The sequence below is a fragment of the Mandrillus leucophaeus genome, unplaced genomic scaffold (assembly GCF_000951045.1).
Source record: "Mandrillus leucophaeus isolate KB7577 unplaced genomic scaffold, Mleu.le_1.0 Scaffold535, whole genome shotgun sequence".
NCBI lineage: Eukaryota > Metazoa > Chordata > Mammalia > Primates > Cercopithecidae > Mandrillus > Mandrillus leucophaeus.
The window spans coordinates 1,477,608-1,547,241 of record NW_012105753.1 but is presented as its reverse complement, the minus strand read 5'-3'; the positions used below and the strand labels follow the sequence as shown (position 1 = coordinate 1,547,241).

General features: G+C 37.6%; 2 protein-coding genes across 4 annotated transcripts in view; one reads left to right on the top strand and one right to left on the bottom strand.

Moving 5' to 3' along the window:
* Window positions 1-16,171: 16,171 nt before the first annotated feature.
* On the top strand, window positions 16,172-55,126 carry AP1AR (adaptor-related protein complex 1 associated regulatory protein). 2 transcript variants are annotated; one of them, XM_011997283.1, is made up of 10 exons: window positions 16,172-16,610; window positions 38,693-38,741; window positions 40,240-40,266; window positions 42,973-42,998; window positions 45,994-46,090; window positions 48,186-48,284; window positions 50,090-50,148; window positions 50,822-50,895; window positions 51,678-51,806; window positions 53,224-55,126. In XM_011997283.1, the coding sequence occupies exons 1-10, from the start codon at window positions 16,528-16,530 to the stop codon at window positions 53,487-53,489; spliced, it is 909 nt and encodes a 302-aa protein (XP_011852673.1). In that variant the 5' UTR covers window positions 16,172-16,527; the 3' UTR covers window positions 53,490-55,126. The 2 variants fall into 2 exon arrangements, with proteins under 2 accessions (XP_011852673.1, XP_011852674.1); XM_011997284.1 differs by lacking the exon at window positions 48,186-48,284.
* Window positions 55,127-59,590: 4,464 nt separating this feature from the next.
* The window catches only part of TIFA (TRAF-interacting protein with forkhead-associated domain), an 11,617-nt gene continuing 1,573 nt past the window's right edge, over window positions 59,591-69,634 (bottom strand). The window contains exons 1-2 of one of the 2 annotated variants that reach the window (XM_011997282.1): window positions 66,730-66,822; window positions 59,591-63,479 (exon numbers count right to left, since the gene is read on the bottom strand). In XM_011997282.1, the coding sequence (XP_011852672.1) occupies window positions 62,904-63,461 (558 nt within the window). In that variant the 5' untranslated portion in view covers window positions 63,462-63,479; window positions 66,730-66,822 and the 3' untranslated portion in view covers window positions 59,591-62,903. Of the gene's footprint in view, window positions 63,480-66,729; window positions 66,823-69,634 lie in introns of those variants that run through there. The other variant, XM_011997281.1, reaches the window with a different exon arrangement.

Here is a 69,634-nt window from a genome sequence, read left to right as displayed (position 1 = left end):
GAGGGTGTCCTAATAGTGGATTGTGTTGTGAAAGAAAAGTAAATGTTTATTATTTTACGCCACTAAAATTTGGAAATCAACGTTTTCATCAGCATACCATACCAAGGGGTGACTAATACATATTGCTTCATTTTAAATGTAGCAATACACATGTAAAACTACAGTCCTCTTAGGCCTTGAACAAATTTTTAATTGGAAATTAAGCCATTTCCACTCAAAAATAAGTAATAGAAACTAATACTAGAATATTTAAATCCAGTCAGTAGAGCCTCATGCAGGTAGCTGTGATCTAACTGTAGACTAAAAGAAAAATAGCCTTGAGTACAAAAACAACTTTAAGAAAGAATTGATAGAGCTTTAATTTCAGAAAAACACAGAGATTAAGAGAAATGATAAAAGAAGCGTATGACCTTATAGTGAAACCATTCTAAACTGATACTTCTGAAAGCTGAATATAAGACTTTAAAAAAAAATTATGAAAACAAGAATAAAAGAATCAAATAAGCATATTCCTAATATTTGGAGGCTAAAATCTAAGATAATATTTTATGTATGACAAAGCCTAGGGCTATTAACATACTAAATGTGAAAACTGAAACTAAAACTAAATCCTTCCGTCTAATCACTGTATTTTAGACATCTTGTCATATGTGTCTTTGGTGGAGTAGAAGGTAGACTGACTGAAGGAGGTAAAGAGAATGATCTTCAAAAGAAAAAGTGAAAGAACTGGGAATTAAGAAAAGGAAAGGCAGGAAAGATTCACAAATTGGCAGGAGAAAGAGGGAGCAAGATTATTTTAAACAAAGAAAAACAAGTAGTGATAATGAATTTCATTGATTAAAAAAGAAAAAAAAAAGGCCCAGTGCATTTATTTCATTTTTTTACCTGCAGGTGGCAGCTCTTCCTAAATATGTCATGGAAATGTCCCTGAGTATTTCTGCACTGTCTTCCTGTAGGCAATCCTCAGAACTGAATCCCAGCTCTCAAAACAAACACACAAACAAACAAAACCACCATAAAACCAAAAGACAAAAACTATATTGCCATTACTTCTCAGTATAGTACTAAAAAAGAAAATTCCTTAAACAGCTTTAATTCCCCCCAAAAAATGTAAAACAGATACCTCCAGGGAGTATAATAGAAACAAAATAACAAGTGTATGTCTATTTCTTCCAATATAGTAATTGTCAGTTACTTCCTGAACTTCTTGGGGTTGTGTCTTGTTTTACTTTGTTTGTTTTGTAAGTTTTTAATTGTCTGAACACAGTGGCCAAATTATGAAAGGCCAGAATTAAACTAATTATATAGAAAAACATTAAATACACAGGAAGACCACTGTGTATACATATATGTCCCAATAAGTATTAGGAGAGCATATTGTAAAGGCATATGTTACATGCATTAATTCTAGTGTCTGGAGGAGAAGGAATGGGATTAGAAACAGAAGATGAAAGGAGAAAAATAATGAAGTTGATTTAGAGTTATCCCAAGTTTTTCATGGTTTTTGTTGCTTTTGTAAATAGTATTTTTAAGTTTTCAATTTTTAAACTGCTTATTGTTAGTATATAGAGAAATACAATGGATTTTTGTATATTTACCTTATATTCTAAAATGTTGCTACATTCCCTCTCACTGGCTTCTTTTCCTTTTTGTAATCCCAGTGTTCCTCAGCTGCAGATCCACTGTTAGCATCTACCATGTATAAGGTGCACAGCACATGCCAAGCACCATGGCAGATACTTTACATATCTTCCCTTCACACCACATGGCATCTCTTCCATTTCCACAGATTCTCTTATTGACCTCATCTGCTGCTCTTCCCTGACTTCCAACTCTAGTGTCTGTAGGCCTCACCTTTGCCCACAGTGTAGTTCCACATTTCCAATAGATTTCTGGACTTTGTCATATTGTTTCTCATTGACCCCACATATTTGATATGTCTGAAATGGAAAGCATACTATTGTGCCATTCCGGCTTCCATCTTATAGCAAATATGTGCTAAAAAATTACAACAGAAAATATTGTAGTATATTTGAAGTCACTGTATACACTGAAAAAAAAAACTATATACCTCAAACCCTATAAAGTCATATGTTTTATGATATGACATTCCTTACCTCTGTCATTTGACCATGCTAAAGGGAAAGAAAAAAGCTGTCACCTTTAGACAAAACAGCTAAAGATTCATCACAAAATATAATAAGTACCCACAATAAGTTGAACATATAATTTCTAAAAATAATGAACTCCTCAGAATTTGGAGAGAAGGAGATTAAAAAAGTCACTTTCTGAGTTAACTTTTAAACTGGTACTGATAATATTAGGGTGTTCTCCAAATTCTATCAAAAAGGCCATGCTGCTCCTTATTAAAGACAGTAAATATAATGATAACTTTAGGAATATTTTATTATTGTCTACAATGGTGCCGTTCTACAATAACTGAAGACTAATGATAAATATGGGGTGTAAAATGTGAGTACCAAAGAGCAATGATTTGTCAATATTTATGTACTTTATCTATAGCAGAAGGTATTGTGATTAACCAATTCAGGCTCTCTGATCACACTAATTATGTCCCTATAATAAGAAGCTATCCTAGTTTAATGACAACTGTTCACAGCCTCACTCAGCCTGTTTGATCTTCATACCCGCCACACAACTCTTTGGTATACCAAGAGGCCTTTCTTATTGGGAAGAATTGTGCTCAAAAGTCAACTCCTGGGTAACTGATAAATTGAATTCCTGTGCCTCTGAATGTTGCACACACCTGGACCTTTAACCAGAAGTGACTGATCTATCTATGACACAGCTCCTCCCTATAGCTGAACAAGTGGAATCTAGTTTCTTGCTCCCCACCACACTTTATAGTCAGCTTTACTTGTATAAGCTTTTGCTTGGTATGACCTAACAAAGTTTCCACTTTTTATTACAGGCCTGGAATTTCACTCTTCAAACAGTAAATTCATTTGCGTTAGCCTAAAATACTTGAATGGATTGTTTTTTAAAAAGCTATCCATGTCTTATCAAAATACTTGAAAGAATTTGGGAAGGGAAAAATCCATCATTTTGTTACTTTAATACAGCTTTTTTTTTTTTTTTTTTTTTATTTTTTTTTTTTTTTTTTTTTGTTCTCCTTTCTGGCGAAATTGCCTTATAAAAGAATGACGACAGTTGACAACTCAGCAATGTATGTACACAGTAGTAAACATTTTCTGTAAAGGGGCAGATTGTAAATATTTTGGACTTTGCAAGTCATACAGTTTCTAAAGCAGCTTCTCAACTCTGCTCTTGTAGCATAGAAGCAGCTATAGACAATAAGAAAATGAGTAACTGTTGCTTTGGTCCAATATAATTATTTGGGAATGATAAAATTTTAATTTCATATAATTTTCATGCAGCACAAAACATTATTTTTCTTTTGTTTTTTTTTCTCCAGCATTTAAAAGTGTAAAAACCAGTCTTAGCTTCTGTGCCATCCAAATGTGGACAGTAGACTTGACACTCATGAACACAGAGCTGACCAGCCCTATTTAAAAATAGACCATTTCTCTAGTTTTGACCTATGTGCTGAGCTCTATAGACAAATTTTCAACTTTTTCCTGTTTATCGTGATATGAATATTCCAACAGCATGTTAAACAAAAGGCATTTAAAACCTCAGAACTTACCTGAAATTCCCTATATCTGTTGATCCATAGCTGAAATTTAGAAATCATCATAGGCAGGTTCAGCACCCTTGTGAAGTTCCATCCTGTTTCAAATATGTCTTCACTTTGAAATTCCCATACCCAGCATCTGAAATCATGCCTTCATTTTTCTCTTCTACATTGTTGCTATGGCACTGTAATTGGTTTCCTCTACTCCAATATATCCAACATACTGCTGTCAGAAAAGCCTCCTAAAATGCTGCTCTAATTATGTCACTACACTATTTTACAACTTTCTGTAAATCTATTGCTTACAAAATGTAATACAAGCTCTTCCAACTGGCAGTCAAGCCCATCCAAAATATTATGCCAAATATCTTTCTAGTCTTGCCTCCCACTAACTTTCATTCAATAAATGGATTTTGTTTGTTTAGAGACAGGCTCTTGCTCAGTTGCCCAGGCTGGAGTGCAATGACATGATCATAGCTCACTATAGCTCCGAACTCCTGGTCTCAAGTGATTCTCCTGCTTTGGTCTCCCAAAGCACAGGATTACAGGCGTAAGTCACTATGCCTGGCCCTCAACAAATGTGAATAGCACCTATTAGGCACTGTGCTGGATACTCTGGTACAATATTGAGCAAAAACAACATGATTTCTCCCTTCATGGAGTTTATAGTCTAGTTGTGGATAAAGGCATGAGTCACATAATCACATAAAAGATACAGTATATAAAACTGGCATGCAAGAATAATATGGAATAATCTTTTCAAAGAATTGAAAGAATTTTAAATCTAGAATTTTACATAAAACTACACTATTATCTCAGTGTGTGGCTGAACTAGAAACTCTGTCACACAAGGCGTCAGAACATTCATCACGTAAAGATCTTGTCTGAAACTATATTTGGAAGAAGTACTCCAACAACAAGAAAAATATTTCCAAAGGCTTTGAGCTCTACAGGAAATAAAACTTTGATAGGCTTTATTGTGGTGATATTTTCACAAATGTATACATATTACTGAAACACCAGGGGTTTGGTCTAGGTCTTGCTGCTCACTGCACAAAAAGCCAATCACTGAGACAAGTGTTGCCAAGGAAGAAGGCTGTAATTGGGTGTTGCACCCGAGGAGAAGGGGGCTCAGTCTCATATCCATCTCCCTGACTGACTAAAACCAGGGGTTTATATTAGCAGGGAAGAAATGTAACAATATGTAAGAAAACAGCAACTAGGAAGGGGCAATCACAGTGAGTGAGGGGGTCCTGCATCTGCTGCCAAGATCTGGTGAGTTTCAGTTCTTTGGTGCTTTTTGAGAGGCCTGAATGTTGTTTCCTGAGGAAGAAATTCAGATAAAACAAATGTAAGCTTCAAGTTTTAAGACCAAAAAGCTCAATTTATATGTTTATCCAAACGAACAGTCTATGGGACTATTGGTTCAGTTTCATACATGTTTGAAAGCTTATAAAAGTGTCCACTTTCAATATGAACAGCTTATTGTATGTCAATTATTCCCTAGTAAAATGTGTAAAAATCTGATAAAAATTTAAAAGTATATATGTACAGGCTTAAAGTAAAAGAATACAATGAACACCTGTGTAGTCAATATCTAGGCTAAGGAAAGCAATTACATAAATCAATGTAAAATTATGACTGTGACTGGTGCTATGAGAAAAGGTGGGAAAGAGCCTAGAATAAAGGTTTTTGACTTCAGGAAGTTACAGGAGCTTTCCCTGAAAAAGTGATGCCTGATCCTAAAACTGATAATTGACTAATAATATTAAAAGTCAACACTTACATAGTAATGCTGCCTGCCAGGTACTGTTTTACATGTTTTACAAGTCCTCACAGCGTTGCTTCATGTTGATTCTTTTGTTATCCCCATTTTACAGATGAGGAAGTTAAAGCACTGAATAGTTAAGCAGTTTGCCTGAGGTCACATAGCCAGTAAGTAGTGGTAGCATTCCCTGAGAAATGAGACACTGAAAGAGCAACAGGCATGGGGTGTATCAGTGTATTTGGTTACAAGCAACAGAAACTGATATTAGCTATCTATATTAGTTTTGATATTAGTTAGGTTTACCTGAATGGTTTTCCATTACTGGCTGATAACTGTTTATTCTGTTTCTCCATGGCTTTCTCAAAGTCCTAAGAAGATTACAATTCCCACAGTGGCCACTCAAAGATGAATGCAAGGAGTGTAACCTGCAGCAGTTGGCCACAGCATTGGATAGGCAGCCAGCCTGGTATTGGGCATTTGTCTACAGGGTACAAGTGCTGCTATCAGTAAGATAGATGCTCATTTTGGCCAGGAGAACACTGTGTGATGAGAGCTAGCACATCGGACAGACAGCAACTTGGCTTGCAGGCCTGTAGGCTGGCAGGCACCTGCACAAACTCCCAGTGGTGCCCAGAGCACCCATTTCCCCCAGGGCCAGGTGATAGACTCAGAGAAGAAATAGGACAGTCCTTTGCCAGCTCGCTGGGAGGCAGGATTTTGATATATGGGCAGGGCCTAACCAATCAAAGGAGACACCAACCACAGGGCTAGCGCAAGGTCCTGGAAGCCTCTTTATGTGCCAAGCATCAACATTTCAGTTGTTGGATTTTTGAAAGCTGGGAAGGAGGGTCCTATGGGAAAGGCTAATGACTGACATTATGAGAAAAGGATACACCAGAAGGCTTGGAGCAGCAGCTATCTACCAACTGGTGGGAAAGGATTTCAGTGTCTTAACCATAGTAAATGCCATAGCTGTGTGATTCTGTGGATAACAGATAACTACTTTTCTATTTTGCTGTCACTGTTGAACAATAGTTAGGTATTATTTTCTCTTCTTTTTTTTTTTTTTTTTTTTTTTTTTTTTTGAGACAGGGTCTTGCTGTGTCACCAGAGCTGGAGTGTAGTGGCACTATCACAGTTCACTGCAGCCTCCATCTCCCAGGCTCAAGTGATCTTCCCACCTCAGCCTCCCTAGTAGCTAGGCATACAGACGTGCACAACCAGGCCCAGCTGATTTTTGTATCTTTTGTAAAGACGGGGTTTCACCATGTTGCCCAGGCTGGTAAGTATTATTTTCTTTCAGCTCTTTCAATGTATTACTTTATGGTGTCCTGATTTTTATTGTTGCTGTTGAAGTCTGTTGAGGGTTCATCATCCTATAAATATAACATGTCTCTTCTCTGTTTCTTTTTAAGATCTTCTGACTTGGGTGCTTTTTAGTTTTCGTATGATGTATATAGATATAGATTTCTTTTTATTTATTTTCCTCAGGAATTCTATTTTGTAATCTTAGGTTTCATATCTCTTCTCAAGTGTTAATGGTACTTGAAATATTACATCTTTGAATATTTCCATACCCCATTCTTTATTGCTCCTTCTTCTGGAATTAATTCCTCTCTTTGCTATTTTCATCTTCATGTACTAAATTCTGGGTAACTTCTTCAGGATTTTTTATTAGCACATAAGTTCTCTTTTTTGTCTTAAAAATTTTTTATTTGTATTAAGGTAATACAAGCAAATAGTTTAATGTATCAAAGAGGCAATCAATCAACCAATTTAATTTTTTGTTTTTTTGAGATGGAGTCTAGCTCTGTCATTAGGCTGGAGTGCAGTGGCACGATGTTGTCTCACTGCAACCTCCCCCTCCAGGGTTCAAGTGATTCTCCTGCCTCAGCCTCCTGAGTAGCTGGGACTACAGGTGCGCACCACCATGCCCAGCTAATTTTTGTATTTTTAGTAGAGACAGGGTTTCACCACGTTGGCCAGATTGTCTCGATCTCCTGGCCTTGTGATCCACCTTCCTTGGCCTACCAAAGTGCTGGGATTACAGGCGTGAGCCACCGCGCCTGGTCCCAATTTAATTTTTTTTACTGACTCCTTTTGCTATTACTTTTGTATCATTAAATAGCATATTTTTATTGCTAATTCAGATTTAAGTTTTATTTCCATTATCTATTGCTGCATAACAAACCACCCCAAAAAGTGGCTTAAAACAACAATTTTATTATTTCTCACAATCCTGTTGAGTGACAAGGTGATTCTTCTGGTTCATATGGTACCAGCTAAAATTTGGACACTAGAAGGCTTAAATGACCTCCTGTAGTTTGTCCTGGCTGCCAGCTGGGAACTCAGCCGGAGCTGTCAGCTAACCCACTTCATTCTCCTCCACGGAGTCTCTCCAGCATGGCAGATAGATTCTCATTCGAATATTAGTTACACAAACATTTAGAATTCTTATGTCTTCTTGACTGGTGCAGCTTCTTATCATAATACAACATCCCTCTTTATCACTAGTAATGCTGCTTATACTGATATTTAATTTGTGTGATATTAATAAATTATACCAGCTCTATGATTATGATTAGTGTTTATATGGTTATATATTTTTCCTTCCTTACTTTTAACATATCTGTGTCTTTGTATTAAGAGTGAATCTCTTGTGAAGAACATATAGTTGGTCTTTTTTTATCCTGTCTGAAAAAAAAAAATTGTTACCTTTTAACTAGTGTGCTTAGTCCATTTACATTTAAGGTAATATAATTTATATGATTGGTTTAAGTTGACTACATTGTAATTTGCTTTTCATCAGGACTTTCTTTTGTTTATTGCTCCTTCCGTACTGATATCATAGAAAAATATTATTTTAGTTTTTTTAGGGTTTTTCTTGTTGTTACCATGTGTCTTTCACACCCGTCTACATATTAGAAATTAGCAGAAATCTCTCCATTATTTATTTAATTTCAGTGTCGCTCTTTATTTTTCATTGTTATTACTTCTGTTTATTTTTTTGGGGGGGTGGGGGTGGGCACTGAGTCTCGCTCTGTCACCCAGGCTGGAGTGCAGTGGTGTGATCTTGGCTCACTGCAGCCTCCACTTCTCGGGTTCACACCATTCTCCTGCCTCAACCTCCCGAGTAGCAGGGACTACAGGCACCCGCCACCATGCCCAGCTGATTTTTTGTATTTTTAGTAGAGACAAGATTTCACTGTGTTAGCCAGAATGGTCTCAATCTCCTGACCTCATGATCCACCCGCCTTGGCCTGCCAAAGTTCTGAGATTACAGGTGCGAGTCACCACGCCCGGCCAGTTCTGTTTTATTTTAATAGCTCTTTAGTATTTCCTTGCTTTTTATGGCATCAGTCATTGTAAACATGCTTATTTTATAGTGTCCATCTGATTTCTTTACTATATTTATTTTATAAATTTAATGGGTTTATTTTTTTCTGCTATTCCTTAATGTCTGCCAATACTCAGTCATGGCATTTTGTTTGTAATATGTGATTGCAGGCTCATTTTCAGTATGGCTTTATATCTATGGGAATCCTGTACAACCTAGATAACCTAGACAAAAGGTATGTCTACCCAGAGTAACTTTGTTTTGCTTTCCAAGAAATCTCAAGGACATTGCTGCCCCCAAAAAACTTTCTTTCTTTTTTCCTTTCCTTTCCTTTCCTTTCTCTTTCTCTCTCTCTTTTCCTTCCTCCCTTCCCTTCCCTTCCTTCCTTCCTTTCTTTCTCTTTCTCTCTCTCTTTTCCTTCCTCCCTTCCCTTCCCTTCCTTCCTTCCTTTCTTTCTCTTTCTCTCTCTCTTTTCCTTCCTCCCTTCCCTCCCTCCCTCCCTTCCTTCCTTTCTTTCTTTTTTGACACAGAGTCTCACTCTCTCACCTAGGCTGGAGTGCAATGGCATGATCTCTGCTCTGCCTCCCAAGTTCAAGACATTCCCCTGCCTCTGCCTCTGCCTCTGCCTCCTGAGTAGCTGGAATTACAGGCGCCCACCACCACACTCAGCTAGTTTTTGTATTTTTAGTAGAAATGGGGTTTCATCATGTTGGCCAGGCTGGTCTTGAACTCCTGACCTCAAGTGATCCACCTGCCTTGGCCTCCCAAAGTGCTGGATTACAGGTGTGAGCCACCGTGCCTGGCCCCAAAAGACTTTTTACGTTAATTTCTGGCCTGGGGTTCCAAGACCCTAAGGTTAATGTAAATTCCAACTCTTTAACTAGAAAGAAGACAGGCCTTTTTTTCCAACTCAGATCACACCTATAGTAACAAACTTTCCCCCAAAAGCTATTGAAAAAAAAAAATTAAGTAGTCCAAATTTCTGTTTTCATCTCCCAGTGGACTAGGTGGCTTTTTCCCTGAGTGAGATCTTCTAAGGGTTCTGGCTTTATGTAGACTTCTCAGGCTCCTCCCCTTAAGCGGGTCCAAGGCTTTGTCTCTTGTCCCAGGGTGGATGTTAAACCGTGTGCCAGTTATGATCTATCCTCTTTGCTATGATTTTTTATTCTAGAACTGGACTCTGCAGACACCCTTTCTCGTTCATTGACTGATTCTATGTTAGGATCTCCCAATACAGAGTGCTGCAGGGACATTGCAAGGGTGGAAGAAGTGGCATTCTTTTTCCTCTGTTCTGTTTATATCGTGGCAAGTGGATCAGCAGGAAGGAATCCTGGCAGTGTTTATCACAGTGGCCGTGGCCCTCCTACTTCAGTGGCTAGTGCTTCCTAGCCTACACAGGGGGTTCAGGGGTAGACAACTTCTGTTATGCTCTCCCTTACCATAGTGGTAGGCAGCATGTTTCTATGGCATCCAAACCTCTTCTCAGAAACTTGAATGTCTACCTTGTAAGGCCTTCCTCTAACTTTCTAAATTCCTTCCTTGTTCAGTTTTCTTCAGTTCTAGTGGTGGTTGCTGCTCCCTGCAGGAGCTACATCTGTTTGACTTAGATTTTCCCTCTAGCATTAACCACCACTGACCTACTTACTGATTCCTCATGTTCAATTTCCCTTGTTCGAATTACTAGTGTGGTTTCCAACTAGGCAAGAGAGATCTGGAACAAACTCTGCCTAGAGGGAGGACGCCATATTAATCATGTAACTGTTCCTATTTATCCCTTATCCCTCTCTTTGTGAAATGTGTATGTTGGTTGATCAAAGAAGGAAGCAAATTACTTAGTATGCATTGTACTTAGTGTTACTGACTAACTAATGAAGCTCATCTCACATACATCCAAAGGCCAGAAAAAATGAGTTGCTGGTGACTGAGCCAATAGTTGAATAACTTTCCCTTTTATCTTTAAGCCCATCTTTTTGTGCCTTTTTTCTTGGAAAATTACTTAAATGATCTACTTAACTGTTTAGTTATGCAAATATAAAGTAAAAGAGTATCATGAGAAATAAATTTCAGAGAAGTGATTTTAAAGAGCCAAAATACTCTGCATGATAGTGTAAAAAGTTGTTTGCATTATATAGAGTGTTAGTTCTCTTGGACTTTTTTTGGACGAATGTTTGTTCATTAACTGTGAATTGAAGCTGTGACGTGTCTGTAAAATGTTATTTATTCTTACGGAAATGTGCTCTTGTTCAAGCCATTGTTGGGTGCATAGGAGCTGAAAATAGACTTAGTGCACCTAAATTCTCACTCATAATGGAAGGAAATATGTACAAATGAAATAGGCAATGCCGAGGCTGGTTCAACTTAAACCTGAACTGGCTTATTGGTCTTTCATATGGTATTATTTAAGACTGAATAAATAAGACTTTAGGAACAATAATGATACTAGCTTGTTGTATTAAGATTAAAATTATTCCATTTGGGTTCCCAGGACAATACACTCGTAATTGGTAGGGAGTGAGGTCTCCCTTTAAGTCAGAGGACATTCTCACTTATAATCATCTGGGAAAGAGGCAGATCATGGGACAGAAAAGGCCTGAGAGTTGGGGAATTTTTCCTCTACCTATGCCACATTTTCTTGGAGCCTGATTTCAAGTAGTGGTGTGGAGCGTGCCTGAAGACTGTTTAAGAGACAGAAATTTTAAAAGACTAGCATTTTGTATTGGATGACAGGAATGTGGCTACAAAGGAAAGTATAATATTGATGAAAATTTCCTTCAGTCTGTGCATAACACCTAATATTTATATTTATGGTATTTTAGATAATTATAGTACAGTCTATTTAGTACGTTATAGAAATTATAATATAACTATATTATACTAAGTACTTGATAGTGCTTAATCATTTATCCTAACAACAAAGGCAAAATTTATCTCATTATCTCCATTTTATAGTAGTCGTATCTAGCACTCTGTATAAATTTTGGTAATTGAAACTATGCTCAGTGAGTTAAAAGTACAACTTTGTGTCTATATTTGGAACAAAGTTGTAATGGAGAACACAGAATTCTTCCCCTTGCAGGGACCACATAACCTCCACACCAAACATAATAGTAGCAAATGATCTCAAAATGACAAAAAGTGATTAGAGAATCACTAGAGTCAATAGAGAAGAAGTTCTGAGCAGAGAAGAAGTTCTGAGCAGAGAAAAGATTCATATTTGGAACCATATAATCCAGAAGACAATTGGGGGTACATGTTGCATCCTGACGGACTCCAGAGCACCTACGAGAAAAGATTTTTCCTTTCAACTTCAGAAGAAAATACTTGAGAGAAGACAATGTTGTGGGTTTTTTAAAAAAACTTGTATTTTAGGTTCAAGGATACATGTGCAGGTTCATTATATAGATAAACTCACATCACAGGGATTTGTTGTGCAGATTATTTCGTCACCCAGGTATTAAGCCTAGTACCCAAGAGAAGAGAATTTTGAAAAGGATGGGGAAAAACGTGAGATGTTCTGCTACCTGTAGGCAGGTGGAATGTCTCTAGCAAGCTGACAGTAAGCAGTAATCACTGTAGATAATCTTTCTTTTTTTGAGACAAGGTCTGGCTTGTCACTCAGGCTGGAGTGCAGTGGTTAGATCTCGGCTCATTGCAGCCTTGACTTTCTGAGCTCAAGCAATTCTCCCACCTCAGCCTCCTGAGTAGCTGAGAATACAGGCACATGCCACCACACCTGACTATTTTTTGTATTTTTTGTAGAGACAGGCTCTTGCCATGTTGTCAAGGCTGGTCTCAAACTCCTGGACTCAAGCCATCTGCCCACCTCAGCCTCCGAAAATTCTGGGATTACAGGCATAAGCCACTGTGCCTGGTCCTACTGTAGATAATCTAAGTGTTTGTGTATCTTACTGATAAGTTAAATATTCTGCCTAGCCAACTGTCACATAAATGAACTTTTTGAAATAATGGGGTCTTGCTATGTTCCCCGGGCTGAACACAAACTCCTGGGCTCAAACCATCCTCCTACCTCCACCTTCTGAGTAGCTGGGACTACAGTTACATGCCACCACACCCAGCTCTAAATGAACTCTCTAGCAATGATGAATTAAATGTACAAATCTTATCAGAATACATGTGACTATGGTCGTTGCTGATTTTATACCCATGTCCAAATTTAAGAGTTGAGAAACCAGTACTGAAGCACGGCAGAAGGCACAAGCCTGTCAGGAGGCCTGAGTTTTCTTCATATTACACTTTTAATTCATTGTATGACCTTGAGCAAATCATTTAATTCCCCAAACACTACTCTTTCTCAACCATAAAACAAAGTTTATCTGCCTCTCAAACATCCATTCCAGTTACAGGTTTTTTCCCTGCTAATTCTGTTTAACTAAAAGCAGATCATCACTTAACTGAATGTTTAAAAAGTTTTAAAGCTTACCATGAAGATTCTTGATGTCAAATTTGGTGAAAAATTGCACAATGATAAATTCCCATAACCCCTAAGATTAGCTTGGTAATTTATTTAATACATTTCTAGAAAAAAAATTAAGTAACTCCCCTCAATTTATTATAAACTACCCATATTTGAGTTATGACTTTCGGAGACAGTCAAATGCCTAGGCAGACAAAAAGGGGTCCCCAGAAAATCTCCCACCTGCCCCACAAGTGTTTACATCAGATGCTTTTGTGCAGATGAGGGAACCTGCCCAGGGCCTTGTGTGAGCATGCCCGCATGCGCACTGGGGGAATGGGGTGGAACCAGGGCAGGGGAAGGAGCCTGGCCTCTTCATTTCCTGTGTGGTGGCCTGGGATTCAATCTGTGAGGTGCTTTTTCAGTCCCCTGTAGTAGCCTGGGATTCATCCATGAGGTGGGGGCCTGATAATAGGACTCCCATCTCGCTTTGCTGAGTTTTTTCTTTTTTTCCTTTTGCCCAATAAAATCCTGCTCTACTCACCCTTCCATGTGTCCACGTGTCTAAGTTTTCCTGGTCATGTGACAAGAACCTGGTTTTAGCTGAATTGCGGGGCAAAATTCTGCATTTCTAAATGTTTGCATTTGTTATTAAACTTTAATTGAACTGGTTATCAATCTTTTCTACTGAAGGGTCAAATTTAAACTTTTTTTCTGATTACAGAAGTATTAAATAATAATTGTCAAGACTGAGAAAATAGAGAAGAGAAATAAAGCTCCCAACATCACAATCTTGAAATAATTACTGTTAGCATTTTGATATTTACCATCCAGCCTTTATTTTCAAGAAACACGTGTAAGAAAGAACGTGAGAATGTACCTGTTTTGTTTTAAACATCATTTGGAACATACATATAATTTTCTATCCTGATTTTTCACACATTATTCAGTAAGCAGTATTCCATATTATTAACGTTTTAAAAATATATTTATTGTGTCTATGTAACAAGAATACACCAGCAAATTTCATCATCCTTCAATTTTTGAGCATTTAGTTTGTTTCTGGCTCTTGGTATTTCCAAATGATTTCTCAGAATGAGTTTCACTATCTGCAGCAGTTTAGAATAGTATCATTTCATTGTATCCTTGCAAATACTGAATATTTCCATCTGTAAATCTTTGTTAACCTGACAAGTGAATCAATACAAATGACTAAAACATGCATTTTAATTTGCATTATTTTGCTTAGTGAAGTTTTTAAACGTCTTATTCATTTGTATTGCTTCTGAGGATCATTCATATCCTTAACTGAGATCAGATTTACTACAAAAAAAAAATCTTTAAGTGAGATTTAGTTTTAATATAGGCTTATAGAATGCCTATAGGAAGTGCTCTGTCAAGTCTATAGCTATATTTTTTAATCAAACTTTTTATATTGAGACAATTGTAGTGTCACATGCAGTTTTAAGAAATAATATACAGATGACCGCGTATACCTTTAATCTAGTTTCCCCCAATGGTAACATGTTACAAAACTATTGCAATAACACAACCAGGATAACTGACATTAATATAGACAAGATGCAGGATTTCTATCCCTGACCCGTGGCAATCAATTATTCTGTTGTCCATTTATATAAATTTGTCAATTCTGAAATGTTACATAATGGAATTACACAGTATATAAGCCTTTGAGATTGGCTTTTTCTTTAACCATAATTTCCTACAGATTCATTTCAAGGTGTGTTCATCTAGTGTGTTCCTTTTTGTTACTAAATATTCCATAGGATAGATGTGCCAGTTTCTGTAAACCTTTATAGTTGAATTCTAATGACTATTTCATTAATACATTTGTCTAATTTCAAGAGTTGGAAGGAGAAAAAAGAAAATGCATTCAACTATTTAGGAAGTCATTCAGTCATCCCAACATTCACTGAAAGCAGACCATTGGGACAAATGTTATCCCATGCTTCTGATTACAAAAATAACTAAAACCCAAATAAAATAAAAATTAGTTAAGTAGCAGTGCTAAGATTGAAACCAGATAGGTATTTAAAGCAGCAAGAAAATGAGTTCAGAGAACATTTTATCATCAATAAAAATTTTCTAAAATCTAACAATTTTTCTAGGTTTAATTAAACAGGCTAAAAACTTGATGTGTCCAGTCCATGAGAGCATCCTCCTATCCACTGGACTAGGTGTCTACTAAGCCACATCTTATATCTATTTGAGGCCAACTGTCTTGAGGCCAAACAAGACGCGAGTTACATGGTAGCACTTGAGAGGGCTGCGGACCCATCAGAGCAGCCTTCTCTTCCCATCTACAGCAGTTCTGGGCAGCATGCTTGGAATGGCAACGCTGGCGTCCCCGAAAAACCCCAGCCCTCTTGCCAATTTCCTCTGAACCCCAACTACCCGACCCAAAATTATTTGAAGATCTGATTTTAAACAAAACGAGGCCAATAGTGCACCATTATTGTTTCCCTAAAACACTAACAGTATGGAGATTAAGACACAAACCAGAGACCGGAAAAAAATCTTGGTGCGTTCAAAGTAACCTCAGTTCCCGACTCTATTCTCCACCTATGGTGCAATATTAACAAAAACTAAGCACACCATACAGAGAAACGCCCTTTCGCACTTATAACTTGCGGCCTGGGACTCTAGCTCCTCACACGCCTTTGATACAAAGTGCGAAGGCTGAGCCTTAATCATGCCAAGCCCAGCGTCCTCCGGACTAGGATGCCCGAAACTGCAATGAGAGAGGGAAATTTCCTAGTCAGGTCAAGGTCCAACAAAACAAACGTCCGCACGCAGAAACTGAACCGTCTCGCAGGCAAAAGCGGCTGAACCAGCAGCGAGCGGAAGTGACGCAAAGGCCAGTCACCGGAGAAGGCGGGGCCCCGAGGCAACGCGCCCAATTGGGGCGCGGTAGAGGCCGGGGGTGTGGCAGCGTCGGCGGCGAGCGGGCGCCTGGGGGTGGTGGGGGGCGGGGCCAGGGTGTAGGCTCGCGGGGACTGGCCTCCTTCGGCAGCTGGAGGCGGTCACTCGCGCAGGGCTGGGGGCTGAGGCAAGAAGGGCCATGCTGGCGGCGAAGGAGTCTAGAGCCTTCAGTCCGGTGCTCCTCCCTCGCGCGGCAGTGGCTCTACGGCCGCGGGAGTAAACACTGCCTTTGTTCCCTAGCGCCTCGTCTCTTTCGTCGCCCCGTCCCCTCACGCCGCCGCGCTCCGGCCGGCCCGCCCTCGGTCCGTGAACCCCATTTCGGCTCGTGCCGCGCGGATGCGGCTGCCGGGCCTGGGATTGGGCATTGAGCGGGAGGAGGAGGAGGAGCGGCGGCGCCTGGGCGGCATGCGATGGGGAACTGCTGCTGGACGCAGTGCTTCGGACTGCTCCGCAAGGAAGCGGGGCGGCTGCAGCGAGTAGGCGGCGGCGGAGGGTAAGCCCGCTGGGGGAGGGGCCCGGCCCCCGTGGCTCCTCCTATTCGGCCCCCGGCGGGGAATCCCTTTCGCTGTCCCCCGGCGGCTGGAGGTGGCGGCCGAGAGCCCTGCTACACTCACTGCTTAGCAGACGTCAGACGGGTGGTCGTGTTGGAGGCCCAGTGTGGGGGCCGGTCTCTGGGCCTCCTCGGAAAGAGGTAGAAGAGGGGGCGGGGTGTCGCTCCTACCAGGGCACCCTGTCACGCGGGGAAGGAGTCACGGGAGACAGCATCTCCAGGAAACAAGGGGTAACCTCGCGCTAATGGGCTGTAGGATCGGCTCCAGGGCAACCTGGACACACCCTGCGCTGAGCTTGGGTTTAATGCCAAAGCTAGTATCCCTGTATCTGACCCTCTCTTTAGCCCAGGCAGAGCAGGTGGGATCTGGCTACGGACTTAATGCCTCAGATTGATTTTACATAGAAGTCATTTGGATGCTGGAGTAAAAGAAGGTTTCAGATACTGAGGAACTCTTTGATAGCTACAAAGACTTGCTGAATTGCAGAGTTCCCAATGGGCATTCAGATTCTTGGTGCTGGTAACACAGGGGCTATGTGTAATTTTTTCATATTAAGTTTTTGAAATTTCGAGAGGAATATTCCTTGCCCTGATTGCTACTCAAACGTCCTATAACATTAGGTAAATTGCAGTCCTGAACTTAACTTCTCTTAAGTAAACCTGGGATATGCTTAGGTTTTGTATATGCACCATCCACAGAATAGAAATTTCATAATTCCGTTTTTGTGTATTTTATTTCATAGATATTGAAAAAATTAGAGCAAATTCCTTTGGGGTTGACTTTGTTGTTATTGAAAATCTGAATCAAGCCAGTTTGTGTAAGGACTATTTTGCCCTTTCTGAAACAGATTGCTAATTTTTCATAATCTGTTCCATTTAACATTATTGGGTAATAAGATGTTCAACATAAATAAATTGAACTAAATGATCATGATTTGAATCTTTGGTGATGGAGATCTTATAAAATATAATAGGATTCTCATTCATTAGGCATTGTGTTACCTCTCTGATACAAAGTAGCTAAAGTTTTACACTAATTATCCCTAGAATGGAAGGGCAAGGATTTGCAGTTTGTGCTTAGTTTTAATATTTCGATTTCCCTAATTTAAGAGTTCTTACTGTTGAGTGGGACATGACAGCTGTTTTATCTTGTCATCCAGGATCATCTGATTTAAGTATTTCTAATTTTTATGTGTGAATGCAATTTACAAGGTCAGGCTGCTTAAGTAGGCTTGCCCAAAAACTAGATACCACACAGTCTTTGGCTTTTACTAGTATTCGTAGTTGTGTTACAGGGCGTTAAATTCTAGCTCTAAGAAAGTTGGTTTGTGGGGAGCAGTACTTATATTCTAAATGGATAAATAAAAAACTTTGTACTTGACTTTGGGCTACATGATGTGTCTGTGGGACTTTAGTTTTGCTTTTTTCATGTGGTCTCCGTAGAGTACAGCGTTAAAATTGTATGTTCTACTCCCTCAGCTTATGAACTTGGCAGCATAGGGAGGTGGCAGGAGGAAATCCATGAATCAACGTGAGTGTTAATTGTCTGTAGATATGCCATAAAAACATAAGCAGGTTGACTATGAGTTTTTCTTTTCTTTTCTTTTTTTTTTTTTTTGAGACAGAGTCTCGCTCTGTTGCCCAGGCTGGTGTGCACTGGCGCGATCTCGGCTCACTGCAACCTTCGCCTCCCGGGTTCAGGCCATTCTCCTGCCTCAGCCTCCCAGGTGGCTGAGACTACAGGCGCCCGTCACCTCACCTGGCTAATTTTTTTGTATTTTTAGTAGAGACCGGTTTTCACCGTGTTAGTCAGGATGGTCTCAATCTCCTGACCTCATGATCCGCCTGCCTCAGCCTCCCGAAGTGCTGGGGTACAGGTATGAGCCACCACGCCCGGCCAGCAAGTTGAGTATTTCTTATCTGAAATACTTGCTTTGGAGTTCAGATTTTTATTCAGATTTTGGAATGTATGCATTGTATATGGTTTAGTATCTGAAAATCTGAAATCCAGAATTCTCCAATGAGCATTTCCTTTGAGTAACATGTTGGCAATCAAAAAGTTTCGGATTTTGGAACATTTCAGATTTTGGGTTTTGAGGTTAGGTATACTCAACCTGTGGTTGGATTTTTACTGTTTGTGGGCAAAACTCCTTGAACAAGTCCTGTGGAGACAGTGAGAGTTTATAGGTTGTGGACACTGTGATCTAAAATCATATAATGGTGATATTAATCCTATTACTTTAAGTCTATAAACATAGGATTTGACAGTTCCCTTACTTGAATTTGCTGATTAACTTATTGTTTAACATCAATTTTAATACTGTTTTAGCAGCTTCCGGTAAGCATGTAGAGAGAGATGGACATAGTTACTTGTGCAGTAAGGTTAAACTGTCTCTTATTTTAATTTTTTTTTTAATCAACTGTTTTGATTTTCTTTCAAGTACAGGTCTGGATAGTTAGTAGTTCTTCTAAAGGTGAAAAGTTGAGGAGTAGTCACAAAAACTTGATTTGATCCTATATGTCGTTGTAGTGACCACAGAAGAAGAGAGTGTCCTCAACTTTTTTAGCTTGATTTAAGCTAGACTTCACAGGGATGCTTTCTGATCTGAGGCCTGGTTTCTGAGTCTTGCAGATCGACATACCCCTGAGAAATCTGAAACTCAGATCACTCATTTTTTACTATTCAACCTGAAAACCAGAATTACCACTTTTTCAGTTTATAAAATACTAGGGAATTCTAGTATTGTATATTCTAGGATATGTTTCATCGGTCAAAATGTCAATATCAGTGTTGAGGTATGTTGGAAACCTTACTACTAATAAAATTATTTGGTGATTAAAGCAGAGAGAATTAAATGTCTTTAAGGAAAAAAACCTAGGCATCTTAACGAGTCATACTTCTTCACTGGAGTTTTGCCTGCCAACACTTTCTACAGGGCTCCATCTGCTGGTCAGTTCTCCTGTTTCTCTGAGCAGGCCTTTGTATATTTCTTAGTTTTTTTTCTTTCTCAGATGGAAGACCGAATTAAGTTTTATTTTGTTGTATTTAATTCCTATTTCTATATTACTATATAATTCCACATAGTGATTCCACTTAAGATAAACTATAGTTTTTATAGAAAGGTATAACCATATTTTGTATCCTTATCAGTACGTAATATTTGTTCGCCTTTTTGGCTCTGGCAGCAAAGTTGCTTTCAGGCAATAGTTTACAGTGATTTGCTTTTCCATTCCTAGTAAAAATGCTTTTAATAATAACTGCTAACAGTCCATTACTTCCTATGTGACAGGCACTGTTCTAAGTAGGGCAAGTAAGCATACATATTATATATATTATAGGTTGAAAACTGAAACTTAGAAAGTTGAACTTTCCCAAGGTAGCAGAGCTGGGATTGCAACTTAGGTCCCTCTGAATTCAGAGTTCTTATCCTTAACCACCACAAATAGTTCATGGCACTTATTGTATAGGTAAACATTTGGTTGCTATCTCTCTCATTGCAGTATCTTGAACTTTGTCACCAGAAGAATTTATGAATATATCTGAACAACTTGACTCTTTATTCTGTGTGCTAAGCTGTCTTTTTCTTGAACCTATGCACTTCACTTCTGCAACATCACCTTTATCTTGTTTTTCTGTTTCTCTCCTAGCTATTCTTACTGTCTGTTAAATGTGGGGTTTTTCCTGTCTTCTCTCTTTTGTTTAATTTCCTTCATATGTGTATTACCTGCCCCTGAAGAAAGTTACCCATTTCTATGATTTCAACCACCACTACTTCCAAATCTCATCTTCTGCTTGTAGATCTTTTCAGTTGTCTACCTAAGAGGAACTCTTGGATATATTCAGTTAAATCTCTATATATTATTTTCAGTCTCTCCTTAAACATACTGAACCTATTTTCTTCCTGTCTTCTGCCATAAACATTGCCTTTCAAACTGCTTAGTCAACAGCTTCCAGACTACTGTCTCTATTGTAGCTGTCATACTTCAGCCCACCCTCCCTTCCTGTCATGACTTAGGCTTTCTAAAACCCACATTGGATTGTTTCTTTCCTTTGTTCAGCAACTTCCATCTGCTCCCTGATTCCCATAGCTAAATTTCTAAGTCTTTTTTTTTTTTCCAAGAAGGAGTCTCGCTCTCTTGCCCAGGCTGAAGTGCACTGGTGCGATCCTGGCTTACTACAACCTCTGCCTCCTGAGTTCAAGTGTTTCTCTTACCTCAGCTCCGCAAGTAGCTGGGATTACAGGCACCCGCCACCATGCCTGGCTAATTTTTGTATTTTTAGTAGAGACGGGATTTTACCATGTTGGACTGACTGGTCTTGAACTCCTGACCTGAAGCAATCTGCCCACCTCGGCTTCCCAAAGTGCTAGAATTACAGGCATGAGCCACCGCGCCTGGCCCTAAATGTCTAAGTCTTTTTTCCTTCTGTAACAGCATGATGAATTACATGGCATTCACATGTATGGCATAATGTCCATTTGTATGCTCAGGATTATATTTAGTTCTATATTTGGGTTTCTATAATCTCTTTGTCAAAAAATGTCAGGATACTAATCAGTGAGAAAAACATTAAAAGAATAACATTAAAGCTATTCTAATTTCAAAAAACTTGTCATTCATAAATCTTAGCATTTTAATGTTTTTGATAAATTACTCTCCTCCCAGCTACTAGTTTAAACTTCTGACAAAGCAATGTAACCTTAACCTGTTTTTACCAATGTTATTCTCTCCCATCCTCTCACTTACCACTTTCAATGTCCTATATACCAGATGGACTGTGCTTGTTCTTGTTTTCCTAAAATACAGTGTTTTCTTCCCCCTCCCCCCAAGACGGAGTCTTGCTCTGTCGCCCAAGTTGGAGTGCAGTGGTACGATCTTGCTCACTGCAACCTCCGCTTCCCAGGTTCAAGTAATTCTCCTGCCTCAGCCTCCTGAGTAGTTGGGATTACAGGTGCGTGCCACCACACCTGGCTAATTTTTATATTTTTTAGTAGAGACGGGGTTTCACCATGTTGGCCAGGCTGGTCTCGAACTCCTAACCTCATGATGCCCCCACCTCGGCCTCCTAAAGTGCTGTGATTACCAAATACAGTGTTTTCTAACCCTGTGCCTTTTTGTGGGTGATATTTATTTTCTTTTTTATTTTTATTTTATTTTTATTTTTTGAGATGAGGTCTCACTCTGTCACCCAGGCTGGAGTGCCGTGGTGCAATCTAGGCTTATTAAAACCTCTACCTCCCAAGCTCAAGCAGTTCTACCTCAGCCTTTCAAGTAGCTGGGACTACAGGCGCAGGCCACCACACTTGGCTAATTTTTGTATTTTTTGTAGAAACACACAGGGTTTTGCCATGTTGCCCATGCTGGTCTCAAACTCCTGAACTCAAGTGATCTGCATACCTCAGCCTCCCAAAGTATTGGAATGACAGTCGTGAGCCACTGTGCCTGACCTCTGTGATATTTCTTCTTTTTTTAGTTTTTTTGTGAGCTTTCACTTACCTTTACCTTACTTTACTTACCTTCCCTATGAAACTCGCTCCAAGCCCCTGAAGCCATATTATCTCCCTGAGGAAATAATATTTTCTACAGGTTTATTTTTGCTGTATATCAAGGGTTGGCAAACTTTTTCTGTAATGGGCCAGATAACACGTATTTTAGGATTGGCAGGTGGTGTGGTCTGTCGCAACTACTGAACTTGGCTGTTTTAGTGGAAGAGCAGCCATAGTGTTTCAACAAATGAGTGTGACTATATTTCAATGCAACTTTATTTACAAAAACAGGCAGAGGGCCAGATTTGGCCAGTGGGCCATAGTTGCCAGCTCCTGGTATCATATGTACCATGATATAGGCTGAGACCTCCTCAAGGTCAAGGACTGTGTTTTATCACTCTATCCATTCTCAGTATCTTACGTTTGTTGAATGAACAGCCAGAAGAGTTATTTGAACTTGTAGGATCTACAAAACTATAATTTCTCCTATCATTCATTTTTGTTATGGCCTAAAGATAATTCCCTAACTTTGGCAAAAACACCACATACCCAGATACTTACACACATACCCTACCAGTTTTATATTGACTCACCTTTTTGTTTTTAAAGAGATCATATTGAGTACCTTTGAGAATTTTAAAAATATTTATTATAATATATATTGCTAAAATATAGAAATCAATAGTGTCATCATTAGAAGATTTATTTTGGTTCTGCATGTTTTTCAGTTTTGAAAAAAATATAAAAGTGTAAGATGTTTCTCTTGGAATTTCAGAAGATAGGAAGGAAAACAGTAGTGCATTTAAATGGATATGGATTTTTTAAACATTCTTTGTTAAACCTTAAAGACTCCCTAAGGCTCTGGTCTGAATCTCATTCTATTCTTCCCTAATACATTTCTAGCTTTTTTTTTTTTTTTTTTTTTTTGAGACGGAGTCTCGCTCTGTCGCCCAGGCTGGAGTGCAGTGGCCGGATCTCAGCTCACTGCAAGCTCCGCCTCCCGGGTTTACGCCATTCTCCTGCCTCAGCCTCCCAAGTAAGTGGGACTACAGGCGCCCGCCACGTCGCCTGGCTAGTTTTTTGTATTTTTTAGTAGAGACGGGGTTTCACCATGTTAGCCAGGATGGTCTCGATCTCCTGACCTCGTGATCCACCCATCTCGGCCTCCCAAAGTGCTGGGATTACAGGCTTGAGCCACCGTGCCCGGCCTACATTTTTAGCTTTAATGTACTTTTCCTGGGTAATAGTACTTCACCTACTACCTATATGCTAATAAGTTCAGTCATCTCAGTCTGAGCTCTGAAATATCTAATTGCTACTGTGTAGTTCCACTTAGCTATCAAACATAACCGTAAATTCATTTTGTAAAGTTGAATTCATCTTTGTTTCCTTCTCATAGCCCTTTCCTCCTTTTTCCTGTTTAAATCCCAGCCTTTTCTACTGCTTTGTTCCCTACCTTGTAAGTGGTATAAGTAGTCACCTAAGCCATGAAACTAAGAACCGTATCAAGTTTCTTCCTGTTACTCACCCTTCAAACCCAGGTTATCAAGTCCCTACCTTCTGAATGGCCCCTACATGTTAGATCTTTCTGACATCTATATCCTCTCAGCCTTAGAACAGACCTTTCCGTCCTCTATATTTATAGTTCTACCCTCCTGATATGCCCTTTTGAACTTGTGTCTCCCAAATCTGAAAACCAAAAGGAAAGCAACACGAAACCTTATGTAGACTCCAACATCTCACTCTAGCTGTTACCCCAACTACCATGTCTCCCTCCAGCTATTACCCTATCTCCTATCTTTTCCCTTAAATATTTTTCTTAGGAATTGTCTGGTCTTGCCTAGTCTTGATGTCTTCTTTGAGAAGTGTTTCCTCACTTCTCACTCAGTCTTCAAAGTAACCTAATGTTCACCTTCCCTGCTGCTGCTCCCCTCTGCATATTCATTTTCTTCTCAGTTATGACATTTTGGAGTCCTTCAAAACTTCTCTTAGACTCTTCTCACACTATATTCTCCTTAAAGAATGACCTGCATATGGCTGCTAACCTAGGAGTTGTCTTTGACACTGTTCCCTATCATCCCACTTTTCCAGTCCATCCTCAAGACCAGATGATTTTTTTTTTATCTCTTAAATAACTTTTCAGTCCGCCCACTTCTCTCGGTGCTGCCACATTAATCCAGGCTGTCGTCATTTGTTGCCTAGATTTCCAGTAATTCTGTGTGTATTCCTTGTTCGCCATTCTCTGACACTACTTTGTTTTCCTTCATGGCACTTACCACTCCATGACTTTGTAGACTCCGAGCATTTGTTTGTCTGTTGACTGTTCTCCCTTAATAGAGTAAAAATTTCATGTGGTCAGAGACTTTGTTTGTTTCTGTATCTCCAGTGTGCCAGCGGTGCTTGCCACGTAGTAGCTGCTCAATAAGTATTTGTCAACTGAGTGAATAGACTATCAAGTGGGTCTACCCACATGTACTCCTGACCTTTTTCAATTTATCCTGCACCCTGGAATCAAAGTAGTCTTAAATGCACATCTCATACTCTGGTTTCTTTTCAGAGTCAATAGATCTTTTGCCTTTTAAATGCAAATCTGTGACACAAATACAACATAAATTCTAAAGTGGCTTACCAAACTTGTAGGATAAAGACTGAAATCTTCATGGAGCTTTCAAGGCCCTGTGTTAATCTTTTCCTTGCCTACCTCTTCTTTCTCCTTTTATTTTTTTATTTTCGCTTCATGTGTGGCACACTTTTCCTTGAATCTATTTCTTTCCTTTTTACTTAGATAACTCCTATTCACTCATCTTGTAGATGCCAGCTTAAGAATTCTTTCCTACAGAAGTCTTCCAAAACCATCTCCTACCCTCCAGAGGGTAAGTCTGCACATCATCATGGAACCATCTGCTTTTCTTCTGTGCATGTTCTTAGTTTATAGTTATACTGAAATAGTGTGATTATTTGGTTAGTGTCTGTCTGCTGCTCTCAATAAAAAGGAAGGAGTTTATGCCTTTTTTTCCATACCATTGAATGAATACCTAGCTCTCAGTTAAGTGCTTAGTATATATTACATGTTCAGTAAATACTTGTTGGCAGAATTAATGAATACAGTATCTTGAATATGTCAGGTTCTTTTCACTCCCCCTTGCCTTTGGTACCTGCTGCTCCCTGAAACATCTCTTTTATCTGCCTGGAGGCCTGGCTCATTCCTCTGCCTCAGGCTGATTTTTTATGACACCTCATCTGAACATATCCACTCTCACAGCATAGTAGTTGTTAATTTCTGTGTGTCTACCCTGTTAAATTATACGCCTTTTGTATACATGGATTTAAAATATTTCAAATGTATAGCTATGCATGTTGCTGTATTACATAGCTATGCCTGTCGCTCAGTAACTTACAGAAATAAAAAATTGGAAGATTCAGTGGCATAGATAAGTGAGTGGCAACAGTTTCCAAAAGAAGAGGGTTGTCAGTGATTTCAGATGCTGCACACAAATTGCAGAGGACAAACAGCGAAGAACTAAAAGACCTCTGAGGTCCCTTCTCATTATTAGTTTCCTTTAAATCAGGCTGTTAAAAGGCAATGACTGTTTTTTAAACCCTTGCATTATGTCTTTGACATGTTTGGAGGGAAGAATTTGCCTCTTCTCTGCCAAGGCATAAAATTAAGTTTTTGAACATATTCTTCCTAAATGTGGCTTTATTAGGAAGGAGCTTATTAAACAGTAAATGTGATTATTATTAGTACCTGTATTAGGGTTCTCCAGAGAAATGGAAGCAGTGGGAGATATCTGTATTTCTGTGTTTACATGTGTATAGATATAGATATAGATATAAAATGAGAACTGTCATAAGGAATTGCCTCATATGATTATGGAGGTTAAGTCCCACAATCTGTTATTTGCAAGCTGGAGACCCAGGAAAGCTGGTCGTGTAAGTCTCCGTTCATGGGCAGAAGACCAGCATCTAAGCTCAAGCAGTCAGGTAGAGAGAATTCAATTCAACCTTCCTTCAACTTTTTTGTTCTGGTCAGGCCCTGAATGGATTGAATGATGGCAGCCCACCCACCTTGGAAAGGGCAATTTGCTTTACTCAGTCCACCAATTCAAATGCGAGTCTGTTCTCTAACACCCTTGCAGATGCACCAGATATAATGTTTAGCCCAATATCTGGGCATCTGGTGACCCACTCATGTTGACATATAAAATTAACCATCATATCACCTTATATCACTGCTATCCCTACCTGGAAAAATCTGTTGATTTTATCCCTTGAGATTTGAGTGGTTAAATCTCTATTGAAATATTTGATACTAATTGAAAAACAATGTTTCCATCATCTTTGTAATAGTTTTTGCCAGGCATTAGATTTATAATCTTTCCAGTCTTCTGTTCTGGAAAAAAAAAAAAAAATAGCAGTCTTGGGAAGCTTTTAATTTTTAATAGCCTTTGGAACAATTTAAGATGATTCTTCATCATTTATTTATAGTGTCAAGCAAAACACAGGGAAAGACTTTCTTGTTTTATTCTAACATATTAAGAGGAATATGAAGAAAAAGTACAATATCAGTGTAGAATTTGTGATAATTTTTCAGTACCTTTTACTTAACTTTGATACGAGTATTTGCCTGCTATGCAAAATAAAATGAGAAGCATAAAATACTGCATTTTAAGCCTATTTTTAACAAGACTGGTTTTGTCTTTAATAAAAGTATCTTGAAATCTACCTTGAGAACGTCGATAAGTGAATATGTATGCAAGTATCTCCACTTTTGTACCATGTTAGCTTCAAATTCTTCCAGATTTCTGTATATGCCTCCATGGTTCAGAGTATTATGCTCCAAGAACCAGTCATAGCCTTTCTTTTCTACCCCTCTGATGTCCTTTACATGTTTGAATCTGTCTTAGGCTGTGTTGACATAAAGGAATATCTGAGGCTGGGTAATTAATTAGAAAAAAAAAAGGCTTACTTGGCTCACAATTTTGATGTCTGGAAAAGTTCAGGATTTGGCATCTGCATCTGGTAAGGTGTAGACTGCTTCCACTTAGGGGCAGAAGGTGAAGGGAAGCCAGTGTGTGCAGAAATCACACAGCAAAAGAGGAAGCAAGGAGGGAGTGCTAGGCTCTTTTTAACAACCTGCTTTCATGGGAACTCACTCGTAACCATGAGGATGAGGTTGGCACCAAGCCATTCATGAGGCATCCACCACCATTACCTAAACACTTCCCATTAGGCCCCACCCCTAACAATGGAGATCAAGTTTCAACATGAGATTGTTAGGGGACAAACATCCAAGCTGTAACACAGTCCACTTTCACATCTTCAGTAGTAGTAGAGTGGATACGCAGAAGCCTACTTTATTTCATTTAGAGACGGCTCGCAGGACCATAAGAATTACATGTAAATGAATGTCCATGGATGACTTGGAGGGGCTCTAGACTGTTAAGAGGAAAAGTACACTTCTGTTTTCTTTAAATCGTTGTTTTTGGAGCCTCTTTCAGCTCCTCAACTTTTACCCTACTTAACACTCCTGAATATAAATGTTCTTGAATGGAATAGTGGATTGTTTACTTATCAAATTACTTATCATCATCTTCTTTCCTCCAGGGCATGTGACTGGATTCATGAAAGTTAAACGCACATGTTATGTGCCCCCTAATCATTTTCTTCACAGCTCAGCTTTATGTGATACTGCTGTATTGCTAGAGAATTCTTCCAGCTTCTCACATCACTTTGTCCTTTATCGTTTCACTGCTGGCATTTAAGGCTTATGTCTTGGATTTACTGCATTTATTTTTCTCTTGTACTTTCACTCTTGATACTGCTGCTTTCACATTACATCCCCATTGGGATTCTGACACTTCTCCCATCATCTCTTATTTTCCAGTCCATCTCCCAAACCAGATGATTTTTATCTTCTAAATATTTCTTGAATCCCTCCACTTTTCTCACTGATACCACCCTAGTCCAACTTATTCCTTGCTTAGCCTCAAATTTGATTGCATACGTTATTCATACGTTCATTCTATACATTTATCCCCACTCACTGTTTAGGACTTGTATCGCTCTTGGCACTTACAGGAGCAGCTTCTTATATGAACCAAGGTTTACTTCTGGTTCAAGTCGTACATTTCTATTCCTGTGCAGTGTTGTGTTACATGAGTAGGCCATAATTACTTCACCCTTCTGTTGATGGGCCTTTAGATCATTTCCAACTTCTTTTTTTTTTTTTTCTTTTTCTTTTACAAACTACCTCAATTTGTGCAAAGAGATAAATGTCTCTTTGTACACATGTGCAGAAGATTCTTTAGGTGGATATACCTGGGAATAGAATTGCTCAGTCATAGCTTATGTACCTCTTCAAATTTACTAGAAAAATAAAACTTCTTCAAAATAATTATATTATAAACTTTTACTGATAATGAATTTTCATTGTTTCGTTTCCTAACTCTTGGTATTGTTAGATATTTTTTCAATCTGTTGATGTGAAATGCAATCTAATACTTGTGTCAAAACTTTATTGTACAATATTCCTATATACCAGCAACAAATACTGCATATTTTAAAATTACCTTTTAAGATAGCAATGAAAAAATATAAGAGATGTGTAATCAATAGATGTGTAAGACTAGAACAATGTTTTTAAAGACGCCATCTAAATAAATGCAGGGCAATACCATTTTCATGGGTAAAAAGACTCACTGTGCTTAAGATGTCCTCCGCCTATTTACTAGAAATTTAGTGCATTTGCAGTTAAATTCCTAATAGGAATTTTTTGGAACCTAAGCTGATTCCAGCAATTTTTATGAAAGAGCAAAGGGCCATAAAAGAGCCCACAAATTTTGAAGAAGGAAACTTGTCGTATTGGATTACAGACTCTAATAATTAAAACCCTGTTGTATTGCCACAAGGATAAACTAATTGGCGAACGGACTGGAATATAATATCCAGGCTCTCTTAGTCAACTTGAAGGTGAAACTCAGTAATGTTTATTTTTAAAAGGCAATTGTTTTATACCACAGGATAAGAATAACTGCTTTTCTAAAACAGAATTGTCAAGACTAATTACCTATATTGGAGGGTTTCTAAATGTATCATGCCTAGTTCAAGGACTTATAACCATTTTTTTTTTGTTTTGTACATCAACTTCCAAAGGTGTGCAGCAGTCTCCTGTCAGTAATAATGCAGTGTTACACTGATTTTTGCCCAAAGATGGGTGAAGGAGGCCTCCTTAGATTTACTCTTGCCATTTTCTCTTGTTTCCTATGGTACCTCCAACATTCACACCTCCCCAAATCTGTGGTCTGTATGAACTTGGGGTTTTCTTACAGAGTTGTTTTGTTGTCATTATAAACGAAATTGATTTGAGATTCAGCAGGTTTAGTCAGAAGTTACAAATGTGAAAGCAGAGAATACTGGTTTTTAGCTTCCTTATTTTTAAGCAATTATGTTTGCATAATAGAAGAATCTTAGATTGTTCTGTACCAATTTACACTATAATTTTATTTAGCAAATGTGGGAAGCTTTGTACAATATGACCTACTTATAGGCTAACAATAGGTCTAAAAAAGTAGGGTGGCTATTTTCCTTTATTTTTAGATTCTTAAGCAGTTATGATTGAAAGTATTAGATCAGATTTTCTTTTAACTTTAAATGTCACCAGATTTATACACTCCTAATTTTTAGTGAAAACCTTTTTATGAATGATAGTTTATTAATAAAATGTTTTATGCATAATACAATTAAACTTATTTTTTTCTTATAAGAGTGTTCTAAAAGCATATAATGTGAACAGTGTTACATATAAAATTAGCACACTTTTAGATTCCAGCCTATACACATATTATCAGAACATGCACAGCAGTGTTTTCAACTACAGAACTGTGATGGATTGAACATGGAGGGGGAAGAATTGAGGAAGAGCTAAAAGATATTTATCTATGCTTTACCTTGGATGTATGTTGAAAAGAGCTTACTTTTTGGAGTTTAGATACTTTACATATTTTTTTGTACTAAGCCTTCAAAATCCAGTGCATATTTGACACATAATAGCCTTTAAAATTCAGACTAGCCACATTTCAGTTGCTCAATAGCCACTTATGGCTAGTGGTTATCATACTGGACAGTGCAGATCTATCCTATAGGATAACAATACTTCATAGGATGATTCTGGGAAGGAAATGAATACAAAATACATATTCTAAAAATAAGCTTTGTTGCTGACCCATCATAGGTCCTCAGTAAATGCAAGCCTCTCTTTGCTCTCCATTGTATTAATAGCTTGTTATGTTTTGGGTTTTGTAGCATATGTAGTTGGAAACTTCAAGTCAATAAAATATTGACTTTTTTTCAAATTGAAGAAAATAAAATGTTCTTATTTTTTCTCTAAACTAACAGTAATTGAGAGTCAACTTTTGTAATAGATATTGCTGCTTTTGCTCGTTTTGTTTCCTGTCTTTCCTTCTAAGACTCAATTTTCACCTAAGATTATTAGAAATGTACATTAATAGTTGGCACCAAATTTCTGCTTTTAGACTGTGATCCAGTTTCCTTTTGTCTCATTTTTTTTTTTTTTTTTCCGAGACAGAGTCTTGCTCTGTGCCCAGGCTGTAATGCAGTGGCACAATCTCGGCTCACTGCAAGCTCCTCCCGGGTTCATGCCATTCTCCTGCCTCAGCCTCCTGAGTAACTGGGACTATAGGCGCCCGTCACCGCGCCCAGCTAATTTTTTGTATTTTTAGTAGAGACAGGGTTTCACCATGGTCTTGATCTCTTGACCTCGTGATCCGCCCGCCTTGGCCTCCCAAAGTGCTGGGATTACAGGCGTGAGCCACCGCGCCCGGCTTTGTCTCATTTTTTTAATGATGCTGCCCTATATACATCTAAAACTTCATTCTTGAAAATATTGTCAACCAGCACCTATGTAATAATGAAATTACTACACAGTACTTGGGGGACCTGAATAAGATGAGTTATGTGATTTTTCCTGTGGCTACTTTTGCTGTCCCATTAATACATAATTTTAGGCTGGGTGTGGTGGCTCACACCTGTAATTCTAACACTTTGGACGGCCGAGGCAGGCAGATTGCTTGAGGCCAGGAGTTCGAGACCAGCCTGGCCAATATGGCAAAGCCACATCTCTACTAAAAATACAAAAATCAGGCCTGGTGTGGTGGATCACACCTGTAATCCCAGCACTTTGGGAGGCCGAGGCAGGCGGATCACGAGGTCAGGAGATCGAGACCATCCTAGCTAACACGGTGAAACCACCTCTCTACTGAAAATAAAAAAAAATCAGCTGGGCATGGTGGTGGGCACCTGTAGTCCCAGCTACTTGGGAGACCAAGGCAGGAGAATGGCGTGAACCCAGGAGGCGGAGCTTGCAGTGACTGGAGATCGTGCCTGTGCACTCCAGCCTGGGAGACAGAGCAAGACTCCGTCTCAAAAAAAAAAAAATACAAAAAGCAGCCGGGCATGGTGGTGCACACCTGTAGTCCCAGCTACTTGGGAGGCTGAGGCAGGAGAATCACTTGAACCCAAGAGGCAGAGGTTGCAGTGAACTGAGATCACACCACTGCACTACAGCCTGGGCAAGAGTGAGACTGTCTCAAAACAAACAAACAAAAAATACATAATAGTTTTGTTTGGGCCACCACATTGGTGATTTCATCGTGTCCCAGGCTCTCACCTTCAACCTTTTGGGTCAGGTGAGAAAACCAAGGTAAATTTAGTAATTTAAAATGAGAAATGTAACTGTCAAGGAACTATATAGTACTTGTGTCTTTAGGTAAAGACATTATTTTACTATAAGCATAGAATAACAGGGTGGGAGGTGCTTAGTGAGTGTAGATTCAGAACAAAGAAAGTTAATTATGCAGTTCAAATAACCCATCACCTTGGAAGACTACCATCCACTGGGACTAGATAGCCCAGTTCCTTGAACCAGGGGACTTTTCTACAGAGTTTGGCTGAGTTTTACCAACGTTTCTTTCTCTATTTTGTATTCTTCTGTTTCTTATATTTTGCACATCTTTTTACAAATATGATTAGCTTCCTTCTCTTTCTTTTAAATCTTACAGGAGCCCTTCTGTTTCCTAAGTTAACATGTGAAGGTAACTGATCCAAGATGTATTGTTTATAGCTTTAATTTCTGTTTTCTTTGTTTCCAACTTACTGGGAGATAACTCACTCTTCCTCTGTCCCCAAGGAAGAGACTATACTTCCATTTCTCCATATTGCTTAGAAGTAAAATCCCTAGAAACAGTAGGCCTATGTATGTATTGGTAGTAACATGAAGTGTATGTATGGGAGGGGGAAAATTGCTGACATTGCATCTTTGTCTACAGACAACCTTATTGGGACAGCAAAAGCAAGCAAGATAAATTTCCTGGGTGTGAAGAAAAGAAGAAAAGAAAAGTACTTTTACTGATCTGAGATTGAGAAGTAGCTCCAGGGTTAAATATAGGAATACTTTTAAGGGGGTTTTGGACTGATGTTTATGTTGACGTTGTAGGTTTTGAATTTGAATAGAGGAGTCTCACCCAGACTCTTAACTTTATATGAATGTCAAGCTCAAGGCATCTAAAAACACACATGTGCTTCTTTCCCAGGCTTCCTCATCTTGGTAAATAACAAATCCATCCTAATTGTTCAGGCCTCAGAGTTAGGAGATAGTCTTGATTTTTCCTTTTTACACACATCCTTATATCTGATACATTAGCAAATTCTGTCAGCCCTGTCTTCAGAATTACTTCTCATTACTCCCACTATTGTTACTGTGATTCAAGCCACCATCATTTCTTCGCTGTACTATTATAATAGCTTTCTAATTGGTCTCTTAAAACATATGTCAACTTGTCTTTTAAGGATCTTCCAGTGACGTTCTTATAGCTAATACATTCTTAAGAAATGATAGAATTTAAAAATCATTATTTTTGTACTCTCTAGTGAAATAATGGAACTGAGTACTGATTATCAGTGGATGCTAAAAACCATTTGGTAAAAGCTTGATGTGAAACATTATGATGGATAGATTAGGCTGACATAAATATCCTAACTTACAGATCATCAGTAAAAGTGAGGCAGGCAAAAATAAAGTTCCTTATGGTTTGATTCAATAGCAAGTACCATAAGTGAAGCATTCTTGCCTAAAAAAATTAAGCTCAGTATAATCAGGCTTTTAAATCAAATTACTAATTTGCAGGAAATACAGGGGATAGAAGAAAAAGTTAAAGAAGAAAAATATCAGGTAAATCCAGAAAGTGAGAAATTTTGTAGGACAAGTGACACAATTTATCTAACAAATCAATGGCATGAAAACAGACACTGGTGCTGAGAAGGGGCTGATATGGACTAAAAGAGGTGCAAGAGGCCTAACAAGCAAACATACTGTGTGGCTTTTGTTTGATTCTAATCTGAACAAATCATGTGTAAAAAGATAATCGGGGAAATAGAGATATAGACTGGACTGGACGTTAGATAATAGTAAAGATTTACTTTAAATTTTGTTGGTATGTTAGCTTTTCTAAAAAAAAAAAAAAACAATACCAGTTCTTAATACTTAATTAGAGATGCCAGTTGAGGTAAGAGTAATATAACATGTCCGAGATTTGCTGTAAAATACCAACAAAAAAATAAAACAAAAAGGAGTATAGTATAAATGAAACATGATCAGGAAGTAGTAACTTTTTAAGTGGGGTAATGGGTGCAGGGGGGCTTATGAATCTCTTCTCTCTGCTTTTGTGCATATTTGAAAAGGTTCATGATAAAAGTTTTAAAAAACAGAGTGAATGCTAAAACCAAAAATCTCTTCTGTGAGTTCTTACCTAATTAATATTAAAATCTAAAACTCCTCCCATGGTCTATAAAGGCCTGTGATCTGACCCTGGCTATCTCTCAGACCTTGTCTCCCTTCCTTCTTCATTCCAGCCATTCTGACCCTCTCACTTTCTTAGATTGTGCCAAGTAGAGTTTTGCCTCAGAGCGTTTGCATTTGCTTTTCCTCTGTTTAGAATTCTTTTCCTCCAAATATCCGTCTAGCTGGCTTCCTCATTTCCTTGGGACCTTTGTTCTACTTTTGCTTTAACCGAGAGGTCTGCCTTGACCACCCGACATAAAATAACCTCCTGGTCGGGCGCAGTGGCTCACGCCTGTAATCCCAGCACTTTGGGAGGCTGAGGCAGGCAGATCACCTGAGGTCGGGAGTTCGAGACCAGCCTGACCAACATGGAGAAACCCTGTCTCTACTAAAAATACAAAAAATTAGCTGGGCGTGGTGGCGTATGCCTATAATCCTAGCTACTCCAGAGGCTGATGCAGGAGAATCGCTTGAACCCGGCGGGCGGAGGTTATGGTGAGTCAAGATCATGCCATTGCATTCCAGCCTGGGCAACAAGAACGAAACTCCATCTCAAAAAATAAAATCAAATAAAATAACCTCCCTCCTCCAATCACTATCCTCACTTACTCTAAGGTACTTTTCTTAAAATTAAAAAAAAAAAAAAAAAAGTATAGGCTTGGTGCAGTGGCTCACGCCTGTAATCCCAACACTTTGGGAGGCCGAGGGGGGTGGATCACCTGAGGTCAGGAGTTTGAGATCAGCCTGGCCAAAGTGAAACTCCGTCTGTACTAAAATTACAAAAATTAGCCGGGTGTGGTGGTGGGCGCCTATAATCCCAGCTACTTGGGAGGCTGAGGCAGGAGAATCGCTTGAACCCGGGAGGTGGAGGTTACAGTGAGCCGAGATCCAGCCACTGTACTCCAGCCTGGGTAAGAGTGAGACTCTGTCTCAAAAAAGATACATGTAATTTTTATAGATTTAGGGGGTACAACTGCAGATTTCTTACCTATATATATTGCATAGTAAGATACCATCTTATGCCTATAATCCCGGCTATTTGGGAGGCTTAGGCAGGAGAATCGCTTGAACCCGGGAGGTGGAGGTTACAGTGAGCCGAGATCCAGCCACTGTACTCCAGCCTGGGTAAGAGTGAGACTCTGTCTCAAAAAAGATACATGTAATTTTTATAGATTTATGGGGTACAACTGCAGATTTTTTACCTGTATATATTGCATAGTGAGATACCATCTTGCGCCAGTCAGAATGGCCATTATTGAAAAGTTAGAAAGCAATAGATGTTGGCGAGGATGTGGGGAAAAGCGAACACTTAGCCACTGTTGGTGGGGATGTGAATTAGTACAAACTTTATGGAAAACAGCATGAGGTACTTTTCTTTCATGGCAATTACTATCATCTGATGCATTTATCTATGTGTTTATTGTCATTAATTCCCAAATTGTTAGCTCCAAGGTGGCAGGGCCTTTATCCGTTTATTGACAGTTGTATTGCCAGCACCTAGAACAGTGCCAGGCACTTGAGAAGCACTTGATAAATATTTGTGAAATAAAAATATAAAACTTGACTTAAGGTTTAATAGTTGAGTACTTCCATTCATTTCCCCAGTTCTTCCGCTTACCCTTCACTTATATTCTCATCATTACCTAGGAGCAAGTAGTGAAGGATTGATTGCCAAGAGCCTCATCGAGAACAAAACTGAAGGAAAGAACAGAAAATGTCAGGATAGTTTATTATAGGAAACATTGTAAAAGGCATATTCCAAATTTGCTAGGCTTTTAAGCATCCAATAATAGGAAAGATTTGAGTTTTCATTTTTCATTTCTTAATAGCTCTCTGAAATCTGAAATGGTCCCTTCAGACCATTAGAAAGTTGATTTTCTAATTATTTTTAAAGTATATATTACATAGAATATAGAAAAGTATGTGAAAAGTTATGGTTTTATATGACTGGAAGTTGGCAAAATGTCAGTGACTGAATTTAATGCATCACATGTCTGAGGGTCCTATTCAGTCATCAATAATGTTTGAACAAATAAACATAATTCAAGCATACTTGAATAAGTAACTCTTAATTCATGAAATATACACATATTATGTTTCTTGGTATTTTCAGATAAGTTACAGGATAAAGCTCCCCTGATAAAAATGTTACCCCAGAGTTTGCCAAATTGAATACTTACTTTATCAGTATAATCTTAGCTTTTATTGTGGTAGGAGTCAAGATACGCATTTTGTGAGCAAAGTCTCAATCTGATCCATTTTAAAAGGAAAGTTTGAATTTTTTCCCAAATATATTTTGCTTTTCTCATTTTATTTATTGCTATTCTTAATTTGCTCCCTTGTCATATCACTTATATTCATGTTTATTAATCAGGATTTTGTGGGGACGGAAGCCCAGTTAAAACTATCTTAGGCAAAGAGTAGCATTTATAATAGGGATGTTAGGTTTCTCAACTAATAACCAAAAACCATGAGCAGGGTGGGATGCATCTGGTTCTTAGGGATGATTTTGATGCTGTCAGAGCACTCTTTCAGTTTAGTTCATTCCTCTCATTGCATGTTGTCAGAAAGCATAATCCCCAGCAACTCTCTAGAGCTCTCAGAAGGATATTGTCTCTCCCTGCTCAGTTTCTGTGTAACCCTGAACCAGTCAAATGAGGTGTGAGGGATTGACTGATTCTAGCTTAGTCAGATACTCAGGAATTCAGAGTCATGTGAGAACATGAGTGTCCTCACTATAGCTGGCTGTGGATAGAGGGGATAGAAAAGGGAGACATTTACAACAGATAACACTGTTGCCTACTACTAAAGTTAGTTTGTATTATCTATGTATAATTAGACTAGAACATGGTGTTCTGCCATCTAATATAAATGTATAACAGTTACCTTGGTTTCGACAGTATTCTACTTAGCTTTGGGCTTTGCCACAGCAATGAAGTCATACTGATAGTATTACTGAGCTTTATTTTGATAAAGCTTTATTTTAATTGATAGTATTGCTGAGCTTTATTTCTAATTATTCAACTGTACCACTCAGTAAACCTGGAGGAGGAAACAGATTAATCAGAGACAGATTCTTCATTCACGGAAGATAGTGATGGTTGCAGGGAGAGAAGCATATAGCACTGTAAGCAGGAATCCTAATGCCAGAACCCAGTGCTACTACTGAAGGTTCAACTCATTTCTGTATTTGTTTGAGAAATAAAGAAGAGATTAAGAGTGGAGGCACTAGATAGAGGATTAAGGGTACTGCATTTATGTTGGATATACTCCATGACATCTGTGGATTTGTAATACCAAATTCTTTGCTTTTTACCAATGATCTTAGTGGGCAATGAGACAGATTTGCATCTATCAGCAGATAAAGATTATAGCAGGAACAATAGTTCCTATAGTTTCATTGCTACTTTTTTTCCTTCAGTCATGATATGACATTCTCTTTCACTAAACCTTCATCCACACACATACACATAATACAAAGAATTCTGCACTTTGGGAGTCCCAGAATTACTTGAGCCCAAGAGTTTGAGACCAGGCTGGGTAACATATTGAGACTTCGTCTCTACAAAAATAAGTGAAGCCAAGCATGGGGGTGCATGCCTGTTTTACTAGCTACTGGGGAGGCTGAGGCAGGAGGATCACTTGAGCCAAGGAGTGCAAAGCTGTGATGACTTAGGATTGCGCCACTGCACTCCAGCCTGGGCGACAGAGTAAGATCCTGTCTCCAAAAAAGAAAGAAAAGCAAACGAATTCTGACCTGTCCTAACCCCAGGATTCTTCCTGTTTCTTAAAAGTGTGCTTTCTGTCCATGAATCCTGATGCGTTGGGAACACTTAGTACATTTGGATCCCCATTGTACGGGGATGGAGTTCTCCATCAGTTTTGGCAGCTGTAACAGGAGCCACATTGACTGAAAGTCTCAATCTCTGGGCACTTCCACTTACAAAGGACTGTGAGTGGCCCTGTCCTGGGATGCCAGCTTGGATGCTGTAGTATTTAGAATGTAGACGTATGTTTGGAGAACATATAATAAAGAAGATTCCTATTTGACTACATATAAGTTTAATAGGGGCAGAAAAGAATGATTAAAGTCAATATCTGGCCCTAGTTGGAAAAAAATAATGTAATGGATTATTTGATTGACATGTATATGCATTGTTTCTCTCTTGTATTTGTGAGGGCATGGGAAGATAACAAAGTCTTGAATAAAGATACATGATTCCACCACCAAAGATAACTACTTTTAGCATATTGACATATATCCTTTTAGTTAATGTTTTAGATAGTTAATGTTTTGTGTATTTTTAACAAAACTGAGAACATATTTTTATATATTATTTAACACATCAGTATTTTTGACAAGGTACTTGATGTAGTAAAATAATGAGATACATGTTCAAATGTATTCTACTCAATGTAGTAAATACAGTAAGTTAATTATTACAGTAAATATTAGTACCAATAGAAAGAAATATTAGTTGACTAAACAAAGCTATAATGAAGTTTAAAAATCTGGACTTTTTATATTCTTAGATAAATTTTGTTGTTCTTTTTTTATAAATATAACTATATGTTAGAGATTTGAAAGTTGCTCTTGAGGAAATAAATGCTTTTATGCTACTATATTAATTCAATCATAGAGTTAATTGTGTTTTTAAAAGTTATTCTGTTTTCCTTCCCAGGTCCAAGTATTTTAGAACATGCTCAAGAGGTGAGCACTTAACAATAGAGGTAAGTAGTCGTTAATTTGATTGGATTAAAAGTGCCTGCAGAAAGGCAGAAGGGGCTTTTGGTTGTAAAGAGGGAAAGATCTGGACCCAAATTTAGAATGAACTGTTTATATTTCAATAGTATTCATGTTAGTGAAGATTGAAAGAGTTGGAGCAGTGGGGAAGGAATGAATAGGAAGAAGTTTGCAGAGGATTATGGTTCTGTTTTTCTAATAGCTTTCCCCCCACCCTACATAAGTCAGGGAGAAGGTACTCTTCTGTCAGTAATAGTGGCTCACTAGGGCAGTGGGTATAATGAGAGGTGGTTGGCCTGCCCTAGCAGGGAAAGTCCAGAAACAAAGCAGGAAGTTGAGTTTCAGTAACTCCACAGCAGAATCACCGAGTCACTTTTTCTTTGAATGTAAAATATAATAATGGAAACTAGCATTTATTCCTTACCTATTGTATAAACTAGCCACTCTACCGTACAAATTAAGAATGTCATCACAACTCTGTTGTAAACAGGTGGTGGTCACCCTGTTTCATGGATGAAAAATGAGACTTAGACAGGTGGAGAAATTGGGCCATATTACACAACCTGTAAGTGGCAAAACCTAAATTCTAGTCCACACTGCCTGGCTCCAAAGCTTGAACACTGTACTTCATGACCTTCTGTATTAATAAGGAAACGTGTAAGGCAGGAATAAGATATTTAAAAATCACAAACCAATATAAAAATAAGATAAGGATAATAACTTTAACAGTTTTATTCTCTTTTTAGAGAGATTCCTTAATTTTCTAAACCTTTTGAATTCATTGTTTCCTCTCAATCTTTAAACCAAACAGTATTAACAATAAAACACCTTTTCTTTCAGGTGGTTACTTATCAAGTTATTTATATTTAAAATGCAGACATTTTAGTGATATAATAGTAATGACTTTCATTAGGTCACTGACACAATAGTATTAATCACATTATGATCAAACTGTTTACATTCCTATCTCTAGAAAGACATTGTATTTGGGGATAGTAACTACCATTTAGTAGATTTTCAGTAAATAACTATATGAATGAATAAATGAATAAATATAAACATGTTGGGAAATTCTTATTTGGGTATCTTTTAGTCCCCATTCCTTAAATAATTTTCCTTCTTATGACATTTGTTCTGAAGTCAAGTGAAGTGGAATATTCTGGTAGCATGGACTGAAAATACTTGTATGAAATACTCGTTTCAGATGAAACTTTTAGTTCTGATTTATGTAGAAAATTGCTTAATTCTCCTGTTTGATTTTCATTCATAGAAAGTCATAAATTAAAATAGTATATGCTTGCCTTGGCCATTTTGTAGGACTGTTGAATATATCAAATGAAATGATGTATTAAAGAGGCATTTGAATTAAATATCTTACAAATATAAAGATATATTATTTTTAAGTGAAAAAAGTAACATAATTTCTTGTGAGATGTATACGTAAGACAAATATTCCTCCTAACACTTACTTTTTTGTCCTTTCAGTTTGAGAATCTAGTAGAAAGTGATGAAGTAAGTATTTCCATAATAGTACAAAACTTGTATTTTTCTGATTGATCATCTCATTAGTTCTAACAATTGTGTTTACAATTTTTATTTTTGTTTTAGAATTTTTATTTTCTAGTTTTTATTTTTACTTTTTAGTTCTTTATTATTTCCTTGTTTTACTAATTTATATTAGAAAATAATTCCAAATACTAAGATACACTATACACACACATAGGTTTAAAGCATTATACAGAAACCCGAGGAACTTCAGAAAGTTTACTTCTAATATTTCTAACCTCTTGAATAGATAGGTAAAATACTTCACAATCCAAAGTAGACCCATTGTTTTCTTGTTGTTGCTGTTGTTTTCTTTTTAAGAGACAAGATCTCGGTATGTTGCCCAGACTGGACTAAAACTCCTGGGCTTGAGCAGTCCTCCTGCTTCAGCTGAGTAGCTGGGACCATCGGTGTGTACCACTTCACCCAACTTTGGAGTAGGCCCATTCTTTATAGTTTTCATAGATTCTGATGTCAGATTTTATACATATTTATTCTACAGTTTCTGACTTTAGCCATCATCTCTTTTATCAGTTATTCTTTATGTTAATTTTCTACATTTCATCTCATAAAACTCAACAAGTTTTAAGATGCTTCTCAAATACAGAAGTGTTAAAAATATGAAGGGAGTGCATTTTATAATCAGCAAAATGTGGTGTATATTTCAACATTTGATCTTAGTCAAAAGGCTAAGAAGCATTTCTTATGCATTGGTATAGTTAGAACTTTAGTTTGTATGCTAATTTGCAACTTCACTAAATTAATTGTGTACGTTTCTGCAAATTACTTAACCTCCCTGGGTCTACTTTCTACATCTTGAAAATTGGTTAGTCTAGAAGAACACTGCAAGTTGACACTTTGTCATTTTTGTTTTCTAGGGAAAGAAGAAAATGTGTTAATCTTTTCCTTTAAAAATGTATTATTTAGTCCAGCCTTTCTCGAGTATGTATAGAATACTAGTCTTAGAATGTAAGTTAGCATGTAAAAGGTTCTGAGATAAACTATTGTTAAACTGAATTACTTAAACTTGTTCAACTCAGCTATTCTCAAATTAATGTGGGTAAAAATCCTTTTTTAAAATAATAATACATATTTTTCATCTGATAGGACACATTTTGGAAACTATTTTAGCCGTTTGTTCTCCCAGTAAAATATCATTCCATTTCATAGAACTAACTTCTTTTCCTTTGCAAAGGTCGCTTTTGTTTTCATGTCCTTCTCTTTAAAAGTTTAAGCAAACACTGGACATGATATTTTTAAAGCATCTGACAAGTGTTAAAAGTAAGCGTTCTTTCAGCCTCCATTAGAATTCATCCCAGCATCATAACACTTTTCAAGAGAACTAGTGATTCCGTGTATTTTCCCAAGATGCTTTTTGTTTGGTTGGCTGAGGATTTTTTTGTTTACTTTTGTTTTTGCTAACCCCTCTTCTCCTCTCTCATTTACTTCATATTTTGTGTTTGGTTTAGTTGAATGTCATCCTGTTTTGTAGTGCTACTTTCTAAACTAATGTGGACCGTTTGGATTTTTATTCCTGCTATTATATTTTAACTTTCAGATATGAATAGTTTAAATGTGTAAGAAGTAGGCATAAACCTGAAAAAATCCTGAAAATAGTTATACTTTGCTTTGGAGGAAAAAACTACAGATAATTTCATAACCTTGTGAAAGAAAACAAAAAGTTGATTCTCATTATTGTAATTATGTTTGATTAAGTTGCTGTAAATGCTAAATTAGTGAATGCTGAAGCATTACTGCAGGGGAAATACAGGGTTAGGTTCCTGCAAGCCTCTGATCACAATGTGTTCATCAACCAATCAGTATATAGCCTCATTCGATGTATGTTTCTGTGTAAGATACCGTATTAAACATATATTATTGATTCATTAACTTTAAACTCGCAGCCAGTAGCACAAATTCATGCTTGTATGAAGCTTACCTAACGCACATATTTTCCCCATAATGCACATCATAGCTTTCTTGGCCTTTAGGAACACTGGAATACTTAGTATTCTACACTTGGAGGCCATTTTAGACAGAAATCACCAGCCAAAAAGCACAAAAATGCAAACAATGTGGCACTAAATAGACTGTAAAAAAGATACTTGTTTATAGCCTGAGAGCTGAAACAAGAAAGCAGAGTGTCTGTTGCCCTGTTCTACTTCATCTGGGAATGTGCATTGCTGAGCAACTCAAAATTTTTACTGCTCCATGCCTGTCCTTGAATAACCTAGAAAGCTCAAAGAGTATTGATTTTGTGGTTACAAGTAAATTTTCCAAGTAGGCAAATTTGCAAATACAGAAACTGCAAAAAAATGAGGATCAACTGTTAATATAAATGAGAACATAGAGAATATGTTGTCTAATACTATCCTGACTCCAGTTCATTTGGTATGTAACAAATATTTGTTTAAAAAAATTAAGAAATGTCCAGCAAATGATTTTATGTACTTAAGCTAGATAGTAAACTAAATTTTGCTATGGAGAAGTAGCAAACTTTTAAAACTTTTTGTTTCAAGTATGTTTAATAGTGAAATATATTTAATAGTGAAATGTATTTACTCTGATGAAAATGGACAAGTTGAAAGTATTTAGACTGAATAAAAATTGTATTGATTACTTTAAATAGAATTTAGCTAATTTATTTTAATTGTTTAATTAATTTTTGTACAGGGGGAGAGCCCAGGAAGCAGTCATAGGTAAGGCTTTGTTTAAAAAAAAAAAAAAAAAAAAAAACTTCTATGCGAACTGTAAGAAAACTCTCTTAAGAAGTCATGCTTTATCATTTGCTTGCTTTGAGACGTTAAACAGTTTACATTTCAGAACTTTTAGTTTTTTCTTTCTATAAGATTGAGACAAATATATCTCAAAAGGACTGTTTTGAATATTAAAGAATTTAATGTAAGTGCCTAGATGCTTTCCTGTTGTACCTGTTATATGTTTTTTAGTTTTCTTAAAACCATTAGTATTGATAAGTACATTTCTTTTAAATTTTTTAACTTTATTACCCCTTTCCTTCTTTATGCATTCTAAAACTTGTTCTTCTAAATTTTTTCACATCTTTTAATAGTAACTAAAACCTTGTACTATAATTATTTAAGCAGCTTTTAAATATTTTATTAAAATTGCATGTATTAAGTATCTTTAAGTCAAAAGAGCGTTCTTAATTTCAAGAGAGTATTTTCATATACAGTGTTACATTATGAACATATAATCCTTACTTTTTTTAGTTTAGCAAACATTTATTAAGCAACTGTCATGTGCCAAGCACCGTGCTAGACACTGGGATTTTAAAAATCAGACATAGTCTCTCCATTAGAAGAAAGAACATCCTGGTCTGGGAGATAGATTCTTGAGATGACTAATTTCAATATGAGGTAGGGAAAGCAATTAAATAGTGATTATAGAACATTCTATAGAACTGTAGAGAAGAGGCTGTTGGTCCAAAACAGCTTCTTGACTGGAGAGATAAATCCAAGAAGACATTTTTAAGGGGATAACACCTGGTGTTGATTGTTGAAGGGTTGGTTAGTGCTAAGTATCCAGGCAGAGCAGGAGGACATTCCAGACAGAAGAAATTGCATAAGCAAAGTGAGAGAACTGATTGTAAAGGGGCACAAGAGAAGTATGTGAAGTGATGGAAATGTCACATATCTTGCTTCCAGTGGAAGTTACATGAGTGTATACAAGTATTAAAACTTTATGAACTGAACACTTCAAATCTGTATTTCATTTTATTTCAGTTATATTTCAAAGAAAAAATTTTAAAGCCCTAATATATAACTAGGGCTAGCAGAAGTTAGAGCTGGAGGGATGGAAGTAGGAGATAATACCTATAAATGGCTAGTTAACCATGATAGTTACCAAGATCACCTAACTGAGGTGGGGGTCTGGGGAGAGGTGGAGCATGGTGAGAGAGCAGTGATCTGAGGATTGACTAGGCGGACACTAGAAGAGGATTCTGAAGATGACCAAGAAGTAGTAGGCAAAAAGAAGAATCAGGAGAGCTTGGGAAGCCAAGGGAGGGGAGACAGACAGATGGGAATGGTTAACACTGTCCCATGAAACTGAGGTAGTAAGATAAGGACTTAAAATTGTCTACTGTATTTGGCAACATAGAATCCATTGATTACCTTTGCTAGAGTTATTGGAGTGATGGGAGCAGAGGTAGACTGCAGCGAGTTGACAAGTGAATGGGAGGTAAGGACATGAAGGCAAGAGAAGAACACTAGTTGTAGTTAAGAACAAGAGCTACACTACCTGGGGTTCAGATTCTAGCTTTGCCACATACTATAGGACTTACTTAGCCATACTCTTCATCTGTCTTCCTCTCACTTCCCTCATATGTATAATCCTTATAGCTACCTTGGAGGGTTGTTGTGAAGATTACAATTTGTTAATATATGTGAAACATTTAGAAGAGAGCCAGGCACATAGTAAGTGCTAGATGTGCTGACTATTGATATACATTTAATTTCAGGACTTGGCTGAAAGAAAGAGGGAGCAGTAGCTTGAGATAGATACAGGTCAAATGGAGGTTTTTTTCTTAGTTCCTCCCTCCCCCCTCCCTCCCTCATTTCCTCCTTTCCTTCCTTCCCATGGAAGAGAGGTGCAAACAGACAAAAGGAATAGGTTAAAGGTGAAAGAGAGGTACTAATTGATAGAACAAGGTCCCAGATAATTCTCTGGAGTGGGTCAGGAGAGATGGGCTCAATGGTGAATGAATCAAGAATGTAAATGTAGTAGGTGATTCTGAACAAGTTAAGAACATTCCTCTTTAGAGGATGGTGAGGAGAATAGGAAGGATATATGTAAGTAAGTGGGGGTTGTCACAAAGTTGGGGTGATTCATGGTTGATACTCCTCATTTCTTAAAGTGGAGTGAAATTGCCTTTTAGGAGAAAAAAAGTATGAATAAGGAACTTGAGTATGTGAAGATTTTTAATTTGGTAGTATAGGATATGTGAAGGAGTTGCCACATGTATGTAAAAGGACTACTGCTGAGGGCCGAGTGCCAAATTGATGTCAGTTTTCTCTAGCAGCCTGAAACAGAAAGGGCTGATCATGGAAATGACCCAGGGTCAGAATGTGAGTAAACTGAGTGAATATGGAATAATGATAGGAGTGCAAGAAGGTGAGTATGTTGGTAAGAAAGTAGTTCAGATCTGCCTTGGTGTCCATCTTGGTTGTAAGTAAAGCAAGGCCAGAAGATGATTGGGATAGACAGACTGGAAGAAAAGGGAAGGATGAAGGGCCTGGGGAAGCCAGAGTGATTTAGGAGGATTAAGAAGAGTTCCAGAATGGTATGAGGGCTGAGATCAGGGTGTAATAGTATACCAACGTTTATATTTTATGATGAGCATTTTGGGATAGGGTTTAGGGTATATACCCATAGGTCAGATGGCTGAAGCAGAGCCAGATGAAGGTAAATAAAATCCGTATTTCTTAAAAGGTGGCTGTAATGCTTTAAAAACTATTCTGATATTGTATCAACTTACCAATTTATATACTAGAATAATAGCAAATGTTAGAATGTATACTTTTTACTCTTAACAATTGAAGTTGTAGCAAATTGCTTTAACATTTTTAACAGCAAAATTTGAGAATTTCACTGGCTTTTTGAGTGTTTTATTTGGACTCAGACTCATCAGAAGTTTTTGGTTTTTCTTTTCCTCCTCCTCCTTTTTTTCTCTAGGCCTCTTACTGAGGAAGAAATTGTTGACCTAAGAGAAAGGCATTATGATTCCATTGCCGAAAAACAAAAAGATCTTGATAAGAAAATTCAAAAAGAGGTAAATAGTCTTTTAAATTGCTTAAGTACATGTTATCATAAAGGAGAGAGTTGTCATTAGATAATATGTTGTGTAGAGTCATTGAACCTATATTTAGATATATACAGATGAATATGATTTAAAAGTTAAAAAATCATTCCAGCCTATTATAATTTCTTTTGAGTTTGGCTTAATTTATCAGAAATCATATGCTGCCAAAAAATGGAGATAGTACATTCTTTTAAAAACAACTTCTTAATTCACAAAGTAGGAACTCTGGCAAGAATATGCACCTTGGTATTTAAAACCAACTTTTAGAGCAGGCTCAGACCTGTAATCCCAGCACGTTTAGTGGCCGAGGCAGGTGCATTGCTTGAGCCCAAGAAGTGGAGACCAGCCTGAGCAACATGGCGAAGCCCCATCTCTACAAAAAATACAATATTAGCCTGGTATGGGGGTGCACGCCTGTGGTCCCAGCTACTTGGGAGGCTGAGGTGGGAGGATTGCTTGAGCCAGAGAGGTCAAGGCTGCAGTGAGCCAAGATCATGCCATTGCACTCCAGCCTGGGCAACAGAGTGAGACCCTGTCTCAAAAAGGAAACAACAACAAAAAGCAAATTTAAAAAAAATTACCCTGTTTCACAATAAGTGGTTTTTTGAAGAGTTTTTTGTCTTGGTGGGTATGTATTCTCAGAGAACTAAGTACTGATAATCATAAGTGTTAAAGTTATTTAATGTGTTTATGGAAATGGCCTATAATTATTGTTTTGTACCCACTAAACTAAATGGAATTATTCACATTCCACTGCACATTTAAAAATTTTCTGTTTAAGACCGGACATGGTGGCCATAGTTCCAGCACTTTGGGAGACTGAGGTGGACAGATCACTTAAGGCCGGGAATTTGAGACCAGCCTGGGCAGCACGGTGAAAATCCATCTCTAAAAAAAAGTACAAAAATTAGCCGGGCATGGTAGCATGCACCTGTAATCCCAGCTACTAAGGAGGCTGAAGTGGGAAGATTGCTTGAGCCCAGGATCCTCAAGGCTTTGGGAGGTCGAAGGGGAGCCACTACACTCCAGCCTGGGTGACAGAGCAAGACCCTGTCTCAGAAAAAAAATTAATACACACACACATACATACACACATATACATATATTTGTCTGTTTAAAGTGGGTATGGTGGCTCACGCCTGTAGTGCCAGCACTTTGGAGGCCAAGATGGGCAGATTACTTGAGTCTAGGAGTTAAAAACCAGCCTGAGCAACTTGGCAAGGCCTCATCTCTGCAAGAAATACAAAAATTCACCTGGGGTGGTGGTGCACACCTGTAGTCCCAGCTACTCTGGAGGCTGAGGTGGGAGAATGGCTTGAGCCCAGGAGGTCAAGGCTGCAGTGTTGGTGCCATGGTACTCCAGCCTGGGTGACAGAATAACACCGTCTCAAAAAGAAAAGTATGTTTAGGACCAATTAGTGATTTCCAAAGCATTAACGTAAGCTGTACAGTAGCTGTTAATAGTCTAAAGAAAAAAATTTGTGTTGAAATTTGATTTTCAAGTTAACTTTAACATGCAATAGATACTACTAAAGCAGTTTGTGTGCTCTTATGAATGGCAAGAACTTACATTTGAAAGTAATTTTTTAATAGTTTGATAGTAATAAAATTAAGGAGACATGTGCATTGATGTTAATTAGATGACAAGACATGAATTTTGTGAAAGCTGAGTTCACTTTGGTCAACAGTGATGTAATTGATCTTAAAGGTACTGGATTTATGAGGGCCAAAACTGTCAAACTAGTGAGGGTGATAGGTGTTGGAATGATTGTTTAAAATGAAGATCACTGCATATTCTAAAGAAATACTTTATGCAGAGTAGATGCTACTGCTTCATGACTCAATTTCTAAAGAATCCTGTAATGTGTTTTATATCCTTTGGGTTATTTTGTAAAAGAAGAAATTTAAACAAACAATTGCAAACATTTCAATTCTGTTATGCTTTGTAGAGATCAATTATTTTTTAATAATTTATTTTTTGTTTTATAAATAGAAGCATTTTATTTTTAGAGCAGTTAGACAGGTTCTGATTTTTGTTAATCCTTATTGTTTTGTTCATGTACAGTTAGCCTTACAAGAAGAGAAGTTAAGACTAGAAGAAGAAGCTTTATACGCTGCACAGCGTGAAGCAGCCAGGGCAGCAAAGCAGCGAAAGCTCTTGGAGGTGAGGGGAAAAGACCCCAGCATATATTAGGGTTGCTTTTCTCCTTATTTGCTCTAACAAATCTTAGTTGGGACTTTTTTTTTCCTATTCTCAAGGACTTCTTGTTTAAAAATGAATGTATTTACTCATATATTCTTAAGAATTTTCAAGGCAAATTAGTCAGTCTTTAACAGCTAGAAATAATATCAGATTACATGCTTGATACTCAGTGCTGTTTAGCTTTAGATTAGCAAATGCTGATTCCTGTTTATCCTAAAGATGAATTTTAGTGCTATAAAACTCAGTATTCTTTTGGAAAAATTAAATATACTCTTAGAGGGAAAGTGTTGCCAAACTAGCCTTTAAATATAATTGGCAAAGCATTTTGTTTTGTGAGGGTTTTTTTTTTTTTTTTAACAGTTTCTTAAATTACCAGAATTTATTTTATTCCCTGGAACTGGATAAACTGTGCTGTTTTGCCCCATAAGGTTATTATTTGCTTCTCATCTTTATTCTTGTGTCCTTGGGAGATTGGGAGTTTGGGTCTTGAGAAATATTTGGTATATTATCAGGGAAGGCAGCAGATTTACCGTATCTTACCATGCTGCATTACCATAATGTCTGGCAACTATAAGTAACATTTATGGAACCCTAACTGTTAGGAGGAGCAATGTTTTACCTTATTTAATCCTCACAACAGTCTTACGAGATAGTATTTTTAATCCCTGTTTTACAAATGAGAAAACTGAGAGTAGGATAATGTTTTGTAACTTGCTTGAGATCCTACAGTTAATAAGGGCCAGAGCCAAAGTTCAAGCACAACAGTGCTTAGCCGGTATCCTTAATATCTTCCTCCATATTTTGCCTGTTTGGATTCACCTCTGTAGTGTTAATTGAAGTAGTATAAAGATCATGGCACATTGTAAAACTTAGAGAAACTGAAATATCATGTGTATCCTATTGTTACATGATTTCTGTGTGAACTGTGTCCTTCCCCTCTCCTTCCCTTCATTTTTTTTTTCTCTCTCTGCTGTTTTAGCAGATTATATGAAGGAATATCTTTGCTTTTTAAGTCAGTTCTAAATAATGAACAAGTTTTTAACTTTTACCTTCTACTAAGAAAAGTATTTTTCTGGTTATCATATAGACACTCTTTTTACTGTAATAGATGATCTACTGCTTCCCTTTTAAAGACAAAGCATTCCATATACAGCATCCATATGGGTGATTTCCAGGGTTCTCTGAGTTTTTCCTACCCTGGTTTAAATATTTGATATAGGAACACATTACAGTCTATACAGTATATACTGACACACAGACATACACAGACACCCACCAATCATTTGATTTTCATGGTAACCCTGAGCTTGCTAGAGCAGTAATATAGCTATCTATATTTTATAGATGAAGGAACAGTAGGTAGAGGCCATGCCAGGGATACATAGCTAATAGCTATCAGAGCGACAACTCTGACATTTCTTCTAAATCTTAGTCAATTGCTTTTATTATTTCTGAGTCAACTCAGCCAGATCTTATAAATCTGTTGTTTTATTGCTACTTATTTCACCCAGAATAGAACTTCATGTATTGTTTTAACTATTCCTTTTCTGCTCCTCATTTTTCCAGTAGGTTGAAAGTTCTTGGGTATACTAAGAATGTTAAGAATATCAATACATATCTGTTAAAATAAGGAAAAATATGTCAACAGAATAACTTTTTTTTTTTTTAGAAACTAGAAAAAAATACTTTTTGGTATTGCATGAGTGGTTTTAAAATACATAATTTTACAACAGAGTGATTTTTTTTATTACATTATGTTTCCAAAGCAAGAAAGGCAGAGAATTGTGCAGCAATATCATCCTTCCAACAATGGAGAATATCAAAGGTAAATAATGAAACATATGCCTCCTTCCCTTTGTGGTAGAACATTTTATTGCCACGTAGAGCATTGTTCACCTCGAGATGTGTATATACGTATTCATGTTTATGTGTTCCCTAAAAATTATTCCATCTAAAAGACATTGCCTTGGAAGAATACTGAGAGCATTTAAGTTGAAACATGATTATTATTCATTTAAACTGACTTTATTGCATTTTTAAGAGTGGTCTCATTTCCCATATAGATGTAATACCATAGCTGAATGTCTTTGGGTGAGTTATTTATTTATACCTTAGTTGTTTGTGTCTTCTTTAGTCCCTCTCTTTCTTACAATAAAGTTTATGTGTGGTCATTTTTTGGAAGAGAGATTTCAGCGTCACATTTCCACAAGTATCACTACTCGTTCAAAGAATTTTGTTCATGCTTCATTATTGTAAAGTTAGACTTATGGCTAAGCTTTGGAGATTGGATTTCAAGATTAACCAAAATCTTCTTATTTTCAGTTTCATGCTAGTATTAAGAAAATTAAGAACTCTTTTCATTAGGTTATTCTAATTGTGTAGCAGTTATGAATTTGTATGACATAGGTCTTCAAGCCAAAATGCCATCATTAGCTTAAATATTTGTTATATTGCATCTACCATGAATATATTAAAAAATTATTTCACTTTTATTACAGTTCAGGACCAGAAGATGACTTTGAATCTTGTTTGAGAAATATAAAGTCACAGTATGAAGTTTTTCGAAGTAGTAGTAAGTTTTTTAAAGTATTTTCTGTACTTTTTTTTATGCCACAGTAAACAGATAAGTAGAGATTCTGGCTGTGTTTCTGTAGAATAACTTTCTGTTCTTAAATTTGTAAGTCCCAGATAGGTCAGTTTCCTAGGTAGTCATTAATGATACAACCTCATCTTTTCTTTTTAAAAAGAAGTTGGAGCAAAGAAAAATCTCAGACTGTTTCTGTAGATCCATATAAGGAGTCAAGCACTCCTTTTTCCATTTCTACCGTGATCCTAACCCTTTCCTTTCCAAAAAAAAAGAAAGGAAAGATGGGAGGAAGTAATAGAAAAGTGTACTTTTTACTTATTACAAATTGACTTATAAGATTAAAATATTTCCTCAAGTTTCAAAAGCAAAAACTCATATGCTTCCCAATAGTGGAAGCATAGTATAGTAGTGGGTCTTTTTGAAAATATAGGTTGCTTTTTGTTTTATCTTTCTTGTTCATCGTTTTTTTGTGCCCCTTTGTAATTGACTGTTAAAAATATTATCTAGAGTTCACCATATTTGAAAAGTTTATAATCACTTAAATTTGCATGTTTGCTATGCTTAGATGGCAGAAAAAAAAGAGACAAAAGTTTCTTTATACTGTTCCTAACAGAAACTTACCAATAAAATGATTTCCAGAATTATTTCTTATGAAGCTAAAAGTAATAATAATAATATTTAGAGAGAGATAATTGTTACAAAATAAAATGGCTGTTGTGGTAGAAGAGTAGATGAGAGTATTCAGTTGTATTTTATGTATACTCTAGGACTCTCATCAGATGCTACAGTTTTGACACCAAATACAGAAAGCAGTTGTGATTTAATGACCAAAACTAAATCAACTAGTGGAAATGACGACAGCACATCCTTAGATCTAGAGTGGGAAGATGAAGAAGGTATTTTATAATTCACAATTTTACCTGAAAAATTTAACGTAATCTGTGTTGATTTATATAAATCTACCTTGGTCTTTATTTAAATGGAAATAAATTCAAGCCCTTGAAAAATCATATAAACACTTTTTAGACTGTTATTGGTGATTATCACTGTTGATAAAAATGTTTAGAAAATTCCTTAATTTTTAATGTTCCTTTAGATTTAGAAAACAAATGTTAATTTCTTTAAGGTTTTGTAATCCAAGCCCATGACATTACTCCGTATGAATGATTACTACCCCCTTGTGGACATTCTAAAGCCGGAAGTTAAATATAACTTCTCTTAGAAATAAATCCACAGAAACAAATTCACCAGATACAAATCTACAAAATTATATTAGTATCTAGCTCATATTTTTATCATATCTATAGAAATAACTTGTGTTACTTGGTTGAGTCCTGGTGATTTTTCAGGAGTGACAGACAACGGTGATACAGATTTAAATGTTCTTTTATGGTGGGATCTGATCTTTAAGGTCAAAAAAGAAAATCATTAAATGTGTCTAGGAATATCACAATCTCTTTGCGAATCCTAGATTTTAATTCAATTACCAACGTTGATTCTGTACTTACAGATTCAAACTTCTTTTCTGTCCTCTCTCCCTTCCTTCTGCCAGTAAAATGCCGTTCTTTTTTTCTTTCAAGATTATTGACACTTCACTTTACCAATTTCATTTTGTTTCGAATTAGATCTAGAACAGTTTCCCATAGAAACGTCTCTCCTCTGTTTGGTAGAGTCGGAAGAGCATAAGACCACAGACTTTGGAGCCAGACTGAATGGATTAAAATTCTTGCTTCACCACTTTTTAGCTGTGTGACATTACCCAAATCACTTAGCCTTTCTGTCCCGGTTAGCTGAACTATAGAATGAGAATAATGATAGTACTGTACTCCATAGAGTTGTTGGGGATTAAATCAGTTAATATCTGTGACATGTATATAACATTAACTGGAACCTAGTAAATGCTGGAAAAGTACATGTTATCATTAGAGTGACTGTCATTCTCTGGGAAATGAAATTATGTGGGTAGGAAAGGACTTTGGCAGACATACTAACTTGGCCATATAAGACTAATAGCAATTGAAGTCCTCCATCCATTCTGTTTTATTTATGACTCTTCAGGAATTTCATCCTATCAGATAATAAATGATACATCAAAACTGCCCTTTGGTGACTGTTAATATTTATTTTTATCTGAGGCATACTTCAGGGTTAGACCCCAACAATTTCCCTTAAGAAGACCTCCATGGGACTGGGTCTTTAATTCACACATCAAGTCTGATAGTTAAATAAAAACTATATTGCTAAACTTGGAAGTTTTTAAATATAGCTTTATTATCTGTTCTGAGATTTCTAAAAACTCTGTTCAAATCATAGGAATGAATAGAATGCTTCCAGTGAGAGAACGTTCCAAAACAGAGGAAGACATTCTACGGGCAGCACTTAAGTATAGCAACAAGAAGACTGGAAGTAATCCTACATCAGCCTCTGATGATTCCAATGGGCTGGAGTGGGAGAATGATTTTGTTAGTGCCGAAATGGATGATAATGGAAATTCCGAGTATTCTGGATTTGTAAATCCTGTATTAGAACTGTCTGATTCTGGCATAAGGCATTCTGACACAGATCAACAGACTCGATAGGGTAAATTGTGTGACCTTGTTTATCAGTTATGACCAAATGTTAAAAACCAACTAGAATGTATAAGTGATTGTGCTGAGCCTTTTTGTAAGGGAGATGTGTAAGAAACCATGTTGTAAATGCTTATTTTATTAGAAAGGAGTAGGGATGATAGGATCTGAATTGATACAGAATTAAGTGCAATTTCATCATCTGCCTTCTGCTTTTCAAGACCAATTTAATGGTCCTGTCATGTTACCAATTAAATTTACTTTAAGTCTTTTCTTTATAGCATTTCTGTTTACTATGGTAGATTTCCACTCTCCATTTTTTTAATTAATTTTACTTTGAATGATTTATGAAGCCTATTCATTGTCTTTAACTATGAAAACATTAAGACTTTTTTTGTTAATTCTCAGCAGATGTGAAGGAAGCATGAGGAGGGATCGTCAGATTCAGATTTAGAATAGTGTTCCCTTTTCCAGCATTATTTCTATGACTTCTTTGGATTTTATTATCTAATAATCAGTACAGTTGATTTGAGTAGATGACTCTAAGAAATGCAGAAGTATCAGCATTACATGTCCTTATTTACATGTCCTAGTATGATAATGTTGATTCAATCTGAACAAAAGATAATATAAAAATAACCCTTCAGAGTTTGGACATTTCAAGTTGGTAATAATAAAAAATAATACTTAAGAAGATATATATATATATATATTTAGTTTTTTCCACTTCATTTTACATGCCACTATATTGACTTTAATTGATATATAGTATTAAGTTTTTAGGTGCCATTATTTTTTAAAAATTCTATATTTCCAATGAATGATCTTAGATTTTACACAGAACATATTCTCTGCATGATTTAAGAAAGGAAGATCTAAAAAGGTAATACGGGTATTTCAAATAAAATCCTTTCTGGTATGAAAGGCTCCATTGATTTTATTAAGCTTTCATTTACCTTGTAGTACAAGGTGCTTTAATGGGATAGAACTAAGCATATCAATATCTATAACTGCATTTTGTTATAGACAATCAACTATTCTTTTCTCTAAAATGTATGTGTCAATTTAAAAGGCCAGGAATAGAAAACACTCCATAATTGCTTTCCTTGATTTTGCTGAGGATTTGGTATGATTTTAGTAATAAACTGTTTTTTGGTTTTTCCTTAATGTTTTTAAATTTTTTTCCTCTTGCAACAATGACAGTGCATGTTCTTATAAATATAGGAAGGTCCAGATATAAATAGTAACCTGAAGTTCTTGCTGTACTTAAAAAAAAATCATGTGGCCCTTTCAATATTTGAACTGCTAAGCAATGACATCTGTAGTTTTATCTCCTTTTTTATGTCATAGAAATTAATATGATACTTTAAATATGTAAATATAATACATTAGGTAATGCCATTATTTATATCTGTCTTAATTTAAGTTGTAGCTGTGTCTTGGAAATATTTTTAAGGTAATCTATATTCACATTGCCTGTGTTAATGCTTTTTAAAGTTTGTATACATCAGATGTATATTTTTGGTTTGGCATAAGCTACTATTGTAATTTTTCTTGGCTTTTTGTTCATAAAGAATTTTTTGAAGGAATGGTAACAAATGGTAATTTACAAATGGTTGTGAATAAACACATTTTTACACTTAAAGGTAGTAAGTTATTTGACTATTATTGGTTTTACTCCATAAACATGCAGGTATTCTGATTCCTGACTTGTAATTATTTTATTAAATCTGATGTGAAGACAAAAAGAAGTAAATTAAGAAAGCAAGATGGAACTAAACTTGAAAATGTGTTTTGATTGTTAAAAAAAGTTAACGTTTTGTGTTTATAAAAAGTACTAGAAATAATTTATTCAGCAAATATTGGAATAGTATTAATATTGGAACTGTGTCTGGTGGGTGTTAGGGACATAGAAGTACAAAGACATATAAGGTCTCTGCTCTTTGCTTACCATTCTAGTGAGAGAGATAGACAATAATAAGTAAACATATATGTAAGAAAATCACAGGTCACAGTTAGAAAATATACAAGATTATAGGAGAGAGAGTAACTGGGGGCCAATTGACTACTTCTCATAGGTCAGGAGAATCCTCTCTGAGGAGATACCTTGGCTAAAACTTAATTGTTTTAAGTTTTAATTGTCAACTTGGCTAAAACCTAATTGTTAAGCAGGAACCAGTCAAGTAAAAAAGCCTGTTGTGAAGCATGTTATCAGCAAAGGGTACAGCAAGTACAGAGTACCTGAGGTGAAAAAGAGTTTGTTATGTTCTGTGAATAAAAAGACCACTGGGAATGAAGCATCATGAGTGAGGGAGAAGAGTGGTATGAGATGATACTGGAGTGATAGTTAAGGGCTAGATGATGCAAGACCTTGTAGGCCAAGAATGAGTTTTATTTGATGTGTAATAGAAAGCTACTGACATTTTTTGTAAGCAAGGATGTACAGTCATCATATACACATTTTCAAAAGATTACTTTAGTTGCTGTGTAGAGAATGGATTGTAAGAAGGCAAGAGTGGATGTATAGCATTCCCAGTGGAATATAGTGTGCCTTGGGTTTACAATGGCTTTGAAAAGGCAGAGCAGATTTTAGAGGTAGAATCATCAGGATTTTCTGGTGGGTTGGATATAAGACTAAAGAAAGGGGTAGAATCAGATACTACTGTAGGCACGGTGCCGTGGCTACCTTGCTCACTCCACATAGTCCACGTAGGCAGAACTCAACCACAGTCTAACACAGGTCTTGGTAGAAAAAGGTCGTGATCCTCTCTGGATCCTCCATGGCAAGATAGACCATCATAAAGGAGCTGTCAAAGGGCCATTTATCTTGCAAAATACCTCCCTATCTTGCAAAAGGCTGCTATGAGGCAATTTCTCATCCAACTGGTTTCCAGTGACCTCACTCTCATTCAGGTACAGATACCGACTATAAAAATGTTTAGCTATAGCTCAGAGTTGGCTCCTCAACAACAGAGCTATTTCTACTTGTCATCTGTCATCTTGTCCCCTTGGTTCAGTGTCATCCAGGGACATCCCTAAGGACCAGGCATACAGGGAGCTGACTCCATGCTGATGCTGGTTTTGCTCTCTGTGTAAATAATAAACTGTCTCAATCTATTTGGACTCATTGTCTCCCTGCTGGTCAAATCTATAGATGTCTGACAGCCAGCCTAGCAGCTGCAAGTGCCCTTTACTGTAACTTCTTGGTTCTGATTTGACTTAGTAAGTGTAATGGGAGGAACAGGTTTGGGAAAGTGGGGAAAATGAAAGAGTTCTATTCGAAAAGTTAACTTTGAGGTGTTTACAAGATATTTGGATGAAGATGTCAAGTTGGTGATGGGATATATGTCTGCAGCCCAAGAAAGAGATCTAGGTTCAAGTTTGGGAGTCAGTAGGAAAATGGTATTTTAAGTCATTAAACCAGCTGAGTTTACCCCAGGGGAGCACATAGAGAAGCCCAACTAAGTGTTGACATTTAGAAGTTGGGGGTAGTGAAACAGCCAAAAGAAACAGATACAGGAGAAATGCAGGAACCAGAGAATAGTGTCACAGGAGCCAGGAAATCAGAGGGCTCAACAATAGCAAATGCTTTGAAAAGAGGTCCGCTGCTTTAGTTGCATTTGGGGACAGTTACACAAATGAAGGGATGGAAACTGGGGAGTTGGGGATGAGGAATAAAGAACAGCTAATGCAGACAACTTGAAAAGAGCAGAGAAATGGGGTAGCTGGAAGGGGATGTGGAGTTATAGAAGGGTTTTTATTTAAGATACTAGTTTTAGAGTAGGTAGATAGGCAGATATGAACAGGGCAGGACAGGGCCACAAAGAATGTCAGGGCTGGTGACAGGGAGGGGAAAATCTAACGGGAGACATCTTGGGCTCATGGGCAACAACTTCCCAATAAGAATTTAAGATGACAGAGTTTGGCCTTCCTCTGGGGGCATGTCCAGGCATGTGCAGTAAGGGGCAAAATGACGGAGTTTGACGAATATATGACCTTCCCATGGGGCTTGGCAGGGGGACGCTAGCCCAGTAAGGGAAAATTGCCCTAAGAGAGCACGTGCGTAACTTCAACCACCAAAAGGCCCTCCCAGATACTGGCAAACCACTGCACATACAGGGAGGGGAAGAGACAGGGAGAGAAAATAGGAAATAATAAACCTCTAAGAGCCTTAAGACAAAGGTCAGGCTGGGTACTCAATCTTTTGACATCCCCCTTGGTTCCATCCAAGTGTACTTTTTTTGGCTTCAATAAACTCTTGTTTCTGCCTTAAATATACTTCTGTCTCTTGGCTGAATTCTTTCTCCCAAGAAGACAAATATCAAGGACTATGGAGCCTGCCCATACTCACCACTGGTAACACTAGAACTTTTGAAATGATGTATTTTGGGATTATGCCTGCTTTTTTTTTTCAATAGAGAAATATATTTTTCTAGCAGAGGCCAGAGGTTTCATTTAACTATGTAAACATGTCCTAATCATAATTTCTTGAGAATACAGACATCTAAAAAAGATTTTTATTAAACATATAGTGTTTTCCCATCTTCATTTATTTGGTATTTCTGGCTAATTATCTGACAGTAAAGGAGTTTACAAAAGAAATCTGAGATTCCACATTGAAATCCTAAATGTAAAACAACAACAAAAAAAAGGAGAGAAACAGAATCCCTGCATCTGATTCTTGAATCCTTACGAAATATTAAAGGTGAAAATGAAATTAAATTTGGAAAATGATATTAAAATAAATTGTATGAGTATTATTATTTCAAATTTAAAGATTTTTTTTTTCCTCCTACCCAGATAATGTCCTCTGTAGTTCAGAAATCTTATATGAGACCATTAAAAATGAGGGCCTAACTCTGCCCCATGCTACTCAGAGGAACACATACTGTGTGTAAATGCTGTGGTAAGGAGACTACATACTGTATCTCAGTTGATATTCACAGAGACCCTATGAAGGAAGCACTACTTAATCCTTGTTTTTCAAAAGAGGAATCTGAGTTATGTCAAATTACAGGAATGGTTGATAAACCCAAGCAGTATGACTCAGAGCCCACACTCAACACTGTACAATTCTTTCTGGTAGAAATTAGGTCAGTATTGTTTTGAGAGTTTTGGGGGCTTCAGGGGATTTTTTTGCTTAGCTATTAAAAAGAATGTGTCTAACCTGGGTGGGGGCAGTGGCTCATGCCTGTAATCCCAGTATTTGGGAGGCTGAGGTGGGCGGATCACCTGAGGTCGGGAGTTCAAGACCAGCCTGACCAACATGGAGAAACCCCGTCTCTACTAAAAATACAAAATTAGCTGGGCGTGGTGGAGCATGCCTATAATCCCAGCTCCTCGGGAGGCTGAGGCAGGAGAATTGCTTGAACCCGGGAGGCAGAGGTTGCAGTGAGCCGAGATTGTGCCATTGCACTCCAGCCTGGGCAACAAGAGTGAAACTCTGACTCAAAAAAAAAAAAAAAAGAATGTGTCTAACCTAACTTTGATTTAAAAACTTTCAAGATGCCGAAAGTGGTATTATTATAAAAAGGCACTCCGAACTAAGGGGAAATTTCATTGCCACACCTTATTGTGACTGTCTAACCTCAGAAGTTTTGTTTTGAAATGTCACTGTTGAGTTAGCTCAATTGATTGTTCATAGTCACAGTTACAGATTGAACTTATTGTTCTACTATTTTTCCCCCTTCTGACTACTGCACTTGAGTAGTCTGAAAAAAAAAAGAAGTTACTGTCTTGATTTGGGCCTTTCAAGCAGTTATTTCACTGATGCCACTAAGCAGGGCCAAACTGGTTCATCTCTAGTCCCTTGGTAGCCTTCCATCAGCAACAAAATTATGAAACCAGCAACAAAGCTGAAACTACTGCCATCCCAGTTTCTTCACCAGTGCTCCCAGCCCTAAGTTCATTGCTTAAGAGGTAAAGGACAAATAAGTATTTTCATGCAGGTTGAATAGGTTGGATCTGAGGACAACTCATACCAACTAGAAGCCCATTAAATTCCACCCACACTTTCCATAGGGCTCATCTTGGTCACCATCCGAAATAGAAACTCTGATAGTTTCGATCATGGTCCACATAGTAAAATAATAACAATACCTGTTATCTTAACATAATAATATAAGGAATTAAACAAGTGTTAGAGAATTGGGAACATAAAAAGAGCCAGGAGGTATATGGAACCATCTACCACATATACACACACACAAGGTTAATAATAGTTCTCTTCTGGTAGTAAGATTATGGCTAATTTTTCTACAAGGCATATATATTTATTTACATATATAAAAATGTTTTAATGTAAAAACACATACCTAATCCCACCTCCACTAAAACAAATATTGCTACTCATGTTAGAGTCTAACAGTAATACTTTTTACTTTTAAGTCAGTTACTGCATTAGATAGTAGGAACAGAATTCTCTAGAAAATGGTTATATAACCATATGACATATGAGATTTGACCACTGGAGTCGCAGGTTCAAGAAAAGACTGCCAATGATTCTAACACTGGCACCATTCATACACCTCTTTACCTAAAGAGCCCCAGAAAAATCACTTTCCAGAGACAAAGAAGTCCTTAAGGTGTATATGGAAGGTTTCACATCTTAGCTGCAGTACCTTGTGTCAAACACTAATAGTTTTGTTTGCCCCACCCCCACCCCATGACCATTTTTTTGAGAAAAAGTTGTATCTATCCACATGATCACTGACCAGAGCAGCCATTATATAACGTGACTGCATTACCTGAGACAAGCTGATTGGTGAAGGGGTGGGCACCTGACCCAAGCTGACCCTTCCCTGGAAATGAAATCAAGAGATCAGGTCTCTTTGGGGGGATCAATAACGTGTAAACCTCGGGAGCTACAGGTGGCCATGGAGCCAGTACACATTGAGGGTCAGAGCCAGCGCATTCAATCCCACCTGAGGTCTGCTGCATTCCTTCCTCGGTTCTGCGAAATATGGCAGCTTTCCTCTAACAACCCCGCTTTGGGGTTGGGTAGCTCTGGCAGAGATGCTAACTTTGTAATCAAAACAATTCTAATACTAACCAATTGCTCTTTTATTACAAAGCATTCATTATTATTTACTACTGGAGTTGGGCTACGGAAAGTGTTTCTATTCTTTGGAGAACAATGATAAATAAACTTTTAGCAACCCACTCTCTCCTTTGCCAATCTTTTAAGAAAAAAAAATAGAAAAAAAATTTAATAATTCTCAAGTTGAACAAAACCCTTTCCAAGATTTACATTAGGAGAAATCATTATTCTGTATGAGCATGAGATTTTTCTGGCCCTAAATATTACTTAACACATTGTTTGGGTTCAATAACAATAATACATGAATCCCTTAATATTAAATTTATAGCTTAGAAACACATTCATCAGCCTCAAAGACAAGAAACAGAGGTGAAAGTCTTCCGAAATAGTCAAAATGTGACAGTATGCACACATTAAAGGATATACACTTCACTCATAGAAAGCCTTTACCATGACACTACACACTGTAAGCAATTCAAACAAGCTGGGTGATCTGGCTGTAAATCCACATCAGACAGGAAGCTAAAATCCTAGAAGGAATCAATAGTAGGTAACCTTATATTAAGAGGAGTATATTGGTTTTCTATCTGCTGCTATAACAAATTACTGTGATTTCGTGGCTTACAACCAACACAAATTTATCATCATAAAGTTTTGTAGGTTAACAAGTCAAATATATCTCACTGGACCAAAATCAGGGTGTCCACAAGACTTTGTTCCTTTCTGGATCTTTGTCTTTTCCGGCTTCCAGATGTCCAATGCACACTTTCCAGCTTCAAGAGACTGTCCACATTCCTTGGCTCATGACCTCCTTCTTTCCAGCGACAGCAGGTCAAGTCCGTCTCACACCTCATCACTCTGACATCCTGATCTGCCTCTCTTCCACTCAAGGATCTGGTGATCAATTGGGCACACCCAGATAATCCAGCATAATCTATTTTAATTCCATCTGCAGCCTTCATTCCCCTTTGCCATGTAACAGCACAGTTACAAGTTCTGGAGACTAGCACATGAACATCTGGACATCTTTGGATGGGCCATTACTCTGGGCATCACAGGGAATAAGGAGGAAAACTAGACACACGAACTCAAACAGTCATTCAGGCCACTTTGTACAGGACAAATGTTTCCCTCTACTGGAATAGTCCCAGGGCTGGGGAGTCGGGGTTAGGGTGCTGGACATCACATACTATTGCCCAGGAATAGACTGATGATCTGAATCAAGATGAGGTTTAAAGCCTCTTTTGGTAAGAGGCTGGAGGGTTCACAAAAGCATTTTTAAAAGGCTGTTACAAAAACATGGACCTCTCACTACAGGAAATTTCATTTATCTGGAAAATTGTACAGCCAGCCTCACTACCTGGCAATGCTACAATTTAACTTAACTGAACGGTTACCTCATCTACTCAACATTCACTAGCTACCTTAGTTAAGATAAGTTGAATAAGTATCTTAAATTAAAAAATGTTATTTAAGAACTGAAAAAGACTTTTTTGAAGTTAACACTAGGAATATTCAAGCGTTAATTACAAACATTCACATATATTTATCTATGTAAAGTGGCCCAAGAACAGTTTTTTCCCTTATTTAGAAAAAAATTCAAAGAAAATGATTAATTAAACTTTGACTTTATTATGTACATGGATACTATTAAAAAGGTGAATTCGTGAAATTTTAAAATTGTATATAACATATGAAAGTCAAACTTCTAATTTGGTAAGTAAATAATCCTAAACTTAACACAGTGGTTCTTTAAAATGTTTAAATATTTGTCGTAGATGCTGAATATAGACAAAGAGAACTGTCATCTTAGGAGTAAACACACTATAATTCTGCAAAAAGAAATCATAGAAAAGCAAAGTAGTATTTCTCAAGTAAGTCCTTCCATACTAAAACCACAGTGACGCACAGACACTAGCCTAGAACATATTCCAGTACTGCAAGTACTGACACGCTGCAAACACCAGTAACAACCTGTCTGGAGCCTTGACCTTAAAAACAAATGGCTGCTGTGAAATGATGTGACCAAACCAAGAGATAGTTCCTTACAAAAACAAAGCAAAACACAAGATGAAAATCAAGCAGAAGAAGAAAATAATATAACCTTATTTTGAGAACACTACTTCATCTCAAAGGATACTTTTTGTATATTAATCCTCACAGATGAGCACTTAAAATAATTTTGTGTAGATCCAGGAATCCAACAGGTGACTAAGTTAATGACTAACACAATTTACAGACTTCAAAATGATAACACTAAATTCCAAATTTCACAGCATAACAGATGACTATAATATACTACCCTAATAAACTCTTAATAAGTAGTGTCTATACAGCATCTACAGAGCTTTTCATCCTTCATATTTCTCCTCTTAGACTTTCTGTGTTCATGACTCATTTTCATCCATTTCTGTCGGAGAACTGCTTTGGGAGGAGCAGAGCGAATAAGTGCCATACTCAGGTATGGGCCTGTGTGGTGGCCAGTTGTTTTCTTCCAAGAGTGATCTTGGAGATAAAATAAATTGAGTCTCAAAAAATTCCAATGACTCGCCATCTTCCTTCTCCATCAGAAACTGATACTCTCCGAATCTGACCATGCACCTGTACGGCAGGTCCATTTTATTTAGGTAGCCCAGCTCTCTACTGTCCACGATCAGATTGGTCTTTTTACTCATATTTTTTATTTCAAAGGAGAGAACTGAGCTGTTGAATTTTTTAAACAGCTGCAGAGAAAACTGAACTCGAGAAACCTGTTTGTCCTGAAAAGTATAACGACAGATGTTGGAATTTCGGCCAAATTTCACCACTTCGCTGGAAGGGAGTTTCTCTCTGTTAAAAAACCTTATTGACTGAAACATTCCACATTGCAACTGGCCAGGATGGTAAACCGTCATCTGGAGACAAGTTACTGTCTCTTCTGTGTCAGCGTCTTCAAAACTGCTCATGATGTGCACAAGGCCCACCTGCAATAATTAAATTACCATGTTAGTTTCTGCTTATGCTTGAGGCATTCAGAGCTTTGATTCTAACGTTTTGATGAATATCAACTGATAGGCAATTTATTTGGACTAAGAAAACGATACATAGACAATACTTTCAGTGAACTAGTAGATATGTGAAATCTTATACCAAGCCCTATAAAATTGCTACACTAGCTTTTCCTATCTTTTTCATTTCCAGTTTGACTATAAGACCACACATAAAATGCAGACAATAACAAAGAATGATTTTTGATAATAAAATGAGTTGAGGGAAGCATAAAGAAACCTCAGTTCCTCTATCACCTAAATAGAGTCACTTGAGCCCAGAGAAAATATGACAGGTGTACTTTAAAAACAAAATCAGGAAATAAAAAATCCCTTTGGTTTGAATACCTTCAGAGGATATATACATAAAGAAAACTTACAGTTTATTAACTGGATTATAATTAAATATATTATGAATTATGAAACCTGGTTAAATAAACTTAATAGTTATAAACAAATAATTGCAACATTTATCCTTTACATCCTCACTTTGATTTCTAACAGGTAAATGATTAAAAATAGTAAATGCTTTAAATGGTTATTTTATTCTATAATTTCAAATTTCAGACATTACTTTTAAGAATATAAGTCTCCATTAGTTGGTTTTAATTATCACAGCCTGCACTGGTATCAGAATTATTTATTTTTGTCAGTGGTACTCAATGACTGGATGGACAAACTGTCATTAACTACAAATAGCACAATCTAACTGTTGTTAACCACATCCCTTGAGAGCCGATGGCCCGAGGTGCCCTCCACCTACACTTCACTTCATATGTCTTTGATAATTAGTACAGTACTTAAAAGCAGTATAACGGGACGGCAGAAATAGCTACTAAAAGTTTTGTGAAGTTACTTCAACACAGAATAGCCATTTTAAAACTAATTTAATTTTTTAAAAGTACATGCACATGATTTTAAAATTCAAACACTAACAACGGATTTAAAAAACAAGTATTTCTCCCCCATCTGAATTCTTTGTCTTTCTCTCCTAGAGTACAACCACTGTAAAAGCTACTTTTTTCCTTACAGAAATTTTCTTTACACAACCAGCATAACTATGTGTGTACACTCTTACACACAAACACACATACAAGCACATTTCTCCACAGAGAAAAAAGTTTCTTACACAAATAGAAACATGCTATATTTAGTTCTGAACCTTTCTTTGTTCTTCTTTTTTTTTTTTTTTTTTTTTGAGACAAGTCTCTGTCGCCCAGGCTGGAGTGCAATGGCATGATCTCAGCTCACTGCAAACTCCACCTCCCGGGTTCAAGCAATTCCCCTGCCTCAGCCTCCCGGGTAGCTGGGATTACAGAAATGCACCACCACACCCGGCTAATTTTTGTATTTTTAGTAGAGAGGGAGTTTCGCCATGTTGGCCAAGCTGCTCTCAAACTCCTGAGCTCAGGTGATTCACGATTCACCCACCTCACCCTCCCAAAAGTGCTGGGATTACAGGCATGAGCCACTGCGCCTGACCGATTTTTCAATTAATAATACATATGGGTGATAATTTTCCCATATCTACACGTACAAATATACCTCATTCTTTTTAACAGCTGCACAGAATTCTGTAACTGTAGCACAGCGATAAGTTACACTGGTACACAGAGAGATGCTGAGTGCCGCCTGCATTCCTTGGATGACTCTCAGTTGCTGCGGCTACCGGACACTGTCTGCTTATACTGATTTGGGGTTTGGAGATCATCAGTCTTAAGTAAGAATGATTTGTAGTTTTATTGTTTTTTGTTTGCCATCTATATTAGATGTTGGCATCGAAATTATGCTGGTTTGAAATATAAAAAACAAAAATCAGAATACTTTCCTTCCCTTTCTACCTTGCTGGCATTTACTTTTTTTTTTTTTTTCTTTAGAGACAGCGTCTTGCTGTCCCTGGAGTGCAGTGGCGTGATCTTGGCTCACTGCAACCTCTGCCTCCCAGGTTCAAGTAATTCTCCTGCCTCAACCTCCCGAGTAGGTGGGACTACAAGCATGCACCACCACTCCCAGCTAATTTTTCATATTTTAGTAGAGATGGGGTTTCACCGTGATGCCCAGGCTGCTCTCGAACTCCTGAGCTTAGGCAATCCAGCCACCTCTGTCTCTCAAAGTGTTAGGATTACAGGCATGAGCCACCATTCTCAGTCCTGCTATTTACTTTTAAAATACAATCTTTCCTTCTGTTTTGCAAAGTTTTGCTGCTGGAAATCAAACTCTCAATTTATTCAGTTATCCAACAAACGACATAGGTAAGCAATATTTCTTTTCTATTGATTTGAAAATGCATCTTCAATTTTATTTTCATAATATATTTTTGAACATTATTGCATCATATTGCTCTACCCAAGCAGGCCACAGATGTCCAGCTATAAGCAGAAAAACTGAGAAAAATCCTCAAAGTCCTGTGCCGGGGTGGTAAAACTTACTATGAAATCAAAGTCAGCAAGAATTAACACACAATGGGTAGAACTGGTTAATCCATCTTACACTGTGATTTGAAGACACTGTAATTATGATAATAAAGTCTCATTATTCAGGAAGCAGACAGCATAAAAGAATAATTATAAGTCATGGAATGATGCATTAGCAGTCGACAAGAAAAGCATTTGCTATTAAGAAGAGCCTGAAAAGAAGCGTCAGAAATCTGTAAGTGATCTCCAGCTTTATTTACAATCTGCTGCCATCAATCTAGTTCATTCTTGGACTTCAGGCAATAAGAATTGCAAAAGGAGAACTGGATTAAAAACCATGGTGTATTCTGGATCTAAATAGTCTTTTGGTAATATCCAAATTTTGTTTTTGTATGCTCTACATAAGCTATTACTTTATAATTCAGTCTTCTGAGCAAATCCACCACAAGAAAAGCTTACCCCACATAGGTTCTTATACTCAGTCCCCAGGGCAGATAGATTAGCCACTGTTAGGGAGAAAAAATGGCATTCTGGTTTATACATCAGTGGCTGTGAGTGTCTTGGTATAGATCAATTCTCTGGATTTGATGAATCTCGGGGTTCACAATTGTGACTCCCTCCAACAAACACTGAGGCAGACTGCATTAGTGTCAAATATTTGCCACCCCATCCTTGCAGGCCTATCCCTACCAGTTCTACCCCTTTAAAATGATGATCCACTTCATTAACAACCATGTCAATGAAACATGAATGGAAGAGAAGCAGAAACTTACTTCTAATCAGAAGCTTAAAAGCCACTGTGTAGTTCCACCTTCCCGCTTTCTTTTGTCAAAACATCAGCAGTTCCCACAAGGAGCAGCTCAGTCTGGGTCCCAGAGGGAAGAGCCAAAGACAGATACATAAAGGACAGGTAATATTAGCAAAAAAATCAACCCTTCTTCCAATAAGCCACTGGAATTTTTGAGGTCATTTGTTACTGCACCATATCAGATCCTGAGCTGATGGATGCATCCACCTATCTTATGAAGGTGTAAAACCACAGCAAACCCTGACAATGATATGGTTTGGCTGTGTCCCCACCCCAATCTCATCTTGAATTATAGCTCCCACGATTCCCACATGTTGGGGAAGGTACCTGATGGGAGGTAATTGAATCATGGGGGTGGTCTTTCCCATGCTGTTCTTGTGATAAGTCTCACGAGATCTGATGGTTTCATATGGGGGAGTTGCCCTGCACAAGCCCTCTCTTTGCCTGCTGCCATCCATGTAAGACATGACTTGCTCTTCCTTGCCTTCTGCCATGATTGTGAGGCCTCCCCAGCCATGCAGAACTGTGAGTCCATTAAATCTCTTTCCTGTATAAATTACCCATTCTCAGGTATGTCTTTATTAGCAGTGTGAGAACTAATACAGACAGGAATAAGGGCTATTACTTATTTCATGCCTTTCATATGCCAGGCAGACTACTAAGTCCCTGACACACTGTAACCAAGTACATCCACTTTTCTAAGTCATAGTTTAATTTTTTTAATTATTTTCTCTTTTCCCCTTCCCCCTGTGCCCTGCTTCCTACATAGACCTTCAGAAATGCAAACGTAACCTTTCACTTCTCCTGACCAGACATTCCCTACAGGGCAAGTATATCTAACCATGATGACCTTGACTTTGATCTCTCCTGGATAGTTGGCAATTTGCAGACCAAAGCATGTCCCCACAGAACTCTCACTTCCAGGGGGTGCCCTCTGAACTCACACCTACTAGGAGGGCATGGTGAGAGTGTGCCTGCTTAGCCACTTATATAACTTATATTTCTGCCCAGGAAGGTGCCAACTCAACTGTCTGGTAAAACACAAGGGAAGCAGGGGACCCCCTGCTCTGGCTCACTTCCCACCCTACTTTATAAAAGTGCCCACTTTCTGCTCCAAAAGTGAAGCAGCACATTCTGGGTGTGGATAAAGGCAGGACGTTTTGTGCCCTCTTCCCCAAGCTAGCTTAGGAATTCACTTTTTTTGGTACCAGACCGCACTCTTGTTAATTGGACTCTGCATGCAGTGGGCCACTAACCTGCTTTTTGGTGACAACAGGTCATCTCATCTTCAAAATAACCCTGTGAATCACTGCTACACTAATGAGGGAGCTGAATCTCAGAGGGTTTAAAAACTAGCCCAGATCACAAATCCAATGTCAAAGACAGAACTCAAACTCGAATGCATCCTCTCTTAACCATTACAAACACTGCCTGCCCGGTTACCAGTTACTTCACAAACCTTAGCAGTTAACATGTAGAGAAAGGGGACATAAAGGTGTGTGGGCTACAACCAGCAAGGCACCAAACAAGAATCTAATACTGGGGAGGAAAATACGCCATTAGTGCTACCTCATAGGAGGAGCAGGCTCTGAAGCACCAGGTTACTGTGAATATCAGTTATCCTTAAGCCTGGGTGTATAATATTAACATGGACCTAGTACTCATCAGTAATTGTGGCGGGTTGTTTAGAGACCATGTTGATCTCTTACCTCAAGGAACTTAGAAATGAATCTATTTGTTTATCTCCAAAGCCACAAGGTCTCTCTACAAAGTGGCCTGAACACTCTGACATTTCAGAGTGGTCAGCAGAAAAACAGGAAACGACAGAAGCTGACAACTAAAATAATATACTTAAAATTGTTAGGTGTTTAAAAACCACGGGTGCACATTTGCTCAAAACAGCATTTTGAAATCTGTTAGTCATGTTATCAAAGAAACAGGGGAACAATGATTTTATATAGTGATAACAATGGTTACCTCTGGAGACAAAAACTGGGGGCCTGAGATAGGAAGGAGACTTCCTCTCCACTGCACACTCTATACCTTTGGAATTTTATAGCATGTGCACTTCAATATCTATTCAAACACTTAACAAATATTTTCTTTACAACATCACCAACCCTCTGATGTTTATGGAATTGACAGTGGTTGGAGACTAGCAAACTATCATTAAAGGGGTAAACTGTGATATCTGACATGGAAAAGTTGTAAAACACTGATTAATATCTGACAAACAGTAATATCTGTGTTAACAAAGGAAATACAATAAATATAGAAATAAAAATAAGCACCGCCATTGGAAACTCTGTCTCTGAAAGCTGAATATGGAAGGCATGGATGCTGCATTCTTGAGTGTCCAGCTCTTCTGTGCTGGACAACAGGATGTATATATACACTTACCTGGGAGGCTTAGAGTTGGGAAGAGAAGGGTTAGATCGAGGGCAAGGCTTCTGATTCCTCTTTGGGGAAAGAAGAATGGATACGTGTAGAGGTGTTATGTGCAAAAACAGTACCTCCACCTCTGCTACCCTCCCTGCAACACACACACACGTACACACACACACATACCCACACACACACACACCCCCACACAAGGTCCTGCAAAGTCAGTGAAGAGATGTACCACCCTCACCTTGTCGAAGGGTGTTCGGCCTTAAAATGTCATAAACAAAAAGATATATAGAAATATTTTCGCTAAAAGGACCCAGGTGTCTAAGCGGTTTAACAGAAAGCTTGGCGCCCCTGGGTGGTCATGCATGCCAACAAGATTTCTCAGGCTTTAAGAAGTCTGTTTTTTAAAACAGGGTTGACTATGCTAATGGAGTCCGCTCTGGATGCTGAAAATTTTTACTTTCATTTCCCCCCAGCCC

Coding starts and splice junctions, on each gene's coding strand:
- AP1AR (XM_011997283.1), top strand. CDS start 16,528: ATGGGGAACTGCTGCTGGACGCAGTGCTTCGGACTGCTCCGCAAGGAA. Junction 46,091..48,185: donor ATAAGAAAATTCAAAAAGAG/GTAAATAGTCTT, acceptor GTTCATGTACAG/TTAGCCTTACAAGAAGAGAA. Junction 48,285..50,089: donor AGCAGCGAAAGCTCTTGGAG/GTGAGGGGAAAA, acceptor ATGTTTCCAAAG/CAAGAAAGGCAGAGAATTGT.